General features: G+C 33.6%; 1 protein-coding gene and 1 pseudogene across 1 annotated transcript; one reads left to right on the top strand and one right to left on the bottom strand.

The window, feature by feature from the left end:
• The first annotated feature begins 32,962 nt into the window (after positions 1-32,962).
• Positions 32,963-54,693, top strand: LOC120185907 (annotated as a pseudogene).
• A 211-nt stretch (positions 54,694-54,904) lies between these two features.
• Positions 54,905-58,433, bottom strand: LOC120185906 (tropinone reductase homolog). Its single transcript, XM_039189985.1, has 4 exons — positions 58,333-58,433; positions 58,165-58,237; positions 55,312-55,557; positions 54,905-55,156 (listed from the first exon to the last, which is right to left on the bottom strand). The coding sequence occupies exons 1-4, from the start codon at positions 58,431-58,433 to the stop codon at positions 54,905-54,907; spliced, it is 672 nt and encodes a 223-aa protein (XP_039045916.1).
• Between the last annotated feature and the right edge of the window lie 13,656 nt (positions 58,434-72,089).

Raw genomic sequence — 72,089 nt, 5'->3', positions numbered from 1 at the left:
ATACTATATCATAAGTCCTATACATTCCAAAGCATCATCATATATCTATTACATGCCATCTAATAATATCAAAATTATACATATTTGTCATACAGTTACTGATGAGGCAACCTTTGATTTATGATATCAGTTGTACTCCTTACTCCGCTCGTACTATTACCTACGTGTGAAACCAACACATGCTAACTATTCTCTTACTGAGGCATAATAATATAAATGAGGTGTAACCAAAACATAAGTATATCATAAAATATCAAAATATGAATTAAATCATATAAATCATAATAATACTTAAAACTGGCTTGGTAAACCAAGTTTCTCACATATCCTGCGAAACAATATTTAGTATGTTCAGCATACATATCATTCAATATTTTTGCAAATTATCATTTTATTTTCCAATTGTATGTTGACTGAGAATGCATGGTACATAAGTTGCACCTAAGTTTCGAAATGGTAATTGGCAAATTCATTATGAATACTATGGATGAACACATAGTGTCGAAATGGTAATTCACAAACTCATTATGAATACCATGGGTGCACACATAGTGCCGAAAGTACAATAGTACTGATACGAAAATGCAACATATGCATTAAACAAAATCGATCTATAACCATCATGCACAAATTATGTCAAAATGCACTTATGACTCTCAATGCACATACAATAGGCCTTCAAGTCAAATTCGCATATTAAACATTTATTATGAAACATCGATAGTTGTTAAAACAATATAAAAGTTCATCTATCTATTTTAGAGCAGTTCATACTCTATAATTATTCATAAAATCATTTTCATAAACTTTATGAAAATATTTCAAAATACTATAAAACATGTTTTTATAAAAACATTCGAGGTTTACTCATCGCAAGTCATTCATATCGTTTAAGTACATAATAAATGCACTAACCAGGTATGCCTCAATATTATGACTTAATTGTATACCGACTATTTTGCAACTTTATCCTTTCCTTTTTGTTTGCTTTTCTCAGGAATTTGACTACGATATGCACAAGCATCCATAATCACACATACAATATAAAATACAATGTTAATATACTTTCTAACATTTATGCAAAATAATAATACTCAAAAGTACTATTATTTTCAAATTATTTTCAAATTCATCCTAACTTAAAATTTTAGACTGAATAGTATCGGTACCCCTCATACAGTATCAATACTTATCTTCTACGGTACCGATACCAACTTCAGTATCGATACCATTTTTGCATTATGGAATACATTTTTAATTATAGTATATATATCTTCCTCTTAGTATCGATGCTTCCATATCATTATCAATACTACTTTCATCAGTATGGATATTATTCATCGTGTTTATACTCTTTCCTCCAATTTAACCTTATAGTATCGGTATTGTTCTTTCAGTACTGATACCCTTACCCAGACTTTACTTATTTCACTTTGATTTTTACCCAAATTTCACCTAAATCTCTTAGTTTTATCTCCAACCATGCCATCAAACTTATTATCACTTATCAAAATTAACTTACATCTATAAATCTCCTTATAACATCCAAAATCTCCAAAGAACACTTAAAACTAAAAATCACACCAAATATTCAAACATGTTTTCAATCACTTCTAATGCTCCAAATCTATTATTTACATCTTTGACAAGTCAAATATGCTTTTAAACTCCATACACTGACCAAATTTCAGCAAATCAATTAAAAATCCATTTTATTAAATCACTAATATGTTAGTTTTATTCACTCTTAAGCTTTCCTTGAGCTTCTATATCACTTAAGGCTTCAAAACCAACCCAAAAATGAAAGGAAAAACCAACTTGAAGAAATCTTACTTTTGCTATAGAGTTACGGGGAAGAGAAGAAAAAGAAGAGTAGAGAACCAAAGTTTCTGGCTTTTTTCTTTTTCCCCTTTTCAACCCTTAATAAATATCTATAAAAGAAATGAATATTAAATTTATTTCCTTCTAAAAGACCATAATGTCCCTCCATTGTTCTATCCTTAATAATAAGTCTTAAACATAATTTCCTCAATCAATCCTTCTACTTTTCAATTTATTCAAATTAAACCACCAAATTTTAAATCCATACATTATAGTCACTGACCCGATGTTTGGGTTATTACAATTCTCCCCCTTAAGAAAAAATAATCCTTGAATTTTAAGACGTACCTGATGCGAAGAGGTGTGGATGTTACTTCTTCATGTCCTCCTCTCTTTCCCAAGTAGCTTCCTCAACTTTATGATTTTTCCAAAGCACTTTAATTAGAGGAATCTTCTTGTTATAAAGTTATTTTATTTATCGAGCCAAGATCCATACTGGTTCTTCTTCGTATGTCAAATCTGGTCGGATCTTTATTTCATCTGGTGTGATAATATGCGCTGGATCTGATCGGTACTTCCTTAGCATCGACACATGAAAAACATTATGGATCTTTTCTATATAAGGAGGCAAAGATAACTGATAAACTATTGGTCTGACCTTTTTTAAAATCTCATAAGATCAAATAAATCTCGGACTCAGTTTTCCATTGCGCCCAAACTGTAATACTTTCTTCTAAGGTGATACTTTTATAAATACCTTACCTCCCACTTGATATTCAATCTCTTTTCTCTTTAGATCATCATAACACTTTTGTCGATTGGAAGCAATCTTAAGATTATCTTGGTTAATTTTCACTTTATCTTCCATTTCTTTCATTAAATCAAGGCCAACTAGAAATCGATCTTTTAGCTCAAAATAATTTAATGGTGTTCGACACTTTCTTACATACAAGGATTTATACGGAGCTATATTAATACTCAGTTGATAACTGTTATTATAGGAAAATTCCACTAAAGGTAAATATCTTTCCCGTGATCCTTTGAATTCAATCACGCATGCTCTTAGCATATCCTCCAATACCTGAATAGTTTGCTCTGACTAATCATATGTCTGTGGATGAAAAGTCGTGCTGAAATTCAATCAATTACCCAGTGCCTCGTGCAAAGAATTCTAAAATCTTGAAGTAAACCGTAGATCTCGGTCGAATACCATCGATACATGTACTCTATGTAGTCGAGCTATCTCTTTTATATACAACTCTACATATTTATCCATCGAGTAATCCATCCAAACTGGAATAAAGTGAGTTATCTTGGCCAATCTGTCTGCAATTACCCATATTGAGTCCTTTTTATTGGGTATCAAATGTAGCCCTGAAACAAAATCCATAGTACCTCGTTCCCACTTCCACTCAGGAATAGACATCGGTGTAGCAATCCGGAAGGCACTTGATGCTCAACTTTCACTTGCTGACATGTCAGGCATTTTATAACAAACTCTAATATAGCTCTTTTCATACCTGGCCACCAATAGTGACTCTTTATATCCTGATACATCTTATTCCCACTTGATGCATAGTCAAAGGACTATAATGTGCCTCAAAAAGAATATTTTTCTTTTGTTCTTCATTATCTGGAATGTAAAATCTTCCACAATAATATAAACATCCATCAGTCCTGATTTCGAAGTCTTTGGTCTCACCTTTTTCTACTTGCAATTCTTGCCAAACATTTTATATCTTTTCCTTGTAGCTCTTTTATCTGATCCAACAACATCATTTTTAACTTAAGCTCAATAATCATGGTTCCATCTTCTTTTAATGATATACGTGCATCCAAAGATCGTAAAGCTGAAAATATCTTTCGACTAAGTACATCAGCTACCACATTAGCCTTCCCAAGATGATAATCTATGATCACATCAAAATCTTTTAAAATCTCGATCAATCTTCTCTATCTCAAGTTCAGTTTTTTTATTCAACAAGTATTTTAGACTCTTGTGATCTGTACAGATAATGACGCCAAATCATCAAAGCAAACATTACTGCTGCCAATTCTAAGTCATGTGTCAGGTAATTTTTCTCATGAGTCTTCAACTGTCCCGAGGGATAGACCACAACTTTCCCTTCTTGCATAAGCACGTATCCCAATCCATTATGAGATGCATCACTAAAAACTACATAGTCTTTAGTCGAGTCAGGTTGTACAAGTACTGGTACCTCTGTTACAATCCTCTTTAGCGTTTCAAACTTTCTTGGTATTTCTCCGACCAAATAAAAGGCACATCTTTCCGTAACAACTTAGTTAACGGTGAAGCTAACATCGAAAAGTTCTTCACAAACCTTCGATAATAACCAGCAAGTCCCAAGAAACTTCGAACTTTATAAACATTCTTTGGGGGTTACCAATCCATTATAGCTTGAATCTTTTTTGGATCTACTCATATGCCTTCTGTGGAGAATATATGGCCAAGGAAACAACCTCTACTAACTAGAATTCACATTTGGATAGTTTGGTATACAACTTCTTATCTCGAAGAGTCTGAAAAAAATATAAAAATGAGCATCATGCTCCTCTCTTGACTTTGAATACACTAAAATATCATCAATAAATACCACCAAAAATTTATCCATATAAGGTTGTAATACTCGGTTTATCAAATCCATAAATGTTGCAGGAGCATTAATCAAATCAAATGGCATCACCATAAATTCATAAAGTCCATACCGAGTATGAAAAGATATATTTGAAATATCCTCTTCTTTAATCTTTAATTGGTGGTATCTTAACCGAAGATCTATCTTAGAGAACATTGTTACGCCTTTCAGTTGGTTAAACTGTAATACCCCAAATATCATATTTGTGACCTGAATAAAAAGATTTAAAAATTTGAAGGCTTATTTGAATAATGATAAAAATATAAGATATGAATGGAATAGTGTTTCAGCCCAATTTGTAATCATGAATGAATGTAGAGGGTATTTTGGTCCTTTAAGGAAAAATGAATTTAAATTTCATTTTTTATTAGGGGTTTAAGAAAGAAAAGGGGAAAAGTATAGCCAATATGTTATCTCCTTTCTTCTTTTTCTTTCTCGTTTAAGGACAAGCCATCATAGCCAAGGTAAGACTTAATTTAACTAGCTCTTCCTCTTGTTTTTGGGTTGTTATTGAAACATTGAGTATTGTAGAAGGTTAAGGAAAGGTTAAATAAGATTAAAACTAAGAGATAAATGAAATATTTGAGATTGAAGAACATGGGTTTTTGAATGATATTTTAGAATATGAGTTTTTATTGATGTTTACTAGTATATTTGATCTGTCAAAGAGGTAAATGAGAGATTACAAGCATTGGATATGATTAACAACACATTAGAAAAAGTGGTGTGATTCTTAGATTTCAATGTTCTTGGAAGATTTTAGATGTTTTAATAAGCTAAATAAAGGAATGTTAGTATGGAAAAGTATAGAAGAGTTTAATAGTATTGTTGGGAGTAAACATAAGGAAATTTGACCAAATTTGGGTATTTTGGCTTGAAAAATAGAAAATCTGGGTAAGGCTATCGGTACTGATAGAACAATAATGATACTATAGGCTAAAATAGGATAAATCTGCAAGTGGTATTAATTCTGATTCAATAAGTATCGATACCGAAGGTAAGCTATCGATTCCATTCAAAACATAATGCAAAAATGGTATTGATACCATAATATAGTATCGATACCATAGTATAGTAGTATCCATACCATGGTATGGGTATCGATACTGAGGATCCAAAAATTGTAAGATAGGCTGATAATGTTGTAGAAAAGTTAATAATAGGTTATATTAAGTAATGTTTAAGTCTAATTGTTAGGAAATGTATTAACAATTGTTATTGTACATGTATTTAATGGATGCTTGACTAGATTGAAATCAAGCTCCCGAGTCAAGCAGAACAAAAGGAAAAGGCAAAGTACCTGAGTAATCAGCTTTCCTTGTTGGATACAGTAGCAAAGAAAGCCATGTGAGTGCATTTAATTGTGTAACTATATATTGTACTAATCATACATGTATGTGGTGATTATCAAATAGGAACTAAGTGTATATTTCATGGAATTCATCCTATGTGGATGAGTAACCATTTCGACACTAATTATGCATTTCAGGGAATTCATCCTATGTGGATGAATAAACGTTTCAGCACTAAGTGTGCATTTCACGGAATCCATCCAATGTGGATGAATAATCGTTTCGGCACTAAGTGTACATTTTACGGAATCCATCCTATGTGGATGAATAACCATTTCGACACTAAGTGTGCATTTCACGGAATCCATCCTATGTGGATGAGTAACCATTTCAGCACTAAGTGTGCATTTCATAGAATTCATCCTATCTAGATAAATAACCGTTTCAGCACTAAGTGTGCATTTCACGGAATCCATCCTATGTGGATGAATAATCGTTTAGGCACTAAGTGTGTATTTCACTAAATTCATCCTGTGTGGATGAATAACCGTTTCGACACTAAGTGTGCATTTCATGGAATTCATCCCATGTGGATGAATAACCGTTTCGGCACTAAGTGTGCATTTCACAGAATCCATCCTATGTGAATGAATAACCGTTTCACCACTAAGTGTGCATTTCATGGAATCCATCTTATGTGGATAAATAACCGTTTCGGCACTAAGTGTGCATTTCAATGAATACATCCTACATGGATGAATAATCGTTTCGGCACTAAGTTTGTAATCCACGGAATTCATCATATGTTGATGAACAACCGTTTTCGGCACTAAGTGTGCAGCTCACAAAATTCATCATATGTTGATGAATAACTGTACATGCACTATGTGTGTAACTCACGAAATTCATCATAGGTTGATAAACGACTGTATAGGCACTACGTGTGCATCTTAATAAAATAATAATGATTAGAAAGTTTGTAATTTACCGTATTGGCACTACATATGCAGACTATAGAGTTATAATGAATTGAAAGAGTTAATTGAAATTATGAATAATTATTAAAGTATAAACTATTCTAAAGTAAAAGATTAATGGCCTATTTGTGCATTTGGCAGGAATGTGTCAATCATGCAAGTTAGATGAAAGGCTAAATGCCTTTGGGTAAAAGTCTAAATGCTTAACAGTGCAATTTGACATAAATGGTTTCATTCATTTAATTGAAAAGGCATAACGGTGCATTAAAGGCATGAAAGGATGTAATAAATGAAATGCATAATAGTGCATAACATGCATGAAATGATGCCATAAATGTGAAATTGATGAATAATTACTAAAGAATAATGGGAAATTTATAGAAAGAAAGGTATGTTGAACATACTAAGAATGCTTACGATGATGGTATGAAAGAAATTTGGTTTAAATAATAGGGACTTATATAATCCTTATGGATGATGTGAAATAGTTTGAAACCAAATAAACATGATATACTTATGTATATATAGAAATGTTTTTTAATATTATGTCTCACTAAGTATATACTTAACGCGTGATGATTTCACGCATAGGTAAAAGCAAAGACTAGTAAGGTACTGGGAGCAGGAGTAGCTATCATCAATCTAAGGTTGACTCTCATCAGTAACAGTAGGAAAATCATGATATTTTGAAAAATTATTGGCATGTAATCAAAATTAATAAAAATTACTTTAGAATGTATTTAAAGTGATAACTTTGTTAATAGGTTTCAACGATTGTTTTATGGTTATATTAAAATGTTTTCGGTTTTAAATTTCAAACAAAATATTATTGCTTTTACAAATGGGTGAATGTTTTTAAAAGTCACGTGACACCTATGACTTGTGTACGAAAATATATACAGGAAATGGGTGTTACATTTATTGGTATCAGAGCTACAGGTTTAGCCTATTCACGGCCGAAACTAAGTTTAATTAAATTGAGAAAAAGGATTACATGCCATTAAGATTGTCAAAGTTACTGATATGGTGTCAATTAGAGTGTGATTGATGTCACTCCTTATTAACTTGAGTGGTATTATTATATATGTCCTAATAGATGTCAGAAACTAAAGACATAGGTAAAAAGTAGATGATATTGAAAAGAAGGTCAAGATCAAAAATTGACCCAAGAGAAGTTGAATCGGATGAGAATATAGAGGAGATTTCCAAATCTAGAGACAATTCCTAGGTTTCTTCATGTAAGCTTAAATAATTAAGGAATACTTAAATGAAGAATTAAATTGTTCAAAGTATTGTTAAGTGGAATAAGAGCAAATGAGTAAACAGTAAATACAATGACTGTTAAAAGCTTATATAAAGAGGAGTTATTAGTAGATCAACTGATTATAAGTTTTTTAAGAATAAATGTTAATTTTTATGGACCTAATAGAGTTATTGGTAGAAGGTAAATTGTGAAAAATGATTTTCTACCCATGTCATACTTCAATAAATTATTATTTAAAATCGAGATTAATTCTCGAGAAACTTGGAAAATTGTCAAGTTCGTAATGATAGGAAAAAGAGTAAATTTCTTTACTAGTGTAATTTTTAGCATTAACTGCTATTAAGCTATTGCTACAAAGTTGTCAAGTCTTCTTATTAAATAATGTGGATAATTAGACTTTCATAGTTGAGAAAGAAAATGTTTCAATTGCTCGAGAATTAAATGGATCTGAAAAAGTTACACAGATTTCCTCAAGAAGGAAATGAAAGATTTTAAAAATAAAAGTATTCTATTCAACTTAATCTCGAGTGAGATGATAGTGGTAAACCCTAGTGGGTCATAATACAAGTGTGAGTTGTAAAGGTAGTAAACATTTGATAAAGATTCCAAATGCTATGTTCCTGGTGAACCTGATGGAATTATCATTTGATGAGTTAAGATCATATTGGGTATAGGTTGTTTGTCTCCAAAGATAATTAATTCAGAAACATACGAAAGGTATAGAAGTTATAGTTTTTGGTGAGAAAGTAAAAATATCGCTCAAGGTTATATCGATAATAATTGTGATGAAGATGATGTCAAAAATATATACATATATATATATATATACTTTTTTTGGCTAATGGGATAAATAATCAATTAATTAAAGTAGAATTATCTGATAATTTAACCAAATTAGGAATTTATAGATGTCTTTTCAGATAAATTCATGGGGTTACCTCCAGATCGAGAGGTGGAATTCAAAGTTGATGGTTATTAAGGTATTGAACATGTTTCTCTGATTTTGTATCAAATGATTTAAGTAAGCCAATAGAAGTAGGGGGTCGATTACAAGAGTTGATTTATCAAAATTTTATCAGTCCGAGTACTTCATCGATAAACTTATAATGTTATGCATAGATTTTTACAGTTAAATAAGACTCTTCAAGAGAAGAACTTGTATGCCAGATTATACCAATGTGAAATTCTTGTTAGCATATATGGCTGTGAAATTCTTGTTAGCATAGATGGCTTTCTTAGGCCAGGTTGTTTTAGCATATGGTATAAGAAGAAATCTTAAGAAAAATTCATGTTGTAGTAATTGGAAACTCCCAAAGAATGATCTTAAAGTTTGGATTTCTTGGATGGCTAGCTGGTTACTATCGAAGAACGAAAAAGGGTCAAGAGAGTTTTGAAATGCTAAAGAGGATTATGCGGTTTCTAATGGTGCATCTATCAATGGTTTAGGAAGTGTGATTATGCACAAAGGTAAGGTTGTGGCATATGCCTCAATAAAGTTAAAGACTCATAAGAGGATTTATTTATGCATGATCTAGAGTCAGCAGTAGTCGAGTTGCCTTAAGGGATTTGATGTCATTATCTGTATAGTGAGCATTGATATAGTTGTACTAACTATAAAAGCCTAAAATACTTGTGGAATTGAAGGGAGTGAACCTAAAACATCAAAGATGTACAAAACCTTTAAGGGTGTACGAAGTGATCATTAATTATCTTCCAGGAAAGGCCAATGTTGTTGGGGAGGTACTTGCTCAGAACCTTTTTCAGTTTTACGATCTATGCATGTGCAATTAGCGTTGAATGAAAATGGAACTGTGGGATAAATTAAAGATGACATCGATGTTTATATTAGAACTAATAATAGAATTACAAAGGAAAGATGAAAATTTCTTGATAAGAAATTTATAAGTAGAAAATGAAGAGATAAAGAACTTTTGAGGTCAGGTTCGACGAATATTTGTATTATTGTGGGAGACTTTGCATTCTCGACGATTAAGAATTTAGAAAGATATTCTTGTTGAGTCCGTTGACTATGCGTTCAGATGGAAACAAGAGGTACCAAGTTTTAAAGAGTCGGTTGGGTGGAATGGGTGGAAAAGAGCTATCACAAAAATTTTAGTAAAATGTCTGACGCACTATTAGAGGAAATTTGAACATCAAGAAGGTTGTATACGAAGCTTTATATGGGAGAAAAGGTTAAACACCATTAAATTATTTTGAGTTAAAAGATCAAAATCTAGTTGGCTCTAATTTAATGAAAGAAATGGATTATAAAATGAAAGTTACTCAAGATAAATTTTAAGATCGCTTCCGATTTACAAAAGTCTTATGTTGATTTAAAGAAAAAAGTGATTGAATAGAAAGAAGGTGATAAAGTTTTTCTGAAAGTATTATTTTAGAAGGAAATATTGAGGTTTGGACTAAGTCCAAGAATTATTGAACCTTAGGAGATTTTATCAGTTAGCTTTTGTCTCCCAAAATGGACAAGGCCTATAAAATTTTCATGTGTCATTGCTTATTAATTAGCGATCAGACTCATTACACGTACTTAACTTTGGGGAAAATAGAGATTCGATTAGAATTGAATTATGAAAAAGAACCGATACCGATATGGACTCGATAAATCTAGAAATTGCATAAAAACCGATTCCTCTAGTTGAAGTATTGTGGTAAATGTATAAATTCTTTTAAATTCGAGGATGAATTTTCTTAAGGGGAGAATTATAATACCACAAATATCAGATTTATGACCTTATTGAAAAATTTTAAAAATTTGATGGCTTATTTGAATAATGATAAAACGATAAGATTTGACTGGAATAGTGTTTCAGACCAATTTGTAATCATGAATGAATATAGAGGGTATTTTGGTCATTTAAGGAGAAATGAATTTAAATTTCATTCTTTATTAGGGTTTAAGAAATAAAAAGGGGAAAAGAAAGCCAATATGTTATCTCATTTCTTTTTCTTCCCTGTTTAAGGACAAGCCTCCATAGCCAATGTAAGGCTTAATTTAACTAGCTCATCCTCTTGTTTTTGGGTTGTTCTTGGAACATTGAGTATTGTTGTAACACCCATAACCCGTATAATTATACCTATACAGATTATAGATGTTATCCGAAATTCTAAAACATTTCCAATTTTCTATTGCGATTTAAAATTTATTTGTCTTAAAATGGTAAGTGATATTATAAAAATATCATGTCATAAAAATTAATTTTTGTTGTAACGAATTTAATTCAAAAGATTTTTTTTATGAAAAGTGAACAGTGGCTATGAACAGTAGGGGAATCGGTTCCCTGTTGGGGGAATCGGTTCCCCAAATGTATTCTGGAAAATTTTGCTTAAAAACGTGGTTACTATTCATGCTACATTACTTTCGCAAATTTACATATAAAACTCATAAAAATTAACATTTCATCACTATCCAGTTACCAATTTGTTTCCAAATTAATTCAACAAAACAAATTTAACATTATCAAATTACATGCCACTATCTAAATCAAAATCCATCGTAGGATGTCTTACTGATATTGAAATATACCTCTCGATGCTTGATGTCACTTTGAACTCTTTATTCTTATTCTTTGCTTTTTACCAACGCGTGAAAATCATCACACGCTAAGTATAAACTTAGTGAGGTAATTTAAAACAATATACAGTGCAATACAACTCATGCATGATTTTCAATGTCAAAAATCTAGTTTCCATAAATCATTTTACTAACATAAACAATATTTTACCATGATCAAAACAATATAAAATCCCTTACCATTTATCCCATAAGCTCGTAAGCTTATTTTACCAAAATACTTACCATTTAAATTCCATAAGCTCATAAGCTTATTTCATCAATATACTTGCCATTATTCCATAACCATATACCATCGAAAATAACCATAAACAATAGACAATAGCCCAATATACAACCCTGAGGACCCCGAGTGCACGAGTCAAATATAAGCACCGTAGTGCTATCCCGAGTATGACACATAAGGTCGTGTCCACCATCTGTACTAGGTATCCTTAAGTACAGTCTCGTATGGCACATAAGGTCGTACCCACCATATACACTAGGTATCCTTTAGTGTATTCCCGAATATACAGTCTGCTGCTGGACTCTATGGCATGCCAACTATACCCTATCCCTCAATAACTGACTTGGGCATACAGTCTATTTTATTTGATCCATCCATGGCAAAGTATATTATCAATATTTAACAATGGGGCAGTTCATACCCGAAATAACATTCATGGTAAAAATCATATGCAAAAATCAGTGATCAATGCATTTAAATTTCATACTCTGACATATCAATGTTAATTTATAAAAAATGATATAAAATCATGCCGATATAAATAAGGTTGACTTATCGCAAGTCTTCCTGATGATGTATAAAACATCCATGTATAATTTCATGCATGTATTGCACTCACCTTGACACTTTATAATTTTCCAAAATATGAGCCTCACTATTGTCCACAATAACCCTTTTCTTTTATACTCGAATCGCTTTGAACACCGAGTAAATCACGATCTGTACAAAATATAGATTCATACCTATATATATGTTAGTATTGTACTAACATAAATATATTTCCAAAATAAATTCCATAATCATACTTCAAACTATTCACCACCAAATACTTTAACACTTATTAATTCTTTTTAGTATTGGAACTAACTTTTCCAATTTACTCAAAATGGTCCTTCACCATTTTACCACTTAAATTCTTAATACCAATAATTCCATCATTGAAATTATTTCCATTCAAATGCTTTCACAAAAGCCTAATTATTTTTAAATACCCCAACTCTACAAATGTTGTAATTAAACCACAAATCTTTTCAAACTTCCAAAACAGTCACATATCACATCTAACTCTCATTTTAATTCCAAAACAACATTTTCCAGCATAGTATATTAATTATACAACTCTTATACAACAACCCATCAATTTTCCATATTAAGACAATTTACACTATCTTCAAAGAATCAATATTCTGTATTGATATACACACTGGAATTCAATTCCGTTTCTTCCATTGAAAACTAGACTCGAAAACGAATCTTTCCATATAAAGAACTCCTTCTAATTCATTATGTACAATTTATGGTGAATTTTCAAAGTTAACCAACATAATCTGTTTTGTACAGAATTCTGCTGTCAGATTTTTCTGACCTTTCTTCGGTTAAAAATTCATATATATTTCTATACAACTTGAAATTGATCCCCATTTGTTTTAAACAAAACTAGATCCATACAATATATAAAAATAACCTGCAAATTATTTTTATATATTTTCTGGTGAATTTTCAAACCTACTGCCATAATCAAAATCCAAACTGTTTTCTTTAACTCCATCCTTAGGTTCTTCATCAATTCTTACAAACTCAAAATCATCAATAATCATCATAAATTTTAAAACCATAGTGTGAACACAAATTTCCAGATTTGGGGATATTTGAAATCAAGCAAGATTATCATGCAATATTGGTACCAAATGATAGTGTTTTTCGCAAATAACCATTTTCTATTTTCAGCATAATCAAAATCCTAAGGAAATTGCTTGAAATTTGAGTTGAAGCTTTGATCTTACCTTTGAAGAAGCCCACGTTGGTTGGAGAAAAAGATAGCAAATTTAGATGAAATTTTGAGTGCATTTCATCTTTGTTTGAGTTATATTCCACTATAAATGAATATAATATTAATTTATTTGGAATAAGACCAAAACACCCTTAATGAATATTCTTATTCACCATCAAACCAAGCCATCTGATTATTGATATATTAAAAAGTCAAATATGAATTATTTTGAATTTTATATCCAAAATTTCCCCTGAATTTTCAAATCTTGCATTTTAGTCACTAAATTCCACTGTTTCGGTTAAATCTGAAAAATTGCACATTTCCAAACCAAAATTCTCTGATCCAAAATATTACAATAATATTTCCAACCATTTTATAACATCCTTCATATTTTTTTGTAAAATTCCAATTCGATCTGAATTACCGATTCCTTATCGGACTTTAACCCTTTATAGTTTTTCTTTACTAAAATTCCAATTCCAAAAATATGATTTCTATAAAACTCCACTCTCAAGAGTAAACCATCTATTTATGGAATAAAATTCTTTTTAGGAAATTATCACTTAATTCCTTAAAATTTTCCTCGAATTTTTCTACTTTGACCATCAAACTATCCAAATTTTCATTTTGGTCATTGTCTAAATTTTTTTTGGGGTATTACAATTCTCCCCTCCTTAAGAAAATTCGTCCTCGAATTTTAAATCTTTCTATGAAAACACTAACTCCTCTTTTTATAAGGATTCCACTTTCCATTGAAAATTTGTAACCTTATTTTAGGGTTATACGAATTGATAAGATGTGCCCTCGCCTTATGGGAAAACCCCTTTTGGTCCTTCCAACTTCTTGAATTCCGATTTTTTTTCTCTTAACTTTGGGAATTTTGTGAAGATCATTCCAATCATTAGATTTTGAACATGTTTAATCCAATTCTTCAACCTGATATGAAAATGTTATGGATATTATTCTTCATATCCTCATCCATTTACCAAGTAACATCCTAGACATTATGATTTTGCTAAATCACTTTGACTAGAGAAATCGTCTTGTTACGCATTTCTTTGATTTCTCGAGCTAAGATCCAAACTGGTTTTTCTTCATAAGACAAATCTAGTGAGGTCTAAATTTCCTCTGATGAAATGACATATGAAAGCTCTGATCGATACTTTCAAAGCATAGACACATGAAAAACATTGTGAGCTTTGTCTAACTCAGATCTCAATTACCTCCAAAGTTAATGCTAACTGATAAGCCATCAGTCCAACTCTTTGTATTATTTCATAAAGTCCAATAAATCTTAGACTTATTTTTCCTTTGCGTTTTGGGCGCAAAATATTTTTCCAGGATGATACATTGAGAAATACTTTATCACCTTCATAAAATTCAATCTCTTTTTACTTCAAGTCTGCATAAGACTTTTGCCGATCAAATGCCATCTTGAGATTTTCTTGAATTATTTTTACTTTATCCTTAACCACTTTCATTAAATCTGGGCCAACAAAATTTTGATCTTTTAACTCGAACCAATTTAATGGTGTTCGACATCTTCTCCCATATAAAGTTTCATAATGAGCCATCTTATTACTCAATTGATAACTCTCATTGTAGAAAAATTCTACTAAATCAAATACTTTTCCTATCCCATGATTCCTTGGAATCAATCACACATGCACTCAGCATATCTTCTAATATATGAAAATTACTTTCTGACCTACCATCCATCTGTGGTTGAAATTCGTATTGAAATTCAATCAAGTACCAAAGCTTTATGCAAATATTTCCAAAATCTTACAGTGAACCTTGGATCCCTATCTTATATAATTAACATTCTAATACTCCTTGTAAATAAACTATCTCCTTGATATATAACTCTGTATAATTATCCAATGCATAATCCATTTTCATCAAAATGAAATATGCCGATTTAGTTAATTGGTCACTAACACCCAAATGGAACATTTTTTATTTGATGTCAAAGATAACCCTATAACAAAATCCATAGTGACTCTTTACTATTTCCACTCTGGATTAGAAATCAGTTGCAACAATTACGAAAGCACTTGATATTCAACTTTTACTTGTTGACATGTCAAACATGTAGAAACAAACTTAGTAGTGTTTATTTTCATACTCAGCCACCAAAATGACTCTTTACATCATGATACATTTTGTTCCCACGTGTATGTATAGTCAGTGGACTAAAATGTGCCTGAGAAAGATTATCTTTCTTCAATTAATTATTATGTGGAATACAGATTCTTCCTCGATAATACAACCATCCATCTGACTTGATTTCAAAGTCTTTAGTCTCACCTTTTTCCACTAGTGAAATCTTTCACTATACAAATAATGACACCAAATCTTTTAGAGCAAAAACTACCGTTGCTAACTCAAGATCATGAGTAGGATAATTCCTCTCGTGCTCCTTTAATTGTCGAGAAGCATAGGCTACCATCCTATCTTCTTGCAAAAGTACACAACCCAAACCATTATGTGATGTATCACTATACACCACATACTCTTTGTCCGATTCTGGTTATACCCACACTGGTGCTTCCGTTAAATATTCTTTAAAGCTTTTAAAACTCTCTTGACATTTCTCAGTCCAAGCAAATGAAACATCCTTTCTCAAGAGCTTGGTTAAAGGAGAAGCAACCATCGAAAAGTTTTTTTTCACAAACCTTCGATAATAACCAGCAAGTCCCAAAAACTTTGGACCTCTGAACATTTTTTTATACCTTCTGTCGAGACAACATGACTAAGAAAATCAACTTCTGATAGCTAAAACTCATACTTCGACAGTTTAGTATATAACATTTTATCCTTAAGTATTTCGAATACATATACGAAGATAAACATCATGCTCTATCTTTGTATTCGAGTATGCCATAATGTCATCAATATAAACCACCTCAAATTAATCCAAGAAAAATTGAAATACTCGATTCATAAAATCCATGAATGCAGCCAGAGAATTTTTTTTTCAAACCAAACGGCATTACTACAAACTCGTAGTGTCTATAGCGTTTCCTGAAAATTATCTTTGGAACATCTTCCTCTTTAAAATTTAACTGTTGATATCCCATTCAAATATCAATTTTTTTAAAACATTACTGCTTCTTTTAAGCTGATTAAACAAGTCATCAATCCTCAAAATAAGATATTTTTTTATAGTTACTCTATTTAACTATCGATAATTTATGCATAAACGCACATATCCACTTTTTTCTTATAAACAACACCGATTCACCCCCAATGTGAACTACTCGATCTAATGCATCCTCAATCTATTAATTCTTGTAATTGATTCTTTATTCTCTTAACTCAATCAAAATCAGTTGATACGAACCCATAATTACAAGATCAATGCCTTGACAACCATTAATATTGAATTCCACCTCTCGATCTGGAGGTAACCCAAATAATAAATCTATAAAGACATATGGAAATTCTCGAGTTATGGAATTATCATATGATCTTACTTCAGATACTTAAGTATCTATCACCTTAGCTAGAAAATCTATGCATCCTTAATACATCATCTTAATCATAACCATTGTTGATATCACATTAGTGATATTTCACTTTTTCATCAATCATTAAAAATTTAAATTTCTTTGCATTTTTCTAAATTAATTGCTTCTTGCGACCATTAACCCAATCTCCATGCAGAGACAACCAACTCATGATCAACATGATCTACAACTCGTTAATGATGATCCCATAAGATTCACCGATAACATAAACTCTTGAATCTTTATCGAACCTTTACTATTTGTCCGACTAACACCTGTATCATGACCCAATGGTCTTATGCCATAATAACACTTTTTATCAAGTTGAATTGAATATCTAAACTTTAGAATTCCTTATCTCATTCTTAAGGAAATCTGTATAACTTTTCCATATCCAAAATAATATTTTTCGAACAATTGAAACATTTTCAATCTCAAATGAAGGTCTTAATGTTCACATCATTCAATAAGAAAACTTGATAAATTTGTAGCGATAACTTCATAACAGTTAATGCTAAAATCACACTATCAAGCAAATTTACTATTTTTCCTCTCACTAGGAATCTGACACTTTTCAAGTTCTTGAGAATCCATCTCAATCTAAACAATAATTCATTGCAGCATGGAAACTTAGACAATCCATTTCCTCATATTTACCTTCACAAGGTAACTCTATCCATTTTTATGGACTTGATATATATTCTCAATCCAACTCATATCCATTTGATTCATCAATAACTCAACTTTCTTTAAACTTTTAGCGGAAATAATATTTACCGCTTATTCAATTCCTCTTACTCAATCAACAATGTTTTAAATAATTTAATTCTTAGCTTAAATATTTCTCACTTATTTAAGCTTACTTGGAGAACCTCAAAATCATCACTAAATTCAGAAATCTCCTTTGGATCCTCATCCGATTCGACTTTTCTTGTAAGTCGTTCAAATATTTTTTAATCAATTCTTCCAATTCATAAAGTTTGTTAAACGTTGGGTCATTTCTTCCACAAATGGAGAAAAATCCCTTACAACAATCCACCCTTTCAAGGTGTTTTACATAAGCCATGTCGGGTCCCTTTTCATCGATTTCAATCTCGATATTCTTTTCAACAATTTTGACTTTCTTACCTATGTCTTTAATTCCAACATCTGAACATAGTTAGAATCATCATACTTTAGTAAATAGTAACTTTACTCCCTATAAACATCATCACAGTATATATACAAATATCAGAAACTTTTGACATCCTAGTGGCATGTATACACTTTTTAACTCAAAATAACCTCGATTTAGTCCTAGAATCGGCTAAACCTGTAGCTCTGATACCAATAAATGTAACACCCATAACCCGTATAATTATACCTATACAGATATAGATGTTATCCGAAATTCTAAAACATTTCCAATTTTCTATTGTGATTTAAAATTTATTTGTCTTAAAATGGTAAGTGATATTATAAAAATATCATGTCATAAAATTTAAGTTTTGTTGTAACGAATTTAATTCAAAAGATTTTTTTATGAATAGTGAACAGTGGCTATGAACAGTAGGGGAATCGGATCCCCAAATGCATTCTAGAATTTTTTGCTTAAAAATGTGGTTACTGTTCATGCTACAGTAACTTTCACAAATTTACATATAAAACTCTTAAAAATTAACATTTCATCACTATCCAGTTACCAATTTGTTTCCAAATTAATTCAACAAAACAAATTTAACATTATCAAATTACATGTCACTATCTAAATCAAAATCCATCATAGGATGTCTTACTGATATTGAAATATACCTCTCGATACTTGATGTCACTTTGAACTCTTTATTCTTATTCTTTGCTTTTTACCTACGCATGAAAATCATCACACGCTAAGTATAAACTTAGTGAGGCAATTTAAAACAATATACAGTGCAATACAACTCATGCATGATTTTCAATGTCAAAAATCGAGTTTCCATAAAATCATTTTACTAACATAAACAATATTTTACCATGATCAAAATAATATAAAATCCCTTACCATTTATCCTATAAGCTCGTAAGCTTATTTTACCAAAATACTTACTATTTAAATTCCATAAGCTCATAAGCTTATTTTATCAATATACTTGCCATTATTCCATAACCATATACCATCGAAAATAACTATAAACAATAGACAATAGCCCAATATACAACCCTGAGGACCCTGGGTACACGAGTCAAATATAAGCACCGTAGTGCTATCCCGAGTATGACACATAAGTTCGTGTCCACCATCTGTACTAGGTATCCTTAAGTACAGTCATGTATTGCACATAAAGTCGTACCCACCATATACACTAGGTATCCTTTAGTGTATTCCCGAATATGCAGCCTGCTGCTGGACTCTATGGCATGCCAACTATACCCTGTCCCTCAATAGCTGACTTGGGCATACAGTCTATTTTATTTGATCCATCCATGGCAAATGTATATTATCAATATTTAACAATGGGGCAGTTCATACCCGAAATAACATTCATGGTAAAAATCATATGCAAAAATCAGTGATCAATGCATTTAAATTTCATACTCTGACATATCAATGTCAATTTATAAAAAATGATATAAAATCATGCCGATATAAACATGGTCGACTTATCGCAAGTCTTCCTGATGATATATAAAACATCCATGTATAATATCATGCATGTATTTCACTCACCTTGACACTTTATAATTTTCCAAAATATGAGCCTCACTATTATCCACAATAACCCTTTTCTTTTATACTCGAATCGCTTTGAACACCGAGTAAATCACGATCTGTACAAAATATAGATTCATACCTATATATATGTTAGTATTGTACAAACATAAATATATTTCCAAAATAAATTCCATAATCATACTTCAAACTATTCACCACCAAATACTTTAACACTTATTAATTCTTTTTAGTATTGGAACTAACTTTTCCAATTTACTCAAAATGGTCCTTCACCATTTTACCACTTAAATTCTTAATACCAATAATTCCATCATTGAAATTATTTCCATTTAAATGCTTTCACAAAAGCCTAATTATCTTTAAATACCCCAACTCTACAAATGTTGTAATTAAACCAAAAATCTTTTCAAACATCCAAAATAGTCACATATCACATCTAACTCTCATTTTAATTCCAAAACAACATTTTCCAGCAAAGTATATTAATTATACAACACTTATACAATAACCCATCAATTTTCCATATTCAGACAATTCGCACTAACTTCAAAGAATCAATATTATGTATTGATATACACACTGGAATTGAATTCCGTTTCTTCCATTGAAAACTAGACTCGAAAATGAATATTTCCATATAAATAACTCCTTCTAATTCATTCTTTACAATTTATGGTGAATTTTCAAAGTTAACCAACAGAATCTGTTTTGTACTGAATTCTGCTGTCTGATTTTTCTGACCTTTCTTCGGTTAAAAATTCATATATATTTGTATACAACTTGAAATTTATCCTCGTTTGTTTTAAACAAAAATATATCCATACAATATATATTAATAACCTCCAAATTATTTTTATATATTTTCTGGTGAATTTTCAAACCTACTGCCTGAATCAAAATCCAAACTGTTTTCTTTAACTCCATCCTTAGGTTCTTCATCAATTCTTACAAACTCCAAATCATCAATAATCATCATAAATTTCAAAAACCATAGTGTGAACCCAAATTTCCAGATTTGGGGATATTTGAAATCAAGCAAGATTATCATGCAATATTGGTGCCAAATGATAGTTCTTTTCGCAAATAAACATTTTATATTTTCAGCATATTCAAAATCCTAAGAAAATTGCTTGAAATTTTAGTTGAAGCTTTGATCTTACCTTTGAAGAAGCCCACGTTGGTTGGAGAACAAGATAGCAAATTTAGATGAAATTTTGAGTGCATTTCATCTATGTTTGAATTATATTCCACTATAAATGAATATAATATTCATTTATTTGGAATAAGACCAAGACACCCTTAATGAATATTCTTATTCACCATCAACCAAGCCATCTGATTATTTACATATTAAAAAGTCAAATATGAATTATTTTGACTTTTATATTCAAAATTTCCCCTGAATTTTCAAATATTGCGTTTTAGTCACTAAATTCCACTGTTTCGGTTAAATCTGAAAAATTGCACATTTCCAAACCAAAATTCTATGATCCAAAATATTACAATAATATTTCCAACCATTTTTTAACATCCTTCATATTTTTTTGTAAAATTCCAATTCGATCCGAATTACCGATTCCTTATCAGACTTTAACCCTTTATAGTTTTTCTTTACTAAAATTCCAATTCCAAAAATATGATTTCTATAAAACTCCACTCTCAAGAGTAAACCATATATTTATGGAATAAAATTCTTTTTAGGAAATTATCACTTAATTTCTTAAAATTTTACCCCAATTTTTCTACTTTGACCATCAAACTCTCCAAATTTTCATTTTGGTCATTGTCTAAATTTTTTTGCGGTATTACAATTGTAGAAGCTTAAGGAAGGGTTAAATAAGATTAAAAATAGGAGATGGATGAAATATTTGAGATTGAAAAAAAAAATATGTTTTTGAATGATATGTTAGAATATGAGTTTTTATTGATGTTTGCTAGTATATTTGACTTGTCAAAGAGGTAAATGAGAGATTACAAGCATTGGATATGATTAAGAACATGTTAGAAAAAGTGGTGCGATTCTTAGATTTCAATGTTCTTGGAAGATTTTAGATGTTTTAATAAGATAAATGAAGGAAAGTTAGTATGGAAAAGTAGAGAAGAGTTTAATAGTATTGTTGGGAGTAAACATAAGGAAACTTGACCAAATTTGGGTATATTTCGGGTTGAAAAATGGAAAATCTGGGTAGGGGTATCGGTACTGATAGAACAATACCGATACTATAGGCTAAAATGGGATGAATTTGCTAAGTAGTATCGATAATAATTCAATAAGTATCGATATCGAAGGGGGAGTATCGATACCAAAGGGAAGGTATCGATACCATTCAAAACAGAATGCAAAAATGGTATAGATACCATAGCGTAGTATCGTTACCAGAGTATGGTAGTATCGATACCATGGTATGGGTATCGATACTGAGGAGCCAGAAATTGTAAGATAGGTTGATAATGTTGTAGAAAAGTTAATAATAGGTTACATTGAGCAATATTAAAGTGTAATTGTTAGGAAATATACTAACAATTGATATTGTACATGTATTTAATGGATGCTTGAGTAGATCGAAATCAAGCTCCCGAGTCAAGCAAAAAGAAAGGCAAAGGTAACGTACCTGAGCAATCAGCTTTCCATTTTGGATACAATAGCGATGAAAGCCAGGTGAGTGCATTTAATTGTGTAACTATATGTTGTACTAATCATATATGTATGTGGTGATTACCAAATAGGAACTAAGTGTGCATTTCATGGAATTCATCCTATATTGATGAATAATCGTTTCGGCACTAGTGTGCATTTCATGGAATTCATCATATATTGATGAATAATCGTTTCGGCACTAGTGTGCATTTCATGGAATTCATCCTACGTGGATGAATAACCGTTTCGGCACAAAGTGTGCATTTCACGGAATTCATCCTATGTGGATGATTAATCGTTTTGGCACTAAGAGTGAATTTCACATAATTCATCCTATGTGGATGAATAACCGTCTCGGCACTAAGTGTGCATTTCACAGAATCTATCCTATGTGGATAAACAATCATTTCGGCACTAAGTGTGCATTTCACAGAATTCATCCTATGTGGATGAATAATCATTTCAGCACTAAGTGTGTATTTCACAGAATCCATCCTACGTGGATGAATAACCGTTTCGACACTAAGTGTACATTTCACAGAATTCATCCTATGTGGATGAATAATCGTTTCAGCACTAAGAGTGCAACCCATGTAATTCATGATATGTTGATGAACAACCGTTTCGGCACTAAGTGTTCAATTCACGGAATTCATCATATGTTGATGAATAACCCTACAGAGACTATGTGTGCAACTCACGAAATTCATCATATGTTGATAAACGACTGTATAGGCACTAAGTGTGCATCTTAATAAAATGATAATGACTAGAAAGTTGGTAATTTACTGTATTGGCACTACGTATGCAAACTATAGAGTTATAATGAATTGAAAAAGTTAATTGAAATTATGAATAATGTTTAGAGTAGAAACTATTCTAAAGTAAAAGATTAATGGTCTAGTTGTGCATTTGACAGGAAGATGTCAATCATGCAAGTTAGATGAAAGGCTAAATGCCTTTGGGTAAAATTCTAAATGCTTAACAGTGCAATTTGACATAAATGGTTTCATTCATTTAATTGAAAAGGCATAACAGTGCATTAAAGGCATGAAAGGATGCCATAAATGAAATGCATAATAGTGCATAACAGGCATGAAAGGATGCCATAAATGTCAAAATTGATGAATAATTACTAAAGTATAATGGGAAAATGTATAGAAAGAAATGTATGTTGAATATACTAAGAATGTTTACGTTGATGGTATGAAAGAAATTTGGTTTAAATAATAGGGACTTATATAATCCTTATGGATGATGCGGAATAGTTCGAAACCAAATAAACATGATATACATATGTATATATAGAAATATTTTTTTAATATTTTGTCTCACAAGTATATACATAAAGTGTGTTGATTTCACGCGTATGTAAAAGCTAAGACTAGTTGGGTACTGGGAGCAGGAGCAACTATCATCAATCTAAGGTTGATCTCATCAGTAACAGTAGGACAATCATGTTATTTTGAAAAAATTATTGTCATGTAATCAAAATTAAGAAAAATTGCTCTAAAATGTATTTAAAGCGATAACTCTTGTAAAAGGTTTCAACGACTGTTTTATGGTTGTATTAAACAGTTTTTTGGTTTTAAATTTCAAACAAAATTTTATGGCTTTTACAAATGAATTAATGTTTTTAAAAGTCATGTGACACCTATGACTTGTGTACAGAAATGTATACGGGAAATGGGTGTTACATAAACAAATCATCAATCCTTGGAAGATGATACTTATTCTTTATTGTTACCTTATTTAACTGTCGATAATCTATGCATAATAGTATAGACCCACTCTTTTTTTTCACAAAAAGCACATGTGCCCCCAAGGTAAAACATTGGGTTTGATAAATCCCTTATCAAGCAGCTCCTACAATTGGGCCTTTCATTCTCTTAACTCATTTGGAGCCATTCGATATGGAGCCATAGAAACTGGTTCAGTACCCGGGTAAATATCGATCTGGAATTCCACCTCACGGTCTTGAGGTAAACCTGGTAATTTTTTCGGAAAAACATCTGGATACTCCCAAACTATTGGTATATCATCTAATCTCGCTTCCAATATTGGAGTGTCTATTACGTTATCCAGAAAAGCTACACACCCTTCTGACATCATTTTCTTTGTAGTTATAGCTTATATCACATTGGATGGTGCTTTTACTTTTTCACCAATTACTATGATTTTTTAGCCTTCCGCATCCTTAAAAAATAATCCCCTCATATGAAAATCGACCCATCCATGATGTGAAGACAACAAATCCATGCTCAAAATAAGTTCAAACTCGTCGAAAGGTAATTCCATCAAGTTTTTCGGGAACATAACCCTTGAATCATTTCGAGCATTTTCTACATATCCGAGTTACCCTTACACTATGATCCATAGGGTTTACTGCTACCATCTCACTAAAGATTGGTTCTAAAGGAATTCCTCTAGCTCTAATCAACTTTGTACTAATATAAGAGTGCGTAGAACCAGGGTCATCCAAAACAAATACAAGTTGATCAAAAAGATGGAATGTACCTATTAAAATCTTCAGGTCATCCCAATCCTTATTAGTTTTAATATTATAAATTTTGGCTACTCCCCATGTCTCTGGTCACGGGATTGACTCAAATTATTCTTTGAATCTACCTCTTCCTTTGCCTTTATTAGATGATGCTACTGATCTCTCAGTTTGCACTGATTTATCCCCGGATCTCTTAGGACAATTTCAAGCATAGTGACTAGTTTCACCACACTGGAAACAAGTTCCATTGTGCAATCTACATACTCCCCGGTGAAATTTGTCACACGTTTGACATGGATAGTTCATTCTCCAAATGCTCTACTCGAGCTAGCAGCAAAAGACTGTGATTATTTATTCTTCTGTGAAGCTGTAGCGGAACCATCTCTATTATTGTATTGAGAACTCAAACCCTTGCCTCTCTTTGCATGATAGGAAGTTAAAGATGTTCCAACTATTTTTCCCGTCTACATACCTTGCTTCACTACTAAAGTCTCATCTTGAGCTCTTTCGATGGCCTTATCTCGGTTTATGACTTCTTGCAAGGTAGGCAAGTTTAAAGCCAAGATCATCTCTTTTAACTTAGGTCTCAATCTCTCGATGGACAAATCACATCGAGCCTTGTCATTGGGAACTACTTCAGTAGCAAAATGACTCAGCTTTTATACTCATGTATTGCTCTATCACCTTGTTTAAGATTAAGAAACTTCAATAGCATCGACCACATAAACTGCTCATTGATGTACTTGTTCTTAAACTCATCCTGAAGAACTGGCAGGTCACTTGATCACGTGGTACATACATCATAGTATTTGTCCACCACACTTGAGTTGATCCTCAAAGTAAAGATACAGTTTGGCCCAGCTTTTTAGAATCTGAATAGGATCTTCAAGCATCACCTTAATGTTATTTAACCATAAATCAACATCCATAAGACCTTTATCCTCTTCTCCCTGGAACTCAGGAGCTCCCAAACTTTTCAGGTCTTTTGGGATTAACATACGTGGTGCTGGAGGAGTAGACGGAGGTGGAGTAGATTAAAATCGAGTCAAGATTCCATCGAGAGCCTGTATAAAAGCTCCATACTCTAGCACTGGCATACCCTGATATACCGGTGCACTAGCATTTTTAGACTGGATCAGATGCTCAATATTAGCTTCATTTCTCTCACTACCCGACCCTTCTCGAACTTCATGTTCAGCCGCTCTCCGTAATTTCGTAGATTCCAACATCTAATAGGACAACATAATAATAACAACTCAAGTTAGTAAGGAGTGTCATCAATCATATTCTAATTACACCATATCAGTAACTTTGACATCTTAGTAGCATGTAAACCCTTTCTAAAGTAAAATACACCCCGAGAATCGGCTAAACCTATAGCTATGATACTAATAAATTTAACAATCATTTTCCCTACACGTTTCCGTACACAAGTCACAAATGTCACATGACTTTTAAAACATTTCCATTTTTGAAAATCAGTAAAATTTTGTTTCTATAAATAAAACATTTTATTGTAATAATAATAAAACGTTCATTTACTTTTAATATGTAAAATTAACTTAAAGTTCTAATATATTAAATACTACAACAACATAAGTCATATACATTTCAGAGCATTATCATATATATATTACATTCCATCAAATAATATCAAAAGTAGACATATTTGTCATACAATTACTGATGAAGCAACCTTTGATTTATTATATCAGCTGCACTCCTTACTCCGTTCGTATTATTACCTACGCGTGAAACCAACACACGCTAAGTATTCACTTAGTGAGGCATAATAATATAAATGAGGTGTAACCAAAACATAAGTATATCATAAAATATCAAAATATGAATTAAATCGTATAAATCATAATAATACTTAAAACTAGCTTGGTAAACCAAGTTTCTTTCACATAACCTGCGAATATTTAGTATGCTCAGCATACCTATCAATAAGTATTTTTCCAAATTATCCTTTTATTTGCCCAATGTATGTTGAATGAGAATGTAAAGTACATGAGTTGCACCTAAGTGCCGAAATAGTAATTCACAAACTCATTATGAATACCATGGGTGCACACATAGTGCCGAAAGTACAATAGTACTGATACGAAAATGCAACATATGCATTAAACAAAATCGATCTATAACCATCATACTCAAAGTATGTTGAAATGCACCAATGACTCTCAATGCACATACAATAGGCCTTTAAGTTAAATTTTCATATTAAACATTTATTTTGAAACATATATATATTTGTTAAAACAATATAAAAGTTCATCCATCTAATTTAGAGTAGTTTATTCTTAAAACTTTTGATAAACTTTATGAAAATATTTCAAAATAGTGTAAAACATGATTTTATAAAAACATTCGAGGTTGACTCATCACAAGTCATTCTCATATCATGTAAGTTCATAATAAATACTCTCACCTGGAATTCTTCAATATTATGACTTAATTGTAGACCGACTATTCTGCAACTTTATCCTTGCCTTTTTGTTTGTTTGTCTCAGGAATTTGACTACAATTTACACAAGCATCCATAATCACACATACAATATAAAATACAATATTAGTATACTTCCTAACATTTATATAAAATAATAATACTCAAAAGTACTATTATTTTTGAATTCTTTTAAAATTCATCCTAACTTAAAATTTTAGACTAAATAGTATCGGTACTCCTCATACAGTATCGATACTTATCTTCTATGGTACCGATACCCACTTCATTATTGATACCATTTTTGCATTCTGGAATCCTTTTTTTCAATTACAATATCGATACCTTCCTCTTGGTATCGATATTTCCATATCAGTATCAATACTACTTTCATCAGTATCCACATTATTCATCGTGTTCATACTCTTTCCTCCAATTTAACCTTATAGTATCGGTATTGTTCTTCCAGTACTTGTATTGTTCTTCTAGTACTGATACCCTTACCCAAATTTTACTTATTTCTCTTCGATATTTACCTAAATTTCACCTAAATCTCTTACTCTTATCTCCAACTTTAATACCTCAACCCGTATCTGACCCATATATTAGTCTGAGATGTCACATTCATGTCTCAAATCATTTAATTATACAAAATAATGTAGAAATTCAAAATTTCATTAAAGAAGCTAAATAATTTACAGAATTCAATACAAAAAGGTTTACAACTGATCAGAGTATACAAAATTTAAACCTTTAGTTACATGTCAATACTATTTACCATAACAAAAAGAACCTACTGTTAAAATTTCTTCTGATCTGATATTTGACGGAGTTATGCTGCCCCAACTACTTATCTGTGCCCTTCCAACTTCTTTGATCCTACGTGTCAAACACTTACATGCTAAGTCATTGACTTAGTGAGGCATATATGTATGAATGAAAAAATTAACATGCAAATTTAAATACTTTCATCACTTTACCATAATATTTATATTTCACATAACAAGAACATACATGATCGTGCATATAAACAATAAAAACATGTCACATCATGGAATGTTAATTCATTTTATATATATTATTTTATTAGACCATGGTACATTACTGAGAACTAAATATATATGAGTACATTGAGGTTGTGCACAAATGTTGTCACCACAGCTCGTATAAATACACCGAATTGCCATATAGAATGTCCCGAATGACCACATAGAAATGCCCCAAAGGACCGCATAGAAATGTCCCGAAGGACCGCCTAGAACCCTCGACTCTTGGCATGCCAATTATACCCTCAGCTCTCATATCACGTACTATGGGCTTTACCATTTATATATTTCACATGTTCATATATTTACACAATTCATCACATAGACATGTATTCATATAGATCATAATCACATGGCTTGTATCAATTTCTCACATAGTCACATAGATCATTGTCATTGAATTTATTTCAACTTTCCCTTTAATTCCATAGGTCATTTATATTATTTCACATAGTTACCATACAAATATGTATTCATATAGATCATGTAGCTCATACAATAACATATAACACACATATACCCATATTCATGTACTCATGCACATATGAGAATCATATCAAGCATATGCGTATATTCAAGAATTCATGCATTCTAATATGGAAAATAGACTTATCTCAAGTCTTATTTCCATAAAACATGATATATCTAACAGCATGCACTCACCTTAGCCTCACTAGTCAAAGTGATTATCCTATCTCTCTCCTGGTAAGTTTCACTTTGTTGGCTTATCCGGAATTTGTTTTTCGCTCGGTATCTACATGAATATACGATTCATATAAATATCGAAAATCATATTGCTAAAAATAAACCCTTGATAACATAATCTAATCTAAACACTGAATCGCAATTTTAACTTGAGTAGTATCGGTACTTAAGGTACAGTACCGATACTTCCTTATAGTGGTATTGATACTACACTTTAGTATCGATACCTATTCTCGGTTCTCGAATATTGATCTAAAAATGGTACCCATACTTTCATATTGGTATCAATACCCCTAGTACCAATACTACCACTTCGGTATCGATACCCCATGAAAAATTTGTCATAGTTTACCTTATGGTATCGATAATGTTCATCTAGTATCGATACTTACACGCAAATATCTCCTCTTATTGATTTGTAGTATTGGTACTATTCATTCAGTACCGATACTACAAGCCCATAATATACTCATACATCTTGAAAATTTACCAATACCTTACTAAATTCTTCCCTTTACTCTTCTTTTTCACCCTTAACCTAATCTATACTCACACAAACCATCCTATCTCACTATTACACATCATCATCATCTTCAATATCTCCCCTTAACTCTTGAAATTAGGAATCTTACTAAATTTTCAACATGTTATAATTTCATTTCTAATACTTTATACTTCTTTTTCTAACTGATGACAAGTCAAATCCAACTTAAAAATCCATTTACTAACTATTTTCCACAAATTCACTTAAAAACTCTTTTTATAAATTCTCCCATAACTATCCATCTTCTTGGTTTAAACCACTTTAAGTTTTCCTTAAGCTTTCCTAACATTTCAAGAATCAAAACTAGTACTAAATTGCAATAATTAATCAAGTACAAGAATCTTATCTTTGTTATGGGACTCACGTTAAAAGGAGGAAGAAAAGAGAAGAGAAGCTCTAAATTTCTCTGATATTCCTTCTCCCCCAATACACGTGTTTATATAAAACACTCTTAATGTATATTTAATTCCTTCACCCATCAATTGAATAATATGTCCATTCATCTTCCCTTCTTTTCTATTCACTCGTACACAAAGAATTTTTCAATTAAGTCCCTAAACTTTTTTAATTTTTCAAAATTAGACACAAAGTTCCAAAATCTTACAATTTAGTCACTAACCTGGTTTTGGGATGCTACACCAACCATGCCATCAAACTCATTATCACTTATCCAAACTAACTTACATCCATAATTCTCCTTATAACATCCAAAATCTCCAAAGAACACCTAAAACTAAAAATCACACCAAATATTCAAACATGTTTTCAATCACTTCTAATGCTTCAGATCTCTTATTTACATCTTTGACAAGCTAAATATGCTTTTAAACTCCAAATGCTGACTAAATTTCATCAAATCACTTAAAACCCCATTTTATTAAATCACTAATAAATCACTAATCTCTTAGTTTTATGCACTCTTAAGCTTTCCTTGAGCTTCTATATCACTTAAGGCTTCAAAACTAACCCAAAATTAAAAGGAAAACCCAACTTGAAGAAATCTTACCTTTGCTATGGAGTTCGGGGAAGAGAAGAAGAAAAAGAAGAGTAAAGAACCAAAGTTTCCAGCTTTTTCCTTTTTCCCATTTTCAACCCTTAATAAATATCTATAAAAGATATTAATATTAAATTCATTTCCTTCTAAAAGACTATAATGCCCCTCTATTTTTCCATCCTTAATAATAAGTCTTAAACGTAACTTCCTAAATCAATCCTTGTACTTTTCAATTTATTCAAATTAAACCACCAAATTTTAAATCCTTTCATTATAGTCATTGACCTGATGTTCGGGGTATTACAATAATCTACCTTAATAATTTTCCCAATTTTTGATGCCAGCAAGGGAAAATGGGACTTCATGTAATACTTGTAAGGTAGCCCCGGGAGACGAATCCAAACCGTAACATGCGAGGGATGACTTTCTGGCGTACTGAAATTCCTACTCCTCGGCTGCACTATCAAATAACTATCAAATATCACTCAAGGCCGCTCTATCAGAATTTAAATATAATCACTTTCCAACTCTAGACGGACCAAATGGTATTTATTATCTAAATTAATAAGCTAAAAATGACTTGTGGTTGCCACAAGACTTCAATCTAATTCAAAAGCATGTGATACCCTATCGTCTTCCCTAGGAGGCGAATAATGATTGATTGTCACATATTATAGCCAATGGAATCATGAACACAACTAGAAAATTTGAAGGACCACATCCCCAAAAAAAAGCATTCAAAGATTAATGTTCATCATCATCAGAAAAACAAAACTAGGCTCAATTTCCAGTAGAAACATTTACCGCATCGATACCAATATACGACATACTAACCCCTCCAAATACTTCTATCTTCCCTTCTTGGAAGCATGTTTCTCCTCCAAGAGAATGTGTGGAACCATGCCCTATCTAAGGGTGGAAAAATGTTAAGATTAACCACAACCAAATGCGGGGCCGATGGCTAAACCATACACAAATTCTAAACAATTCCTAAACCACTAATGCTTCAAAAAAACCGCTCTTGATTTTATTTCTTAATTTTCAAATAAATCAAAGAAAACTTGCATTTGGGGAGATTTAAATATAGGTCATTTAGTTAGAAGAGAAACACCCAAGCCACTAGCCCAAATGTTCCATTTTTTAAATATTCTATCATTCAGCTTAAAATTTGATAATCAAAATAATTCAGTTAAACTAAAAAAGCAACTATATTATTTTATAATCTTGTTATGTAGTATTAAATTATATATATCAATAAACTTATTTATATTTTAATAAATTTAATATGTGAAACCATGCCCTCTCTAATGGAATCATGAGCACAACTAGAAAATTTGAAGGACCACATCCCCAAAAAAAATCATTCAAAGATTAATGTTCATCAACATCAGAAAAACGATACTAGGCTCAATTTCCAGTAGAAACATTTACCCCATCGATACCAATATACGACATACTAACCCCTCCAAATACTTCTATCTTCCCTTCTTGGAAGCATGTTTCTCCTCCAAGAGAATGTGTGAAACCATGCCCTCTCTAAGGGTGGAAAAACATTAAGATTAACCACAACCAAAGGCGGGGCCGATGGCTAAACCATACACAAATTCTAAACAATTCCTAAACCACTAATGCTTCAAAAAACCGCTCTTGATTTTATTTCTTAATTTTCAAATAAATCAAAGAAAACTTGCATTTGGGGAGATTTAAATATAGGTCATTTAGTTAGAAGAGAAACACCCAAGCCACTAGCCCAAATGTTCCATTTTTTAAATATTCTATCATTCAGCTTAAAATTTGATAATCAAAATAATTCAGTTAAACTAAAAAAACAACTATATTATTTTATAATCTTGTTATGTAGTATTAAATTATATATATCAATAAACTTATTTATATTTTAATAAATTTAATATGTCAATGATTAACAGAATATTATTAATCTTTAAAAATTTAAGTTTGAATAATTTCGTGCGTAAAATATATATAATCGATAATTAAAAAATTTCAGTCTATTAAATTTTTTTATATTCATATAAAATTTGATTTTTGACCAATTTTACATCCATTTTATTTTTTTTTTAAATTTATTCATTATGTCACCGGTGGCGCGTACAACTAATCTACTATAATAAGCACAACATTATAGTTGTTTAGGAGCTATAGAGGAGTGCATTGCATTGCCCTGCTGTGGAAAACCCTCTCTCTCTCTCTCTCTCTTTCACCTTATTATGCAATTTTGATAAAAACCACCCTAAAGCAAATATAATGGAATCCAACGAATTTGAACTTCTCATTCTTTGATCCATCACAAAGATCCCTCTTTCTCAACATTTCTAGATACCCAAAGCTCTCAACTTGTTCAACCTTCTAGTTCTTTTTAAGGTTTTTAAGCTCGCACTCCTGCTTATAAAGTTTGGGTTTTCCATGGACTTTTCATTTGAAGTTGCAAAAATGGAGATGGGTTTAGCGTTTTATGTTGTTTAGTTGTTTGTAGTGTTAGAATCCACTTGTTTATTTGGTTAAAAACAAGAGTGTTTTTGTGTATGATTTTAATGCTAGATGGGGTTTTTTGCTTTGTTCAATGGGGTCACCGATCAAACGAAGGGCAGTATTAAGAATAAAACAGGCAGGTCGAGGATCATACCGTGGAAGCTAGGGGAAGACTGAATTTGAGTGATTTAAGTGTGGTGTGAGTATTTGGTTTTAGAGTGTAACAGAAATCTGTGGGGGTTTTTTTTTCTTTAGTTGAATGTAAGTTGAAGAAGAATGGCAAATTCTTGTTTAAGACAGTTGTTGAAGAGTTTTTGCACCAATTCACCTTGGAAATATGGTGTGCTTTGGAAGCTTAGGCATCAGAGCCCCTTGTAACTTTCTCTTTTTAGTTGAAAGAGATCATGTAATAGTAGTAATCTTTGCTAAACTTATAAGTTCAACTTGTTTCCATGTCTTGATGTAGATATCTTGGCTTTATTCTCTTTGAAATACTATTATTTTTAGGCATGAACTGCTCTTGTGGGTACTTTCTTAATGGAAAAAGGCAAATGATCTGATAACATATGCTATGAAACTAGAATACCTGATATACTTTTTGTATTCTTCATGCTAGTAGCATTACTTGTATGATGAATGCATCTGTAATTTTGGACTATTCTTGGTTTCTTCTAAATTTTTAACAACGAAAGTTGCCGTTTAGAACAATGTCAAGAATCTTGTGTTGATTTTAGGGTTTTGACCTGAGAGGATGGGTATTGTGTTTATCCAATGCCAAGAGAATCTATGGAAAATATTTCAACTGATGTTTATTCCAAAAGTGATATTATCCCATCACACTTTGAAATGAGCATCCCTCATGGTTGTTTTGGAGGATACCCAATTGGACTGTTAGTGGCTCGAATGTTGCATCTTAAGTATGCATGGGGAGAAGGTTAAAATTTTGATCTCAACTTTTAATGTTTGAAGTAGTGTTCATTTATTGTGATGCGATTAACAACTATGTTTTACTTTCGGGTTATTAAAGTTCCCTTTATTTTGGCTCGTCCTGAACAAAAGATTTTGTATTAAACTTCTGGAAATGTATAATGCAGGGCCTCCGGCTCTCATGCTATCATTATCTTACATTTATGATCATGCACCTACTTATGTCTCTGTTTCATGGAAAGATGCTCCGAGCCAAACTGTGCCCGTACAAGTTGATTCTTTGGCGATTGAAACAAATATTGATTTTGCATCTCCACAATTAACAGGTTTGTTGGTAAAGTAGCATCTACGGGGAAGCATTGCTGGGTTTCCTATGACAATATTTTCACTGGCAAAGCTTACTTGAATTTAGCTCCTGAGGTAAGTTTCTATTAATGATGCAAGATACATTTAAGATGCTTGAATTCTGAAAATGATGTATGACACATACTTGAACTTACAAATATTATTTTTCTAATTGCTAGTGGCCGGAGGAATGGTTACTTCAGTTTGCATCAGGAATCAAGGTAATATAATCTTGAACTGCACGTTACTAGCCAGAGAGTGAACAAGAATATAACATTAGGGGGCCAAATTGGCAAACTTTGAACTTGACAGATACCTAGGAAGTATTTAATTTCAAACTTTTTAGGGACCGTATAAGTATTTAATGAAAAAATGGGGAGTCGAAGCTTAACTTGACTAGTTTTAAACTTTGCATATGTTAATCGTACGAGCTTGATGATAAGATAGCTTCTCCATTTTATACCTTTAAAAGGGATGTTATGTTGAAAATTTGTGATGCTCCAGTAGACCATTGTGCCGGTACCTGTACTTCCACATGGAGTTCTGCAGCTTGGTTCGACGGAGATAGTTTGTATCGATTTTTTGTTTTCCTTCTGAATTTATCTTATTGGATATAATAATGCGTCTCTTTCAGTTGCACACTCGAAGTCACCTACACTCTATACAAGAGCACCAGGATGATTTCAAGCTCATGATATCTTAAAGTTGTTATTGAGAATTTGAGAGTTGAGACCCATATGAACAGTAGGTGCATTGATTAGTGGTGCCCGGATAGGAGAACTTATTTTCCCTACCACACTACAACCCCTTTTAAGATGGTTGAATTCTGCAAATGATGTATGACACATACTTGAACTTACAAATATTATTTTTCTAATTGCTAGTGGCCGGAGGAATGGTTACTTCAGTTTGCATCAGGAATCAAGGTAATATAATCCTGAACTACACGTTACTAGCCAGAGAGTGAACAAGAATATAACATTAGGGGGCCAAATTGGCAAACTTTGAACTTGACAGAGACCTAGGAAGTATTTAATTTCAAACTTTTTAGGGACCGTATAAGTATTTAATCAAAAAATGGGGAGTCGAAGCTTAACTTTACTAGTTTCAAACTTTTCATATGTTAATCGTACGAGCTTGATGATAAGATAGCTTCTCCATTTTATACCTTTAAAATGGATGTTATGTTGAAAATTTGTGATGCTCCAGTAGACCATTGTGCCGGTACCTGTACTTCCACATGGAGTTCTGCAGCTTGGTTCGACGGAGATGGTTTGTATCAATTTTTTTTTTTTGATAGGAAAGGTAGGCCTCTTTAAAAACCCCCTTCATGATTAACGGATCACAAGGTGCTCCTTAATCAGCGGAAGGAGGAAAAGAGTGCCTCATTAATTCATTGATAACCACAAGTTACAAAGACTTAAAACAACCATACAATCTATAATTCAAATAAGCAACCCAAAACCTAATAGAAACCCAACTAAAAACCCAGAGATCTATCCAATACCAGCCTTAGCTAAACTGTCAGCCTCAACATTGGCAGACCTAGCAACCCATCTAATACTACTATTCAGTCCATTAACCTTGCCAACAATAGCTGTCACAATGTCTAAGTAAACATAGGGACAACGGTCGATGTTCTTGACCCAATCCACTGCTAATTTACTGTCTGATTCAACAATTAACCTTTCCTTAAACCGCTGCTGGAACGAGTCAAAGAAAGATAACCCTTTCATAATTGCCTTGAGTTCTAACAAAACAGGAGGACCTAGACCAGCAGCCTCTTGAAAAGAGCCCACCACCGAACCATCATGATCTCTAAGAATGCCCCCAACACCACTCTTCCTCCAATCTTCAGTCACAGCCGCATCCACATTCATCTTAATAAATCCTTCTGGAGGTTTAGACCAGGACACAGTTTTGATAATAGGAGAGCTTAATAAGGAGCAGCAATCCCCAAGTGAAGGGTCAAATAAGAGAGTCCTTAGGGATAGATACAGCCTTGTAGTAAGCTAAGAACCAAGCCGCCAATCTACACCTTGCCAAAAAGAATAAATCAATCTGATCTACCTTCCCCCCCTCGAACACAATTGCATTCCTACCCTTCCACATTGTCCATAAAACCACCCCCGGAATGAAGGACCAAATTTTCGAATTAGGTACCAATTCATCCCAAGCGACCATAAAGCTGTGAGCATTGTCTTGAAAAACTGAGGAAACTCCCCAGAAAACAAAAATTTATTCCATAAGGACCACACCACCGAGCAAGAAAAGAATAAATGTGCTGAGGTTTCATCCGCCTCTCCGCAAAAGGGGCAAGCAACATCCACAATAGTTGAAACTCCTATCCTCTGTAGCTCAACTTTAACTGGCAATCTTTGGTGCACGACCTGCCACAAGAAGACCTCCACTCTAGGAGGCACCGTTCCCCTCCCAAATACTTTCCAAAAGGGGTCTGTTATACCAACAGGCCTGCATGACTTAACACTCGAACTAACAGTATAGACCTTCCCCATTGCCAAACCAGACCAACCCATCCGATAACTCCTGAGAAAGAGGTATATTGTGGATTAGGGTCATTAAGTCAGAGTACTGACCCAATTCCCATTCACTCAAATTCCTTCTCAATTAACATGCCAAGACCAAACTGAAGATCGAAATTCCCCAAACTCATAAAGCTTCCCATATTTATAGACAGCACACAACCTCGGAAAAATCACTTTAAGTGGGGAGTCATGTGCCCACCTATCCCACCAAAATCTAATGCTCCCTCCATCACCCACTCTAACTTTAAAGTTGCTACGAAACTTTGCTCCAAACTGATCATTTTTGAAATGGTTGAGGACCACCGATTTCCAAATCCAAGAAGCATGTGTAGGAAGTTTCTCGTTAAACAGCAGTAAACTGGGATCCAAATTATATTTACAACAAATAACCTTCTTCCACACTGAGTCTTTATCGTTAGCAAACCTCCAAGACCATCTCCCTAAGAGAGCTCTATTCATCACTTATATTCATAGCACCAAGACCTCCAACTTTTATCGGAGCAAACTTTTGTCCAATTGACCCAATGGATTTTCCTAGCCTCCACTCCTCCTCCCCATAAGAATCTGGCCATGATGGAATTCAGCTTAACACTCACCGAAGCAGGCATCTTGAAAAGGGACATGAAATAGATAGGAAGGGAACCCAAAACTGCCTTCAGTAATACCAACCTCCCTGCCATTGATAGAGTCTTCGCCTTCCATCCGGCTAGCTTTGAATGAAACTTTTGAACTACCGGATCCCACAACATCATAGAGTTTCTCTTAGCACCAAGGGGCAGCCCTAAATATTCTGCAGGAAAATGTCCTACAGGACATCCAATAGCATTAGCCCACTGAAGAAGCTCTTCCTCATTAATATTAATCCCAAATAATCTGCTCTTAGACAGATTAAGTTCCAGACCAGTCATAATTTCGAACACCCGAAGGATCCTCTTAACATTAACAATCTGGGTCTTCGAAGCACTACAGAAAATGATTAGGTCATCTGCAAATTGCAGATGAGATAAGTTGACTGAGGTCTCGTCTTTACCAACCACCAGACCACTGAAAAGGCCCGAAGATACTGCTTACGAAGCAGCAGGTTAAGCAGTTCTCCAACAAGGTTAAACAACAGAGGGGACAGGGAACAACCCTGCCGGAGGCCTCTAGCCATAGGAAATTCATCAGTAGGGACCCCATTAACTAAAACTGACACCGAAGCAGTTGACACACATCCGGATCCAACTACACCATTTAGAACCGAACCCCATCTTCGCCATAACTTTAATAAAATGTCCCAATCTACCGAATCATAAGCCTTTTTAAAGTCTACCTTAAATACACAACCCTTCAACCCTCGCTTCCTCCATAAATCAATTCCTTCATTAGCAATAAAAGAGCAATCCAAAATTTGTCTCCCAGGAATGAAAGCAAATTGAGACTCACTGATTATATCATTGATGCAACATCTCAATCTTCTCGCGAGGCACTTAGATAGGATCTATCCCACCTACAAGGGAGATAGGTCTGAAATCATCTAAACTCCCAACATTAGAACCTTTCGGGATAAGAGTTAAGAAGGAATGGTTAATACCATGCTCCCATTCCTTACCCAAATAGAAGTTGTGGAAGAATTTCAATATATCACCTTTCAAGCAAAGCCAGAAGGTCTTAAAGAAACCCATGTTCAACCCATCTGGCCCAGGGGCTTTATTACTATCACAAGAATTAATGGTCCCCCAAATCTCATCTTCCGTAAAGTCCTTCTCTAGCAATAGGTTCTGTTGCAGGGAAATATTTGCGAACTCTAAGTTAATACCCTCCACTTCCATTGTTGAGCAACAATTAAACGCTTTAAAGAAATGCTCCCTGACCCTAGACTTGATAAGACCTGGATCTTTGGTGATAACACCATCAACATTTAAAGCATACATAGAGTTCAACCTCCTCCTAATGGAAGCGCAAGTGTGAAAAAACTTTGAATTACGGTCACCCCCTTTGACCCACTTCTCTCTAGACTTTTGTTCCCAAATCTGCTCTTCGATTCTAAGAAGTCTCCAAAGTTCATTTCTCAAAAGCCTCAACTCTGTCGAAATGACAACATCATTGGAAGGAGGATGATGTTGCATCCCCTTTTCATCTGATGAATTTTGTCCTCTAACATAGAGATGTCCTTCCGAGGAATTGATTTCTATCTCCAGACCAGCACTTAATGGCAGACTTTGTATTCCTAAGCATACTCAAAATTCCAGCTCTTGAATTTTCTTCTTTGAACAGCTTAACAGACTCAACAACCATCTTCTCAAAACCATCCTCAGACAGTAGATAATTGAACAGCCTAAAGGGTCTCTTACCCCAATTATCTGCCCCCCTCTCCAGGAAAATTGCATTATGATCGGAGATAGATTTAGGCAAAAGAAACTGGTTGATACCGGAAAATTCTGCTGAGAAATTACAGTTCACCAGAAACCTATCTAGTCTTACAACCGTCGGCAAATCCCGATAACTGCTCCATGTGAAATTCCCCCCAACAAGAGGCAGATCAATAAGTCCCGTTTGCTGAATAAAATGATTAAAAATTTCCAGTGAATTCCTGTTATGACCTCTGCCTAACTTCTCCTCTTCATTCAAATAGGCATTGAAATCCCCTCCCACACACAAAGGAATACTGAACCCGTTTAAAAACAGTCCCAGTTCATCAAAAAAAGCAGCCTTCTCTTCCTCCACAGACGGGCCATAAACGTTAATGAAGCCACACCTAAGGTGATTAGACTTGATCTTTCCAAAAACAGCAATAAACCTCCTATGAATAAACTGATCGTCAATCTCAAAAAAATTATCATCCCAACAACTTAACATACCTCCAGATGAACCTATTGCTGGAGACTCAACGAACCCCTGCAACCCATTCAAACCACTCCTTAAAAAAGACATTGGTAATTTTTCAAGTTTTGTTTCTTGAAGAAAAAGAAACGACGGTTTCTTCTCATAAACAAGTTTTTGCACAACTCTATGTTTCTCTTTTTTACCCAGACCCCTAACGTTCCAAGACAAGATACTTAGCTTAGTCATGATACTCAAACAAAAAGAACCCAGAACTCCCACATACAAATCTCAAGGTCAAATAGCCCCACACAACCCTTTCTCCAATTCAACAATCTTTTGTATAAAAGCTTCCTTCCCCTCCTTGAAAGATATCCCCAGCATCTTACTAATTTCCCATGTAGCAATTGCTTCCTCAACCAGCAAAGGAAAGGCTGATGAGGAAACAGTATCAACACTAGCATGATCAACAGCTTCCCTAAATAGAGACCTTTTAATTCTCCTGTATGGTCTGCTCACCCAAGAACTGTCCAATTCCTTTATCGAAAAACCAGCAGCCTCGGGAACATCAGAAAGACAACCTCTAGAACTTAAATCTCTTCCTGTCTCACCATTGAACACCCCTCGTGACTTTTCCTTACAATCCTGCACATTATTACAAGTTTTCACAACCTGATTCCAGATCTTTCTAGACTTCGACCTACTATAAGTTTTATTATGACTTCTGATGAATTTCCTTCCAACCGGAGCAGTCTTCATGGATAACGAACTTGCAGAGCAGGTTTGTGAACCATCTCTTAAACTTATCAGCTTTAAACCAACCGGAGCCCCTCCTCCAGCTTCAGCCCCTACTGGGTCCTTAACTGTATCTGATGAAAAAGGACTATGGCCCATAGAGTTTGGGCAGTATTCTTGCTCCAGACCAGCCAACTGAAGCCCTCCAAGGCCTGAGTTAGGCCCACTCTCCCGGTCAACATTATCAAGCTTAAAAAGATCCCCCCCCATACTTTTCCCGCTTTTCTTACTTTCAAAAAGATCTTCCGACTTTTCATTGGGAGAGAAGTCAACTCTCTCGGAATCTGTGACAATACCACGTTGTGAGTCTGCAACCCACTCTAGCACCCTATTATGGATTTCTGACATTTCCTGACATCCCACGTGACCTCCATGCTGTGCCTGCCCATCCTCTGTGCTCCATCCGGAGGAGTTCTCCACCGAAGGATCCTCTGGAACAACCTCTTCAGCCAGATCTGAGAAATCAGGAAAGAAATCATCCCCCCCATCCACCTTAATTTTTATCAGAAATTTCCTTTCATTCGTAGTAACTGAAGTATGATCAGGGATGTCAAAAGGGCTGACTACCCTAAGAAGCATCTGTGCAACTCTGCAGTCCACTCTCTGAGCAGTTTCATCTTTAATCTTCACTAACTTGCCCCACCTGGATACCACCCTAGTGAAGAACGGAACCGACCAGCAATTTAAAGGAACTCCTATCATGGATATCGTACAAAAAGCTCGGGGAATGCTTTCCTCATCCAATACCGGCTCCAACCTTTCAAACGAGAAGGACAAAGCTTCCCATTTTCCTTCCATTGCTAACTTCTTCTCTTCCACCGATTGGAACACAACCAGGCACGCATTCTTAGAAAAACCCCACCTAACAATCTTTACGTTGATGCCCTCGTTCCTTAACGCTTTCTGCACAACATGAAGTTCAAAAATATCTTTGAAGATACCAGTAAGAGACGATCTAAGCCAGACCCTATCCTCCACTGGGATGGCAACATCCTTAGAATTATTCAGCTCCTTCGAATTAAAATGAATACCCTCTTGCACACCCTCTGACTCTTTATACACCCCCACCACCGCCTCCTTATAGGACCTCCCATCATGAAACTTATCCAGCATCTCCATCCTCCTCACCCTGTCAGCTTGAGGAGGCAATCTTCTACCCATTCCCCCACTGATACCAGCACTATTAACTCCATCAACCCTCCCATCTTTCTGTCTCTTCGACCCAGATATTTTCTCATATTTGGCTACAGCCACTAAAATCCTCCTCCCATCAATCAGGACGTTGTTCATCTTATCCACTGCATTACACAGATCCTCCTTACTTGCAAAATGGACGAAAGCAAACGTGCTTACCTTATACTTCGGTCTATTATTGATAAACGGAATGAACACCTTAATAACCTTACCAAAATGACTAAAACGAGCCCATAAATCACCACGACTCACTCTCCTGCTAAGATTATCAACGAACGCTGACCAAATAATTCCACCATGAACCTCTCTAAGGTTACCACCAGGACCCAAACTTTTGACGGACTCTCTCTCTCTCTCACTAGTTCTCTCCATTTTTTCCATGCTCGTTGATTTAAAATTTTGAACTGTATCAATTTTTTGTTTTCCTTCTGAATTTATCTTATTGGATATAATAATGCGTCTCTTTCAATTGCACACTCGAAGTCACCTAAACTATATACAAGAGCAACAGGATGATTTCAAGCTCATGATATCTTAAAGTTGTTATTGATAATTTGAGAGTTGAGACCCATATGAACAGTAGGTGCATTGATTAGTGTTGCCCGGATATGAGAACTTATTTTCCTTACCACACTACAACCTCTAATCAATAATCTGTATGATGTTCCATATTATATTATTGCTTTTAAAATAATGCATGTCTTAATGTAAGTGTAATTTTTTGTGCGGAAATTGGCAGGTTATTGTATCGAAGTAATGCAGGTGGTGTGCACTTGTAGATATAATTTAACACTCTTCGATGTGTTTCTCTGTACATCAACAGGTTGATGAAGATTTATCTATTCCTGTATACATCAAAGATAAATCTTACTACAAAAACGTTCACACCGTCACCATCTTCTGTAAATTTAAGTCCTTTCGAGAAGTTAAAAGTGGCTTCAAGTTAATCAATCAGCCCTTTAAACTTTGAAGATTCAAATGTTGTTCACAGTGTTGAGCCCAACAAGCTGTTAGCTTTAGATCAGATTATTCTGTTGTTAAGTTTTTCGAATGAACTACTGGTGCCTGAAATACATCTACCCAAGTCTCTAGAAAGTGAGAGTGAAAATAGGATTAGTGTCCCACCAGTTAGCCATTTTGAATTACCATTACTGCTAAGCCAATCTATAAGTGTCGACCAGCTTGCATTCATGGAGAATGAATTGTTCGGTTTGTATTGCCTTAAGGAGAAATAGCAAGCTTATCTTGAATGTAATGTTTATGGAGCAGGAGAGTGTCAAGAAATCTTAGATGAAGTTGCAAATCCTTACCCTGCCTGCTATTTTCTCGAACCATCTTTTGGAGACTATGCGTAACATTCCAAAACAAGAGTAAGTGACTAAAATGAAAGTTTTGAAAATTTGAAGTCTGATTTTGAAAGATTTGAAATATTTATTCTATTGTTAAGCAAATAACTGATGGAATAAGGGGTAAAATGGTCATTTGACAAGTAAGATTTTTTATTTTTCCTTTATTAGATATGGGAACCACGTGGAAAATGAGAGATTTCTCCATAATTCTCTTCTTTTTCTTTCTTCTTCTCCTTCACGTGGAAGCCAAGAGCAAAGGTGATTTCATGGTTAGTTAATTTCTTCATGAATTCAAGGTTATTTTGTGATCATTAGACGATAACTAAGCTTAAGGAAAGCTTCAGTTATCTTAAAATCAAAAGATGACAGAGTTATGATAGATTAAGTAAAAGGAGTTTTTAAGTGAATTCTTGAAATAAAAGGAGTTAGTAGAATTTGAGGTTAAATTTGACTTGTCAAATGGCTAATTAAGAAGTTAGAGGTGATAGAATTGAATTAAGAACACATGGAAAATTTGATGAAACTGTTTGATTCAAGAATTATGGTGAATTATGAGGGATAATGAAGTGTTATAATGTTATAAGAAGGTTTGCATATGTATAGATAAGTTGTAAGGTATAAGGAGGGATTAATAAGAAGAATTTGAGGACAAAGTAAGAATTTTCGAGCTCAAAATGTAATTTATGGGTTGTGTGCATCGATGCATCCTCAATGTGTATCGATGTACTCTCAAATAAAAGAACATCGAATGCCACTAGTGTATCGATGCATAAGGAGTGCATCGATGCTCCCCCTTAAGATTTGAACATCGAAGGTGAATTGTGTATCGATGTATGGATAGTGCATCGATGCACATGTTAAGGAATGCATCGATGCACTGTAAAATGTACCGATGCACTTCAAAAGGAAATAGAATTAGACCTTTCTTTTGGTCTAAGAAATGATAGATTAGAATACATCAATTGGATATTGATATGTATCAATGAATAATTATGTAGATATCGAGCACGAATAAGTTTAGGGATGACTATCAAGTTAAAATTTGATCAAAAGAAAGGAATCATAAAATGGGATTGGAACTTAGTGAGGCTAAGGTGAGTGCATATTAGATAGTGTATTATATTTAATGGAAATAAGACTTGTGACAAGTCTATTTCCTATAGTAAAATGCATGAATTCATTAATATGAGCATATGTTTGATACATTACATGTGTGTTATTGATTGTTGCATGTATTAATGATATGTGTGAATACATGTTTATATGATACAGGTTAAGTGTCCATGATATAGGTTAAGTGTCCATGATATATGTACACATGATAATATGATATAAGTTAAATTATGTAATATGATAAATAACTATAAGATAAGTGAAGGAATGTATATATGATAGAGATTATGTATGAGATATATGAGAAGAGGTAGATGTGATTAGGTGGAAAAGAATACAAACATATAGTAAGCCATGTTATATGTGATAAATGAATGATATGAAAAGTAACATGAACTACGTGAAAAGAAGCTACATGATTATATGTAAATGTGAAAGAAGTTATGAGCTTATATGTACATGTGATATGAATATGTATATGTGATACAAGTTTTGCGACATAAGCTATGTGATATGTGACAGTGAACTACGTGTTTATATGATTATGTGAAATGATATAAATGATAATGCACATGTTATGTAATATGAGAGCTAGTGGTATAGTTGGCATGCCAAGAGTCGAGGGTTTACCTATGTTCAACGGAACATATGAACAGAATTACTTATGTCTTTTGGGACATATGGATAGAATTACCTATTTCTTTTGAGACATATAGACAGTATACCTATGTTCTAAGGAGCATATGGACAGTTTAACTAGGTTCTTTGGGACCTATGGATAGTTATCGAGGTTCTTTATGACCTCTGGATAGGTTATTCGGGACAATTAGACGAGTTGTGGTGATAGCATAGTGCATAACCTCAATAGACTCACATATCTACAATTCTCACATATGTACATGGGCTAACAAAGAGATAACAATAAATATATATATTACATGTAAAATATATGCTTTTGTAATATGAATTGCATTATATGATTATATGATGATATGTGTATTGCTTGGTTAAATGAATCATATGTGGCTTAAAGGAATAGACATACGAGTATATGATTATAAGACATAAATGATAAGAATATGGATAGTGGAATAAGGTTAGTAATGGAAATAGTGTGAGATATGTATATGTGTATATTACATTGTATGTAATGTTATATTGTTTTGGTATGACATCATGAGATGATGTGTTCCTTCATGTTTAAATAATTAGAGTTCCTTTATAAATGTAATGCCTCATTAAGTCATGGACTTAGCGTGTGATTATTTCACACGTAGGTTACAGAAGCGAGAAGAGAAACGAAGAAGAGCAAGACAGGTCAACATTTCCCTTACAAAATTTTAGATCAAAAAATAGATGATTTAAATGTATTTGGTTATTTTGAATATATTTGGCACGTACTATTTGATTGAGTTGAATATGCTCTGAATGGTTTGTAAAACAATTTGATAGCATTAATTATTGAAAAGTAATTATTTTATTGAATGAGGAAATTAAGATTTTAGTGGATTTGTAAATAACCGAGTTTTGAAAAGTCAATATGACACATCGGACTTGGATCAGGGTCAGATACGGGTTGGAGGTATTACACTATGAGATTGATGTTGTCGGTTTCCTTAATTTTCCAAAAGAGTTTGAACTGAACAAAGAACTTGGACTAGATTTTGAAAGACATGGCAATCAATATATGATGGAGCCATATTTTTTGTGTGAGGATGCATTTAGAGATGGCATTGATGCAAAAAGAGGCAATGCAGGGTATCTATTGCACACTATGGTTGGCTACGTCTATGACCGACTCTGTTAATATGGCTAATAAATCCACTAGCATTATGACATCTACCGGACAACTTCCCGTGCCCTCTAGACCTCAAAGTGTAAAGGCTGATTCAAATTCATCAAGCAAACTCATGTCTGCAGTTGGTGGGGTGAAAAGTAATCATAGTTCTAAAATTTTAGGTTCTTTCAAGAGTACGGTAAGCACGATAACCGATGATGAGAATCTAGGAAATGACGGGCATTACACACAATCTAGAAAAGGGAAAAAACAATCAACAGTCGGAAAGAAAAGAAAAGGGCTAGACCTGGTGAAAACCCAAGGCCAAGGGATAGACAGATGATCCAGGATCGGCTTAAGGAGCTTCGAGAACTTGATCTTAATGGTCCTAAGGTCAGTACTTCTTCAAGTTAGTATCTTTTTTTTCTTCTCATTTGTCACACAAACTCTCCATCTGTATTATTTACGCTTATCGAAATAATTAGTATTCTTTTCTGATGAGTTCAGTATAACATTGATGCTCTTTTGGACCAAACCATTAAACAAATGTTATGTTTGAGAAATGTGACCAAACAAGCTGAGAACCTGAGGTAATGGGTGGATCGTGAGGTAATATGTAAGATCTTTTAATGTAGGCAGATTCTACAATCCTCAATGGAAGTGAGTAGATAGCCTTATTGTTGTCCCGATCTAGGATTGACAAGTATTGATGTCCTTGAGTTATAATTATGGCTGCAACAAAGATAATAAAGAGATGGAATTAGAAATGGAAATAGATATGGATAAGTAAATAATTAATGGAATAAAATAAGAAAGAGATGGTTGCGGAATTATAATGAAGATGTTGGTGGCTTTGATGGAAAATGGTTGATGGTGTTGATGTTGAAATGAAAGATGGTGGTGATGTTGTATCTCAAGCACGCCAAAGAAGAAATTATACTAGAAAGCACAATCTCGATCTTTACAAACTTGCTTGAGGGGTGGTGATAGTGTCTTCAACCCACTAGATATAAAATCTAGGAATTTAGGAATTAAGGTGAAGGAATGACACCATAAGTATAAGAAATATACTTGCTTAATCGGTAAAGTTAACAAATAACTTTAAAGAGAGAATTAACTCACAAAGGTTTGTTTATATTATGAAATGAGATCATTACAAATGAATCCAAGCCTCTCAATTTATAGGAAATGAGAGGGCTTGGCCGAATAGTCTCTTATTGATTCGGCTAGATACATGACTCTTATGAAAGTACATAATGCTTTAAAATGAAAGGATAAGTCCCTTGTCTTGGTGATGGTTAGGCTACCTCTTCAAAGGGATCATGATGTTTCGGCAAGGATGAGGATACATCTCCCTTGGCCAAATGGTACATGCTTGTTCATCTTGGCATCAAAGACATCTCCCTTGGCAGAATGATGATGTGCTGGTTCATTTTGGTGCCCAAGCTCTCATGTGCAAGGCATGTGGATGGTGGGCGAATAGGCATGGTGCTTTGTCTCATGTCCCTTCATGATTTAGACCTCCAATGGATGTAAACTCTTCACCAACATGTACCTTGATGAAAGGGCGCCTTCATGGGCAGCATCATTCATGAAAGGTCACAATGGTTGGAAGGTAACCTTTCATGTTTGAGCTAGTTCTAGGGTGAATGAGTTGGAGGTGAGCTGGCCATAGGTGAGTTGTAGCATGATGAACATTATGGAAGATCCTTGTGAAAAGGTATCTCTTGAGGTGATAACTATTCGCGAAAAGGTATGATTTCAAAAAATTTGATTTAGGATATATTTGAAGTGTCCTAAGTGGTGATGATGATGGTCCAGCTCCCCAGCTGACTTGAAGTCATCTTATAGCTCAAATCTTCAGCTCAATCCAGCTATGAGCTCACGGGTCTCCAGACAAGTTTTCACCAAATGTTCCTTATGCTCTCCTAAACGTCCCCATGTAAGTTTCCTTGCCTTTGCTTTCTCCATTTAGCTCCAAGATAGCTCCCAAGTTGTGCCTAAATGTACCTACATAACATAAATAATAGTTTAAGTATATGAACTATATTAATGTGTGTAGGATAAAGATGTGTACTATAGGTTATTTAATAATCAATATGTAGTATATTAAACAACCTATTTTCTAATGGTTCTTTCTCATTAAAAGATTTAAAAGCATGAATGCACTTATGAGAAAGTACTTCACTGAATTGTTTTTCCCTTGCATGAGTGATAGGTCCTTTAGGCATGACTTCAGGATCCATTTGTGTGGTTATGATTACATCACCCTCCCCTTCTTTTGATCGATTTGTCCTCAAATCGTCGTTTTCTTCAAATGGAGAAAGATCTGAAACATTAAAAGTTGCACTTACATTATATTCACCAAGTAGATCCAATTTGTATGCATTATCAATGATCTTTTTGATGATTTGGAATGGTCCATCTCCTCTTGGTAACAACTTGGATTTTCTTTGTTAAGGAAACCATTATTTCCATAAATGCACCCACACCCAATCACCTTCCTCCAGATTTAGTTGCTTGCGTCCCTTATTTGCTTGATGTTCATATTGCCTTGTTCACTTTTCTATGTTGTCTTGAACTTGCTAATGAAGCTTCTTAATGACCTCGGCCTTATTCTTGCCATCTTTGTTGACTACATGTTCCTGAGGCAAAGGAAGAAGATCTAAAGGTGTTAAGGGATTAAATCCATAAACTACCTCAAATGGTTTGATGTTCTTCTTGATGACATATCTCAACAAGGTTGATAGCACTCGATTCACCACTTCAGTTTGCCTATCTGTTTGAGGGTGACATGTTGTGGAGAATAGCAATTTTGTTCCAATTTTACTCCATAATGTCCTCCAAAAATGGCTAAGAAATTTGACATCTCTATCGGAGACTATGGTTCTTGGAACGCCATGTAATCTCACGATCTCTTTGAAAAACAAGTTGGCCACATGTGTTGCATCGTCGGTCTTGTGGCATGGTATGAAATGTGCCATTTTGGAAAAATGGTCCACTACAACAAAAATTAACTCTCGCCCATTCTTTGTCCTTGGCAATTCCATTACGAAGTCCATTGATATGTCAACCCATGGCTCTTGTGGAATAGGTAAAGGTATGTAAAGACCATGAGGCATAACTTTTGATTTAGCCTTTTTGAAAGTGACACATCTTTCACACACTCTTTCAACATCCCTCTTCATTTTAGGCCAATAGAGGTGTTGCTTCAAAAGTTCCAAGGTTTTTCTTACTCCAAAATGACCCATTATACCTCCTTCATGTTCTTCTCAAACAAGTACTTCTTGAAGGAACCCTTGAGGAATGCATAGATGCCTTCTTTGAATAGATACCCTTCGTGCCTATAAAACTTATCATGTGCACCCTTTTCACAAGCCTTATACTTTTCTTCAAAGTCATTGTCAGTAGCATAACAATCTTTAATATATGAAAAACCAATTAACTTTGAATCAAGAGTGTTAAGGAGTACATACCTTCTGAAAAGGGCATCGGCTACAATGTTGTCTTTACCTTTCTTGTAATGAATAACGTAGGGAAATGACTCCAAAAACTCTACCCATTTGGCATGATGCTTGTTCAACTTGTGTTGGCCTTTGATATGCTTTAAGGCTTCATGGTCGGTATGTATGACGAATTTCTTTGGTAAGAGATTATGCTGCCAAACTTCAAGTGCCCTTATGAGAGAATACATCTCTTTTTCATAAGTTGGATAGTTTAGAAAAGCACCATTCAATTTTTCATTAAAGTATGCCCTTCTTAAGACAAAAGAACCCCAATTCCAATTCCAGAAGCATCACATTCCACTTCAAAAGTCTTAGAAAAGTTAGGTAGTGCAAGTAAAGGTGCCTTTGTAAAACATCCCTTCATTTCATTGAAGGCGTCTTCTTGTTCTTTTCCCCATGAAAAGATAAAATTATTTTTAATGATCCCTGTTAAGGAGGCGACAATATAACTGAAATTAGGCACAAACCTTCTATAAAAACTTGCAAGACCATGGAAACTTCTGACTTGACTGATTGAAGTGGTCGTTGGCCACTCTTTAATGGATTTAATCTTTTCAGGGTCAACTTCAAGTCCCTGTGAACTTACAATAAAGCCTAAGAAGGATAAACTGTTAGTGGAAAAGACACATTTCTTCATATTAGCAGAGTTTTTCCTTTTGAAGGGTTTCAAGAACATACCTCAAATGTTGCACATGTGTTTCCAAGTCATGGCTATAAATCAGAATATCATGAAAATAAACCACACAAAACTTACCAATGAATGGACGAAGTACATGATTCATTAACCTCATGAAAGTGCTTGGAGAATTGGTTAAACCGAAAGGCATCACCATCCATTCATACAAGCCTTTCTTTGTCTTGAATGGGGTCTTCCATTCATCTCTTTCTCGCATTCTGTTTTGATGATATCCACTCTTTAGATCAATTTTGGAGAACATAGTGGCTTCACTCAATTCGTCCAACATATCATCAAGTCTTGGTATAAGATGCCAGTACTTGATGGTAATTTGATTGATAGCACGGCAGTCTATACACATTCTCCATGAACCATCCTTTTTGGGTACAAGTAACACCGGAACAACACATGGACTTAAGATTTCTCGTATGTATCCCTTGTTCATCAATTCTTCAACTTGTCTTTGAAGTTCTTTAGTCTCTTCGGGATTACTTCTATATGCTGGTCGATTTGGAATGGTTGCACCGGAATCCTCTAATAGGTGGTAATCCACTAGGAATGTCTTCTTGGAACAAGTCATCGAATTCCTGCAATAAAAATGAAATAGAAGAAGGCAAGCCTTCTAGAATGGTAGTCAAAAGAAAGCTTTCCTTGTACCTAAGTACAATTAGAGCTTTGTAGGATAACAAATGTTTCCTAATGTCTTTCCCTCCAGCATATATGTTCATCTTTGTTGGTTCATCCTCCTTAATGGATTTGAAAGTTTCAATGCTCTTCTTCAAAGCGTCTTGATCTTCAGATACTTGGTTTGGTGAAAGTGGAGTCAAGATGAATTTTTTTTCATTGTGATAGAAAGAATACCGGTTTGTAAAACCATCATGGACAGAGGCCTCCCTAGGATTATATGGCACGCATTCATTGGAACAACATCACAAAGAAATTGGTCTTGGTATTTTCCAATCGAAAAGGAAATGTTGACTTGTTTGGTGACCTTAACTTCTCCTTCATCATTTAGCCATTGTAACTTGTATGGTGTAGAGTGTTTAATCGTCTTGAGTTCGAGTTTAGCCACCATTAAAATGCTTGCAACATTGGTACAACTTCCTCCATCGATAATCATGAAACAAAATTTGTTGTTTACATGACAACGAGTGTGAAAAATGTTCTCTCTTTGATTATCCTCCATGGATTGGATATTCAAAGCTCTTTTTACTACCAAAACTTATCCTGAAACTTGAGACATTGTTAGTAAACAAATAAAACAAAAGTAAACCTTATCGTCACACTCACAAAGTCTCACAAATTTTGCTCCAAAGAAGAGTTATGATCACTCCACTCAACACTCGTGTTTACTCTCGGGAATATGATTTGGTTTTTACAATTCCCCTTCTGATCTCACTCACTCAATAATCCTTTTTCCACTCGATCTCTTTTGCTAAGTCCTTTGAAGAACTTACTAAAGATTAGAACAAGTTATTTCTCTTCTTGTGTGCGTCGGCTGCAAAATAGGTTAGGGTAGAAAGGAAAAGAATAAATGAAAAAGTAGAATAAAAGATTTAAAAGGGTAATGAAAAAGAAGGAAAAGGTTGAAGATAAGGAATATGAAAGTATAGAAAAGAAGAGGTGACTTACAACCCAAGAAACAACACTTACTGCACCCTTTCACAAGAAACAATAAGGTTATCTTCTCTAGTGTAGATATGCCTCCTTGATGTACTTGTAATGGTAAAGCACTTTTCCTTGGCTTTGTTTTTCTTTTTTTGATTGAAATTCTTTTTTCTTTCTTTTCTGATTTTTGTTTTTTTAATTCTTTTTGTTGTTGTAGGAGCCTTGATTTTTTAACTTCTTTTTCTTTTTACTTTTGTCTTTGCACGCCAATGACATTTTTGTTGTCAATCCAACTATGTTCTGAATACTGCTTGATGTAGGCAGATTATACACTCTTCAATAGAAATGAGTAGATAGTCTTATTGTTGTCCCGATCTAGGATTGAAAAGTACTGATGTCCTTGAGTTATAAGTATGGCTGCGAAAAAGATAATAAAGAGATTGAATTAGAAATGGAAATAGATATGGATAAGTAAATAATTAATGGAATAAAATAAGAAAGAGATGGTTGCGGAATTATAATGAAGATGTTGGTGGCCTTGATGAAAGATGGTTGATGGTGTTGATGTTGAAATGGAAGATGGTGTTGATGTTGTATCTCAAACACGCCAAAGAAGAAATTATGCTAGAAAACACAATCCCGATCTTCACAAACTTGCTTGAGGGGTGGTGATAGTGTCTTCAACCCACTAGATATAAAATCTAGGAATTTAGGAATCAAGGTGAAGGAATGACACCACAAGTATAAGAAATATACTTGCTTAATCGATAAAGTTCACAAAGAACTTTGAAGAGAGAATTAACTCACAAAGGTTTGTTTATATTATGAAATGAGATCATTACAAATGAAGGCAAACCTCTCAGTTCATAGGAAATGAGAGGGATTGGCCAAATAGTCTCCTAATGATTCGGCTAGATGCATGACTCTTATGAAAGTACATAATGCTTTAAAATGAAAGGAGAACTCCCTTAGCTTGGTGATGGTTTGCCTACCTCTTCAAAGGGATCATGATGTTTCGGCAAGGATGACGATACATCTCCCTTGGCCAAATGATGATGTGCTGATTCATTTTGGCGCCCAAGCTCTCATGTGCAAGGCATATGGATTGTGGCCGAATATGCATGGTGCTTTGTCTCATGTCCCTTCATGATTTAGACCTCCAATGGATGTAAACTCTTCACCAACGTGTACCTTGATGAAAGGGCACCTTCATGGGCAGAATCATTCATGAAAGGTCACAATGGTTGGAAGGTAACCTTTCATGTTTGAGCTTGTTCTAGGGTGAATGAGCTGGAGTTGAGCTGGCCATAGGTGAGTTGTAGCATGATGAACATTATGGCAACTCCTTGTGAAAAAGGTACCTCTTGAGGTGGCAACTATTCGCGAAAAGGTACGATTTCACAAAATTTGACTTAGGACATATTTGAAGTGTCCTAAGTGATGATGATGATGGTGCAGCTCCCCAGCTGAATTGAAGTCATCTTGTAGCTCAAATCTTCAGCTCAATCCAGATATGAACTCATGGGTCTCCGGACAACTTTTCACCAAATGTTCTTTATGCTCTCCTAAACGTCCTCATGTGAGTTTCCTTGCCTTTGCTTTGTCCATTTAGCTCCAAGATAGCTCCCAAGTTGTGGTCGAATGTACCTACATAACATAAAGAATAATTAGTATATGAACTATATTAATGTGTATAGGATAAAGATGTGTACTATAGGTTATTTAATAATCAATATGTAATATATTAAACAACCTATTATCTAATGGTTCTTTCTCATTAAAAGATTTAAAAGCATTAATGCACTTATGAGAAAGTACTTCCCTGAATTGTTTTGCCCTTGCACGAGTGATAGGTCCTTTAGGCATGACTTTAGGATCCATTTGTGTGGTTATGATCACATCATCCTTGTTGGTAAAATTTTTAGGATCGCTTGATTTCTCCAAGTTTGATTCGAGAACCATGGAGTAAATGTGAAATTGTTATGTAGTTCCAATTTAGCATGAGTTTATGATGATATGAAGTTAAAGACAATAGGAATTTTGAATTTACAGGTATCTGATCTCAAGAATATGACTGTCTGAAACCAAAGATGGTTACCAAAACGGAACAAGCTGGGCTTTCGAGATCGGAGTTGAACAGAAAGTATGCCCCATCGTAGTTGAAGATCTTGCTTATCCAGACCACTTATAGAGGTCAGTTCTTAGTGGCATGCGCAATGAAAATTTCTGTAGTAAATAAATGAAAATATTAAATGTTTATTCTTATTAGTTTTCGAACTAATAACAAATTTATCAACTACTTCCACTGCAGATGCTTTGTAATGAGCATGGAATGTTTCTAGATACTGCTCAGGTGATCCAAAGCTTTAACTTAACAATCTTAAAGGGTGTTATGAAGAGCTGTTCAAACAATACATGTCATTGTCGAGGTATCAATCGTTTCAGATACGTTTCATGTTTTCCCAAAAAAAAAAACGGAGTTTACAATGTCATATATATGGAGACAATTTAAACTTCTTGCAGACTTCTAGTGGCTTCCATAGACTAGATATTTTCTGGCCTTTGATGAGGCTTTTACAGCGTCAAAGAAATTTTATTTCAAGGAAGATTTAATGGTGAAAAACCATCTATATGAACCCGATCGATCATATCACCAAGACCAAGCTGCATGCAAGCAAGAGTACGGGTTCAACATTTGTGCACGACTTGTCTGGCAGATCGGTGGATAACCAACCCGAGCTACAGTGTAACACTTTCTTGTGTTCATGGGGTGTATATATGACCTATGACTATCCTAAGCCCTTGTTCATAGCTTAAGTCGATCTCTAGGATGTGAATTATTTTTCTTGTCTTCTTTGTTGTTTCTCTAATCTACTCTGAGTTCTGTTCGTGTTCATGTTTGTGCTTTGTTCAAAGAAGAAATTACAGTTCCTCTCTCAGCTTTGCTTAATCTTACATTTATAGAAACCCTATAAAAGGAGAACAAATGATAAAAACTTTTCACGCAATAATAGCCTAAATGTTCCAGTTAAACACTTGATCCACATAAGTAAACTGTTCATTCAACCCCATTAGTTTTTGCACAAAGTTTGTCTAATACATGCTAGTAGCTTGATGATATAGATTTCCAGGATTGAATAAATTAAAGCTCAAGTTTTGAAATGGCCAACAGCCACCTGCTGTATACCCTCCATCGACACAAATAACCTGTCCAGTGATGTATGAGGCAGCTGGAAGGCAAAGGAATGCCACCATCGACGAAATCTCTTCTGGTTCCACTATCCTCGGCATTGCCGTTCCGCCTATTAGCCTAAGAAACTCCACAACGTATGCAGCATCTGCCTCCTGAAACCGAAATTAATCTTAAACGTCTTAAAAACATATCTTTGCTTACTTATTGAGGATATGTTAGTGGTAATTTACTGGTTTTTTTATCGATGTTCGAACACCCCACGGTAAAACAGTATTTATCCGAATGTCATCCTTTGCCACTCACATGCCAAGCTCCTAGTAATTTGGTTAATTGCAGTTTTAGATGCCGAATAAGCCGATAATCGAGGTAGAGCCATTGAACCAGCTACGGAGGAGATGAACACAATGCTTCCATTTCCTGATGCTTTTAGGAAAGGATGTGCAAGTTGACAGAGATGATAAGGAGCCTCGACGTTGGTACTCATTACAGTTGTGTAGTCTTCCAGAGTTTGTTCCTCGGAAGGCTTGATTATAGTGGTGCCTGCATTATTCACCTGCGGAGAAACTTCGTTTCAATTACTTATTGACATGGAAGGAACAATGTCAGTAAGACGATAATTGAACCACTTAGCGATATCAATGATAAAAAGGAGTGCTATTCTTTTAGAAATTTTAAATTGATCCTAAATTTGAGGATCTGTTTCTGTTGGGTATATATACATTGTCAATGACTAAAAAATATTTTAAATAAATACTACCTTGTAATCATTCTATACCATTGAAAAAATACTAAGATGAGAATGTTAATTTTGCTGTTTATCAATACAATTATGTTTTCTCTAAAAATTATCATTTCTCTAAAAATAATCAATACAATTATGTTTTCTCTAAAAATTTTCATTTGTTTAAAGGGTCATCAAAGAATATGATATTCTGGAATGGACCAAACGGTTAACGGAAACAGTAACCGTTTAAAATTTTAAATGTTCATATATTTTAAATAACCTTTTGTATTTTCTAATAACATATTATTTTGATACAAAAATTATATAAATTTTAAATAATATATTTTTATTCATAAAATTTTATTATCTTAAAATTTTAAAAAAAATCACCTCCTAACATAAAATCTGCGAATTCTCCCTTTTTAACTTGGCTCCAGGGCAGAAAGAGGGCAAAAAGACTGTTACAAATGGTTTAAGAAACTTTGACAATGACTGAAAAATCCCCATTTACCATGATTTGATTCTTTCATTGAAAAAAAACATTGTTAATCAACAATCGGTTAATCTATTAAGATGAAAACATCAAATGTCTTAATTAGGTTAGAAATTTGAATTACAATATTTATGAATTAAGAAAACTGAATTGAGAGCGTCACATTTACGATTGATCTTGTAAAATTTCATCCCGAATAGTCCATCAATAAATCAGATAATTATAATTAAATAAAAAAATCTCTAGGAAGGAGATCTATAAAAAAGTAACCTACACTCTCATTTTTGGTGTAGAAATTTTTCAAAAAGTATACAAATTGTTAGTAACTAATTGTAGTCTCTATATAACGAAATTTGGAGAGTGATGAATGAAATTTGGAGGTGAACTTACTAATAATACCAGTCTTAAACAGATTATTTTCTTTGACATTAATAAATAAATAAATTTACTTTTAGTATGATGAGAAGCGTTGTTATATATATGTAGAGACGTACTAGGGAAAAAAAAAGAACAGATGGATAGGTAGAGAAATTTAAACTTTTAAGAGCACGCTTTTCAATTTCAGACATTACAAGTTTTTGTTTTTGTATTATAAATTTACGATGAGTCGGGAACATCAGCATGCCCCAAGAAAGTGACTGTTCTGTTGTCGAAATGTCTAATGTAATGCTAGCAAGTCCGTCCATCCAACCAACATTAGCATAGTAACTAGAAAAAACATGTCTCTGTCTGATTGTTGCTTTTTCTACTGGTTTAAGATTAAGGTTTTATGCTTAAAAAATTAAGATTTTCTTATACAACAATAATAACATGTATAAATGATCGTATAGTAAAAAAAAAAGAAAATAAGACATCAAAATTTATGTGAAAATTACTGACAGAAAAAGCAAGTATAAAGAAGGAAAATTCCTACTATATTGAAAAAAAAGAAGAAAGATAATAAGATAATGCAACTATATACGATGTGAGGTTTAATATAGATCCACTTAACTATTTTCCAGTGTTTTTTTTATAAGGATTCTCGATGTGATACTAACTGCTTTGACTATATCTGATAAGTCTAGATATGAATAAACATTAACATAAGGGAGAGGTCCCAATATACTATAATATAAAACTTGTGATATGTACTCAATCTCATCGGAGATAGGGTTGATGAAGGTATGAAGTGAGATGCTAATCATCTAATTGTGGAGATAAGGTTGATGAAGGTATGAAGTGAGCTGCTAATGGAGTATTAATAGGTGTAGTACTCTACATATTGACCTTGGAAAGAACTTTCTCTATGTACCATTCCTGATTTACATACAACTTACATGTTTTTTTTATCTCTAAAATTTCAATTACTAGTATTCTTTTTTTTTGAAAAATAGTTACTTTGTATTAGAAATCACAAAGTACACCAACCCAAGGATCTCATTAAAAAACCTCTCTAATCCTAAGTAGAGGAAAAAGAGTCAACCTTGGGATGGAAGGAAGGTCCAACATGAACCCTACAACAACAAGAACAACAGCTGGGAACTACACACACTAGAACAGCCCGAAACAGGCTACATCAAAGAAGCAACCTACTACCCCCTGTAGGAAATACACAAAAGAACAACACACATCCAAAACAAGGAACAAAACCAAGCTACAACCTCCTAGATATAAGAAAAAAGAGCATAAGCCTATCAACGGTTACTAGACAAAACACCACAACTTATTAATCTAGAAAGAAGGTAAGACATAACCCCAGCATATTAGTACAAAAAACATGAGATAATGGACTGTTTGCAGATAACACCGAGAAAGAGTTGAGACAGCAATTGATTATAGAAATCACAGAACTGAACGGAAAACTAAAACCAGGAAGCAATGCCACAACACCACAATGCGTAGCCCCAGCATGGCTACTAGCACGACAAAAGAGGAGGAAGATCCATGAAAAGATCAAATTCAACTTGATTAACACCACATATGAAAAGACTCGGTTCTGAAAGTGCTAGCACCAACACGAAAGCAACACCAATTAACCTGACAATAAGATCCAGCTTTTTATTAGTTCTCAAAACAAAAACACTACCCGAAATGGACCACCCTATGCTGGATCAAGCAGCACTATTAAGCACCACAAATCATCTTCAACAGCTAGTGCCTTCACCGCTTCATTGGATAATGCCCTCCTTGCCACCATCATGCTTCCCACCTCTAAAACCATTTTGTTTACCATTGCTTCTAACACTTAAACTTGCTTCTCTACCCTTGAAACTGTACTTCATCCTTTTCACGTAGAATAACCTCTTAGAAAATTAAGACTGAACCGATTCGCCCCCTCGAGCTTGAAATTTGAGACCTATCAACAAATGAATAACGAGGATCATAATTAATTATAATAATAATAATATAGGCCCAATAGACACAAGCCCAACACCCGCTAACATACTCAACCCAGACCCAACTAGAATCCGGATGACCCAGCTACCAACCCAATTACAAGACCCATGATCTGACCCAACTCCCTAGGGTTTCTAAAACCCTAAACCTTGTTTATAGCACTATCATCATTGTCGCCATCCACTGACGCAACCACTTTAATCAGCAATGAAGAGAAATATACATCAACAGTAAAAAAACTGACATAAATCATATCAAACCCAAATAAAATATCAAAACAAATCCAATCCAAAATCTCGAGGGGATTTATCAAATATCAACATGCATCAATAAAAGAGAAAAGAGAAGAAAAAGTGAGATATCAAGGTTTAGAGAAAAGAGAGAGAGAACCCAGAAGAAAGAAAAACCAAAACAAAAAGAAAAGAAGAAGAAGAGAAAACCTGAAGAAAAAACATATCTGAAAAAAAGAGAAGAGAAACCGAGAGATTTAGAACCCAAAAACAATAAAGAAAGAAAAGAAAAAAGAGGAAGAGAGAGAGATTTTACCTGAGTTAAAAAAGTCAGAATCCCAAAAGTCATCGAAAGTTTCGAATAATCGAAAGGTAAACTTCAGATCTAAGGCTTAGGAGTGGGTTTTATGCTAAAGGAAGCTAGCATTTGTGTTGAGGGTAAGAAGAGGATCATTTTGGGGGTTTTATGTTTTCTCCGGACACCTCCGGCCACCATGAGCTCCGTCGTGAGCTCTTCTGATGGTCATTGTTTCTTCTCTCTTTCGAGGAGAGAGTTGAGAGAGTTCTGAAAACTCTATTTCTCTTCTTTCGTATCAAACGAAACCAAATGAAGGGTTTAGGCCATTTTTGGCCTTTGAATAATATATATATATATATATATATATATATGAGGAGCGAAACGACGTAGTTTCGTATCCCCTTTCTCTACGTGTTTTTGTGATTTTTGAGGAAAATAGCTTGTTTAGTCCCCCTGTTTTATAATCTCAACATTTTGTTTTTAATTTCTAGGGGAGAATTGCAGTTTAGGTCCCCCATGTTTGTAATGTCCTATTATTGGTCATTTAATGAAGTTCTGTTTTATTTTATTTTGAGCAGTAATGTTTCAATATTTTTATTTTAGTCTTGTTCTTACTTACTTTGTTATTATTGTTAATATTTGACTCTGGTTACAAGATTTGTATTTATATCACTTTAGTCAATGTTTTAGTTTATTGTATATTTTTCTTTGATATTCGAATCTGTCCATGACATTTGTAAATATTTTATTTTAGTGATTGTTTGGGCATTTGGTTTAATCATTGTTTGGTCCTTTATGTTTGTACTCATTGTTTGGTCCTTTATGTTTGTACTCATTTCATTTTGGTCCCTAATATTGCTTTTGAGTTATTTGCATTTCTATTACATGTAATGTTTAATATTCTGTTCTTGACTCTGGATTATTTTAATTTAATGTTCAGTCCTTCAAGTTTCTATTAATTCTATTTTAGTCTTGTAAGTTTTTTTTTAATTTCATTTTGATTTGTAATGTTCATTTATTTTTATTTTAATCCCCATGTATGAATATATTTTACATTATGTATGTATTATTATTAAGTAAATATTATCCATGATTATTGTATGTAAATGTATATTGTTATTTTTATTTAATATTTATTTCCTTCATGTTTTTTTATCTATTGTATGGTATTCAACTACTTTCAAGAACACATATTTGTAGAATGGGCGGGGAAAGTATCAATTGATCTAAGTGATACAATCCGATACGACGTTCGAACGAAAAGAAACTTGATATAAATGGATTTTATTTTAGTTAATTAATTCATTTTATTTCACGTTGAACAATGTAATGTATGTTTATAAATCGCAATTTATATTATTTTACGTAAATGTCAATATTCATTTTTATTTCGATATGCGTTATTCGAAGATAGAATTTTCTTTTACGAATAAGAAATGGTTGAGATAGCTTTCCCGATGGAGGATTGCAAATTTCAAAATTTCTTATTGAGTAAAAGGATTTTCTTTTAAATAATTAATTCGAAGTATGTTAATCAAATTTTAATAAATGGATCATATTTTGACTTTATATTCGATTCATATTTTTCACCATTTATGACGTGTAAGCGATTCAATACCAGTTTTTGGGCATTGTGGGGGTGCTTACCCTTCCCCACACGTAACCAACTCCTAAACTCGTTTAAACGAATCTTTGGTAAACACAAACAAAATTTTATCTTAAAAACGATTTTTCCTTAAAATTGTTTTAAAAGACGTTTTTAGGTATTCTACATACCTAACCCAAAGGTCGATGGCAACTCCATTCAAATTAATCCAAAATCACCAATTTTTCCAAATAAAAGTCATAATCATTTTTGAAAATATTAATTAATTGTTTTCCAAATAAAAATAATTATTTTTTAAAGAGTCAGGTTGTAAGTCTCTTATACATTGTCGTCTTGGTGGAAATTATAAGTTCAAGTCTATAGTTAACTTATGATCCATTTATTGAGGTTTTTTTAATTTCTTCATTTTTTATTGTGATACTAATTTTTTAAATCTTTGTTTTCAACAGTGTTCAAGTCTCTCTTGAGAGTTTTCTTTTTCTTTAGAGTCTAAGGTTTGTATGCTCCTCCTCACAAACATCACGTGCATTTGCATAACATGATCTCTAGACACGAGCTTCGATCCAAATAAGTTAGGGTGAATGCTTTACTCTCGTAAGAATTTATTCTTCGTATTTGCCCTATTCTTGTTAACACACGAATGAGCCTTTAGGATTAGCTTGTAGACACTAAGTTTTTGCCCCATTTTTTATTATTAGTATAATTATTATTATTATATTATTATGTTATTATTATTAAATAATACTAATTACAAATATTATAGGCCCAGACCCGGAGGCCCAAATACAAACCAGAGGCCCGATTATAATTTCAACCTGGAAGCCCAACCCATTCCAGAATCCGAGTTGACCTGATCCAGGCCCAAACCCATGAAGGCCCAATGCATCTAGGGTTTCACACATCTCAGCTCCAGCTGCCAATGATCTCAACCGTTGGATCTGGAGAGATCCAACATCCCAGACGATTCCAGTAGAAACCATATGGTTTCATAACCCTAGGGTTATAATCTCGCCACCGCCGCCTCTAGATGGTCCATTCCAGCCGCTACCATGACGCCTCCTCGCCAGAAGCATCCAGAAGGACTACGCCAGCTGCACACATTGAAGCTCTTTGGTGAGTCACCATCGAAGTTTTGGTGACTCACCGAAGATCGCCCTATTACCCGGTCTAGAGGGCGTACGATACCATGGAATTGTTAGAGGCTATATTTTGAATGCAACAAGGATACCATGGAAGAGAATCTCATGAAATAGCTCTTTGGTACGTTTATGACCCTGTTTTTTTTTCTTTCTTTCTCAAAAACTTGTTTGAGTTTGATTTGATTTTGAATTCTGAACAAGATTATAATGATATTTTTGTATTTATTGCTATGAATTATATGCAAGATTGTCTCCATGTTATCGAGATTCAGTTCGGGCAATAACTCCAGGGTTGCCTCTGTTCCTTTACAATTACTCCACACACCAATTCCATGAGTTTTTGAGGCTACAAGCATCAGTGGAACAAAGATTGAGAGATGATTAAGAAGAAATTAGTATTTGAATATGAAAGATTTTAAGATTTTTACCAAATGTATGGATTCTTTTTTGAAGTAAATAGTAAAAATAATGGTGCTCTATTAACAGTAGAAAATATTAAATAAAATAAATAATATGATCAACGTGTCAATATTATAAACACCCATTTTTGTTAGCTTTTTAATTGTTTATTATTAATTAATTATTATTATTATTTTAATTATTATTACTATTATTATTAATAATATTATTTTTCTGTTATTATTTTCAGGTTACAACAATAAATACCCATTTACAAACAGACACAACAGTACCCTAAATAGGGCCCAATGCCACTCGACCCAGAAGGAAGCAGACCTACAGGCCTAACCCGATTACAATCAACCGACCCGAAGCCCAAGATCATACCCGAATATGAGAACCCAAACCCAATTAGGGTTTCTTCTCTACCTAACACCGCCTTCAACGCTAGTCGTTGGATCTGGACCCATCCAACGTTCTAGATCGCCCAAAACTTAGGGTTTTAACCCTAAATAACAACCATCCATCACTGTCAGCAATGAGCAGCCATTGACCAGCGTGTGTGCTTCACCGTCCATTACCCCAGTAGCGTGAGCCGTCGTCGAAAGTTCCCTGAGCTATCGACATCATCAATAGTGACAAAAAATAACCCCAATCAAGTAAATCAACCAAATCAGTTTAAAAACCCAATAAAAATAAGAACAAATCCAAAATGAAATCCCATGACAAATTCGGCCCTGTTACAAGCCAATAATAGGGTAATCATACCCTATCTTCTCAGTATCAGCACAAGTCTTCGTCGAACCATCACATGCAAGCAGATTAAAGGAGAGAGGCACACACAACAAAAGGGGGGATTCGATGAAAAGGAAAAGAAGAACAAAGAGAAGAGAAAAAGATATTCGAACACATAAAAAAGAAGAAGGGAAAAACATCCAAACAAAAAAAATAACTAAGAGATAAAAGAACTTACTCAATACGACTTTCGTCGGAAACAAAAGGGTTACCAGATTTCAAGTATTTTGAAAGGTATACAACCTAGATCTAGGATTCTAGGGTAAATTTTATGCTAAAGAGGGCTAGAATCTGGGATAAGGAGGACGTGAGGAGTATTTTGGAGGTGTTTTACTCCCTTTGGCTGCCATTAGCGGCCGTGAATTATCATCGATGAGCGGTGGTTCCCCCTTCCCGACAAGGAAGTTAAGAGAGTTTGTGAACTCTCTCTTTCCTCTTCCAAAGTGAAACAGAGCAAATGAAATAGATAGTCAGTTTGGCTTAAGTGGTAGATATATATACCATGCATAAAACGACGTCGTCTAAAGGGGCTAGATTATATTTTAGCACATAGTATTATCACAGTTTAAGTCCCTATGTCTTTGTAATCTCATCCTTCAATCATTGAATGAAGTATCATGTTATCTTGTCTCGAGCCTTTATACTTGTCAACATTCACATTCATGTTGCCGGTTTTTGTATTGTACCAATGTTTTCTAACGTCTGAATTTTACCTTAAGGTTTACAAATCTTTGATTTGGTCATTGTTTAGTATGAATGCATTTAGGTATAATTATATCTTACCCTTCAATGTTTATGGTTTAGTTCATTTTAGTACTTAATATCATTTATGGCTTATTTTGTTTCCAACACATGTATTGTTTAGTAAACCCGATTATGGCTCTTGTTTCTTATTGATATTGTTGTTTGGTTTTTCAAGTTACTGTTGATATCATTTTGGTCCTTTGAATCACCAAATATGCGTATTTTATGTTGTTTGTATTATGATATGTAATGTTTTCTTTTTTTTATTCTAGTCCTCTCTCTCTATATACATATTTTGGATATTATGTTTTTATATGTACTATATTAAATAAATATTATTAGCCTTATTTTCTATAGATATTTTATTCTATATATTTCAAATAGTATTTATTTTCATCACACTTCCTTATCTATTGATGTGCTAATCGAATATTTTGAAGAACATTTATTTGTAGAATGGGCATGGAAAGTACTACTTGATCGAAGTAGTATAATCTGATACTACATTTGAATGGAATATGAACTTGAAAACAAGAGCCTTTTTATGATTTATTAAAATAATGGTATTTTTATTTTTTATAATATTTTATTTTTATTTTTATTTTGTTTTATTTAATGTCAATATTAATGATATATGTTTTCGAGAAATGAATCATATTTTATTTCATGCAAAATTTAATTTTTAAATAATTCAAAGATAGAATATTCTTTTACAGATAATAAATAGGTGAGATAGCTTTCCCGATGAAGGATTATAAATATCGAGATTTCTTGTAAAGTCAAAGAATTTTATTTAATTAATTAATATTCAATGAATGGATCACAATTTAATTACCTGACCAGAAACCCAAGATCATACCCAAATATGAGAACCCAAACTCGATTAGGGTTTCTTCTCTGCCCAATGGTAGATGTTGGATCTGGATCCATCCAACGATCTAGGTCGCCCAAAACTTAGTGTTTTAACCCTAAATATAAACTAACCACTACCGTCAGTAATGAGAAGCCATAGACATAAACGTTCACTTCATCATCTATCACCACAGCCGTGGAGCCACCGCTGAAAGCTCTTTGAGCAGCCGTTATCATTAACAATGACAGAAAATAACCCCAATCAAGTCAGTCAACCAAATCAGTATAAAAATCCAATAAAAAAATAAGAAAAAATCCAAAATAAAATCCCGAGACAAATTTGGCCTTGTCACAAGCTGAAAACAGGGTAATCATACCCTATATTCTTGGTAGCATCACAAGTATTCATCAAACCATCACATGCAAGAAGGTTAAAGGAGGGAGGCGAACACAACAAGAGGGGGATTAGGTGAAAATAGAAAGAAGAATAGAGAGAAGAGAAAAGGAGATTCGAACACAGAAAACAAAAAAGAGAAACATATCCAAAGGAAAAAATAACAAAGAGAGAATAAAGCTTATCGGATACGACGTTCGTCGGAAGCAAAAGGGTTATCAGATTTCAAGTCTTTCAAAAGATATACAACCTAGATCTAGGATTCTAGGGTAAATTTTAGGCTAAAGAGGGATAGGATCTGGGTTAAGGAGGACATGAGGAGTATTCTTGAGGTGTTTTACTCTCTCCGGTCGCTGTGGGCGACCGTGATTTACTACCGGTGAACAGTGGTTCCCCCTTCACGATGAGAAAGTTGAGAGAGTTTGTGAGCTCTTTCTTTCCTCTTCCAAAGTGAAATAGAGAAAATGAAATAGATAACCAGTTTAGCTTAAGAGGTAGATATATATACCATGCATAAAACGACGTCGTCTAAGGGGCCTGGATTGTATTTTAGCACGTGAGATAATCACAGTTTAAGTCCCTCTACCTTTGTAATCTGATCCTTCAATCATTGAATGAAGTATCATGTCATCTTGTTTCGAGCTTTTATATTTTCAACATTCACATTCAAGTCATTGGTTTATGTATTGTACCATTGTTTGCTGACGTTTGAATTTGACCTTAAGTTTTACGAACCTTTTGATTTGGTCACTATTTAGTATGAATGCATTTAGGTATAATTATATCTTACCCTTTCATGCTTCTAGTTTAGTTCATTTTAGTCCTTAATATCATTTATGGCTTATTTTGTTTCCAGCACCTGTATTGTTTAGTATATTCGATTATGGCTCTTGTTTGTTATTAGTATTGTTGTTTGGTTTTTCAAGTTACTGTTAATATCATTTTGGTCCTTTGAATAACCAAATATGCCTATTTTATGTTGTTTGTATTCTAATATGTAATGTTTTCTTGTTTTTTTTATTCTAGTCCTCTATGTATATACATATTTTGTATATTATGTTTTTATATGTATTATATTAAATAAATATTATCAGCCTTATTTGCTATAGATATTTTATTCTATATATTTCAAATAGTATTTATTTTCACCATACTTCCTTATCTATTGATGTGCTATTTGAATATTTTCAAGAATATTTATTTGTAGAATGGGCGTGGAAAGCACTACTTGATCGAAGTAGTGTAATCCGATACGACATTTGAACGGAATATGAAGTTCAAAACACGAGCCTTTTTATGTATTTATTAAAATTATGATATTTTTTATTTTTATAAATTTTTATGTTATTTTTATTTTTATTTTTACTTTTACTTTTTATTTTCATTTTGTTTTATTTAATGCCAGTATAAATGTTATATATTTTCGAGAAATGAATTATAATTTATTTCATGCAAAATTTATTTTTTAAATAATTCAAAGATATAATATTATTTTACAAATAAGAAATAAGTGAGATAAATTTTCCGATGGAGGATTGCAAATCTTGAGATTTCTTATCAAGTCAAAGAATTTTCTTTAATTAATTAATATTCAATGAATGAATCACAATTTAATTTCTATTCGAATTTTAATTTCATCATTACGACATCGTATAAGCAACTAAGTATCAATTTTGGGCGCCGAGGGGTGTTTATCATTCTCCACGCGCAACTGACTCTCGGACCCGTTAAGTTGAGTTTTTGGTAAACACAAACCAATTTTTGTCTAAAAACGATTTTTTTTTTCTTAAAATTGTTTTAAATGACTTTTTAGGTATTCGACCTACCTAGTCCAAAGGTCGATGACGACTCAAATTCAAAATTTTCAAATTAATATAAAATCGTTAATTTTTCAAATAAATTCATAATTATTTTTTAAAGCTTAATTGTTTTTAAAACATTGGTAATGAAATATATATTATTGCAAGGGCACTAAAAGTGGCAGAGAAATTATGTTCGTTTATATATAAAATAGCCCGATTAAATGTGTTCAAGAATCAAGTAAGTCACCTATTTGCGCGGTGTACGACACCTATCTATAGCTCTGACAAATGTCAGTTTCTCACTATTTATATTGGGAGAAAATAATCTCAGTGACCGAAAATTTTTTATAATATACGATTTTAATCAATTTTTTTTGGATTTGCCAAAATGACCTACAAAATCGCAACGCGATCTCTAAATCGCAACGCGATCTCCAGTATCGCAAATAAATTTTCAGATTCGCAACGCGAATTTGGAAAATCGTAATGCGATTCTGACTATCGCAATGCGATAGTCCAAATTCACGTTGCGATAGTTAGAATTCGCGTTGCGATAGCACTGTTTACCGTTGCGATAGCACTGTTCACCGTTGCGATAGAACTGTTCACCGTTGCGATAGCATTGTTCACATTGCGAATTTGCGATAGTATTGTTGTTTCCTGTCCAGAAGGATGCAAAAAAACTTTAAACTTGATATTTTTTTTGTTTGAATTCTTTTTATAAGGTTTTATGATAGAATATAATTTTTTAAAAAATAAAAATAAATTTTATAATGTTTATTTATGATAAACTATAAATTTTAAATAATATAAAATTAAATAAATATAAATTCTAAATTATTTATGATAGAATAGAATATAATTATTTATTTATATTTAATTTCTTAATTTTCTTTCTTTTAATTCCCAGATTCTTCAGCTGCATCTAAAGGTACTAATTGTACATTGTATTTCTTCCCTCAAATGCCAAGTTTTTCTACTCCTATTAATGGCATTTTCTTAAACTCTGTCTTAATGGTTTCCAGCAACTAGCAGTGCTATCGCAAAAAAATCATTGTTGTTTCATGTCCAGACGGAAGCAAAAAAGCTTCAAACTTGGGATTTTTTTGTTTGAATTCTCTTTATAAGGTTTATGATAGAATATAATTTTTTAAAAAATAAAAATAAATTTTATAATGTTTATTTATGATAAACTATAAATTTTAAATAATATAAAATTAAATAAATATAAATTCTAAATTATTTATGATAGAATAAAATAAAATAAAACAAAATCCCAAGTTTGAAGCTTTTTTGCATCTTTCTGGAAAGGAAACAACAAAAAAATTATAAAATGTGAACAGTGTTATAGCAACGGTGAACAGTGTTATCGCAACGGTGAACAGTGCTATCGCAACGGTGAACAGTGCTATCGCAACGGTGAACAGTGCTATCGTAACGGTGAACAGTGCTATCGCAATGATTTTGGACTATCGCAACGCGAATTCGGACTATCGCATTGCGATTTTCCAAATTCGCGTTGCGATTCTGAAAATTTATTTGCGATACTGGAGATTGCGTTGCGATTTAGAGATCGCATTGTGATTTTGTTGGTCATTTTGGTAAATCCAAAAAATTTTGGTTAAAATCGTATATTATAAGGGATTTTCGGTCACTGAAGTTATTTTTTCTTATATTTGTGCCTTCGATACATCTCATCTCATAACCACGATAATACGTTCTTCTAAAGAAAATGGAGGACCTTTCCTTCACTGCTATTTTTGTTGATCAAGTGGTTAGGATTATCAGATCTATAAGATGTCTCTGATTTCAGCCATAGCTTGATCAGGAGGGTAATCACCCAGTTGGCTGTAGACGGTGGGGCCCTTAAATTTTTCGATCAGTATGGGGTTCAGATAAGGTTGATGAAATCATGGAACCAGGCGACTGCTTCTTTCACGTAAAACTTCACTCTGATGAGGCACTACAGCTAATCATCAAGCGTAGTCTACGGCTCTTTAAAGGTGATCTTTTTAAACTTTTACCATATGATTCCGAGAAAGTTTTACACGACTATTCTTTTGTATGAACGGCGGTGTGGGCTCGATGACGATAACCATGGGTTTAGCTTTAAGGAAGTGTATTGACACTATGATAGCGGTTGATATGAGAGCTACTAGAGGTAATATTGGTGACTTTTTACTTGTAAGGGTTAAAGTGAAAATCAACCAATCCCTCAGGCGTTGTGTTCTTCTTGAGTAATGACAAGGTTGACAAACCACGGGTGTGCTCTCTCAAATACGAACGACTGCCAAACTTTTGCTATAATTGTGGGATAACAGGGCACAATAACTTAACTGTTCTGAGAAGACTGGTGAAAAAGGATCTAAGCTCTGATAAAATCTTGAGACTCCAGCACAATAGTCGAACATTGCTGAACAACAGTACTTAATAGAGAAGTGAAAGACAATCGGTGATAACAAGTAAATAGGTTTCTTTATCAACCGTAGAAAATGAATTACAAATAGATCTTGCTTTAGCCATTAAAATAGGAGGCTTATATAGACCATTAAGCCTTGATAACAAGCTAACCAAAGTGTAACTACCTAATAACAAAATAACAATATTAACTAATTCTATTAACATTTTAATATTCACCCTACTTCTTCAATCTTCTTGAAGTTAAGATAGTACTTGATCTGATTATTGATAAAGAAATATGTTTTCTCTTCATTCATCGTTTGTCATCGAGAATCGAAAGTGATATGCATCTTTTCGTTCTACTTGAATCGAAAGTGCGATTCTTCCTTCCGTTTTACTTTAGACGAGAATCGAAAGTGTTATGCCTCCTTTCATTCTATTTTAATTAAAAGTACAATGCTTTCTTCTGTTCTACTTTAGATGAGAATCGAAAGTGCGATGTTTTCTCCCGTTCTACTTGAATCGAAAGTGCAATGCTTCCTTCTATTCCACTTTATTCACCTTTCTTTTGTTTTCCCTGTTGTTCAAACCCATGGAGCTGGTAACAAACCATGAAGAATGCATAATTCAGTAAAACCAGCAATGTAATACCATGCAACACATCGACAATAATGCAACACGTAACAAATTTTGTTTCCAATGGCAGCAAGGAATAGAATTCCCAACAACTCTAAATCTAAACACACCATTAGAAAAACTTTAGAAAACTAACCCATATTATAAGGACAAGATGAAACAAAGCCTCCAGGAAGATCCCTGAAACATTTAGTCGAACATATTGAAGGCATGGACGAAAAAGTTGTAATTTTCTTAACACTCGAAACAACATAAGATCCCATCTTCAAGAACTAAAAAATCAACCAAGGAGATCCAACAAGAATCGATTTCAACCAAAAACCGAAGAAAAGATGAGATAAGTTGAAATAGTAGTAAACAAGGGATTGTAACAAGTGAAGTGATAGGATACAACGAGAAATATCAAAAAAATCGATGACTAAGGCAATGACGAATCTGATTATCGGAAAAGACACTGAAGATAATGACCAAGCTTTGGTGTTGAACTCACGATAGAGAACCGTGAAACAAATTTTCAAGATTCGCTTGATTTTGGTCGAATAGACAAAACCATACTCTAAATCTTCGCATCAACAAGAACGATAGTTTTCAAAGTAATGTTTTTAAAATCGGACCGGATATTGAACCGGTGAAGGTACTGGTTCACTGGTTCAATCAGGTTTAACCGCAGTTGAACCAGATTTTATATAAAATAATATTTTTTTTAATTTTACATAATATTCAAAGCAATATTAATATATATGTAACACTTTTTTAAGTTTACAATATTAAAAGGTATAAAAATATCACAAGTCATAACATATATAAATTAAAAACCATAAAATCAAGTGAAACAAAATGATTTAAATCAACTACAACATAATATTTAATGTAAAACATGGTAAATAATAAATATAATTATATAACTATAATCAAAAAAATAAAATTGGGGTTTAAAAAAATCATAACAAATGATGTCATTTGGTTTATTTTTTTTTAAAAAAAACAATCCCACATGGCTAAAAAACATAGAAAAGCATCCCAAAAGTTTAAAGAGTAAAAATATGAGAACAAAACAATCCCACATGGCTAAGAAACATAGAAGAGCATCCCAACATACTTCTATAAATAATAGAGGTAATTTGACATTCAAAATCATGGAGCCTTTTGGTGAGCATATAGAGAACTATTCTTTCGCTTCAATTGAGCTCAAATTTTAGGCTTAAATCGAACTTCTAATTTTTTTTTTGAGTTCGAGCCTTTTCGAGTTCAGGTTTTAATATTATATTTCGAGTTCGAGTTGAACTTGATAATTTTTAGCTCGTGAGTTTTTGAGTCGAGTTGAGCTTACATTTAAAGTTTTTGAGTTCGAGTCGAGCTCAACAATACTCGAATTTGACTTGGCTTGTTGAACAAACGACGTCGTTTGATTTAATTTTTCTAAAAGAAAAAAGTGAACCGACGGTTCAAAACAGTTTTGCCGGTTTTCAGTCGGTTCACCCCGGTTTTACCGGTTTTTAGCCGGTTCATTGCCAGACTGATTTTGTGAGGTAACCGGACCGGACAGGCCACTGGTTCACGGTTCAACCGGTTGAACCAGTCGGTCCGGTCCGGTCCGGTTTTGATAACCATGGTTCAAAGGATTGAAGCAGAGGTATCAATATCAGGCCCATCAACAATTGAAACGGCGGCAAACCATTACAGCTCAGCAGTAGTGATGATACTCGTGGCAGAAACCACGTCATCAAGATCATTAATGCAAATTGATAGCGAAAATGAATATGGGCATGAGAATCATCAGGAAAAAACAGTGTTGACGACGAGCAACGAAGAGAACCACGGTAACCATGGAAAAAGTAACGAGATATATGAGAATGGAAGCAACTAGTAGCAGAAGCAACAAAAAAAATAGAACAAAACTGGAGATTGGAAAAATCTACAAACTTTGCAGTAGCAACAACATGAGAGTAAGAGAACTCAATCGTCGGTGCAACGACGGAAGAGAAAACGACGCCAAGATATTTTAGCGAATGATACTATGATAAACTCTTGAGACTTCGGCACAATGGCCGGACATTGCTGAATGGCAATACTTAATAGAGAAGTGAAAGACAATTAGTGATAACAAGTAAATGGAAGAGTATTAGGTTTCTTTATCAACTGTAGAAAATATAGCCCATTAAGCCTTGAATTACAAATGTAGTTTTGACCGGTGCTG

The sequence above is a fragment of the Hibiscus syriacus genome, unplaced genomic scaffold, assembly GCF_006381635.1.
Source record: "Hibiscus syriacus cultivar Baekdansim isolate YM2019G1 unplaced genomic scaffold, ASM638163v2 tig00113145_pilon, whole genome shotgun sequence".
Lineage (NCBI taxonomy): Eukaryota > Viridiplantae > Streptophyta > Magnoliopsida > Malvales > Malvaceae > Hibiscus > Hibiscus syriacus.
The sequence above is the reverse complement of the archived record's forward strand: the minus strand, read 5'-3'. Positions and strand labels throughout refer to the sequence as shown.

Excerpts from the sequence above, each read along its gene's own strand:
- LOC120185906 (XM_039189985.1), bottom strand. The coding sequence starts at position 58,433 with ATGGTAAACAAAATGGTTTTAGAGGTGGGAAGCATGATGGTGGCAAGG. Across the intron at positions 55,558-58,164 it reads TCATATGTGGTGTTAATCAA|GTGAATAATGCAGGCACCAC; the intron begins GTTGAATTTGAT and ends GTTTCTCCGCAG. Across the intron at positions 55,157-55,311 it reads ACCAAATTACTAGGAGCTTG|GAGGCAGATGCTGCATACGT; the intron begins GCATGTGAGTGG and ends TTTCGGTTTCAG.